The 72,089-nt window shown below is 38.8% G+C and overlaps 3 protein-coding genes and 1 non-coding gene across 4 annotated transcripts; 2 read left to right on the top strand and 2 right to left on the bottom strand.

Moving 5' to 3' along the window:
• Positions 1-14,355: 14,355 nt before the first annotated feature.
• On the bottom strand, positions 14,356-14,474 carry LOC130466348 (5S ribosomal RNA). The gene has a single exon (XR_008926585.1). It is a non-coding gene; the product is annotated as a 5S ribosomal RNA (ribosomal RNA).
• Positions 14,475-28,253: 13,779 nt separating this feature from the next.
• On the top strand, positions 28,254-40,985 carry LOC130465459 (uncharacterized). Its single transcript, XM_056834224.1, has 3 exons — positions 28,254-29,376; positions 40,259-40,673; positions 40,760-40,985. Exons 1-3 carry the CDS (start codon positions 28,254-28,256, stop codon positions 40,983-40,985), a joined length of 1,764 nt encoding a protein of 587 aa, XP_056690202.1.
• Positions 40,986-41,345: 360 nt separating this feature from the next.
• Positions 41,346-44,454, bottom strand: LOC130465460 (protein MAIN-LIKE 2-like). The gene is made up of 4 exons (XM_056834225.1): positions 44,392-44,454; positions 42,077-43,567; positions 41,549-41,983; positions 41,346-41,471 (listed from the first exon to the last, which is right to left on the bottom strand). Exons 1-4 carry the CDS (start codon positions 44,452-44,454, stop codon positions 41,346-41,348), a joined length of 2,115 nt encoding a protein of 704 aa, XP_056690203.1.
• A 540-nt stretch (positions 44,455-44,994) lies between these two features.
• Positions 44,995-52,912, top strand: LOC110801713 (superoxide dismutase [Mn], mitochondrial). The gene is made up of 6 exons (XM_022007118.2): positions 44,995-45,380; positions 47,265-47,311; positions 47,395-47,520; positions 47,603-47,659; positions 48,446-48,523; positions 52,604-52,912. Exons 1-6 carry the CDS (start codon positions 45,086-45,088, stop codon positions 52,700-52,702), a joined length of 702 nt encoding a protein of 233 aa, XP_021862810.1. The 5' UTR covers positions 44,995-45,085; the 3' UTR covers positions 52,703-52,912.
• Positions 52,913-72,089: the final 19,177 nt, after the last annotated feature.

Raw genomic sequence — 72,089 nt, forward strand, 5'->3', positions numbered from 1 at the left:
TCTACGCACCTTTAGATCATTCCAATGACAAAGTGAGGAAGTTTCTATACTATCAGTTGACAAATCCCAATGACACGTGAGGGATATGTCGACACTTCAAGTGATGACCCTTAAGTCAAATGTTATCACTCGGGGGCTCGTGAGACCCTCGCAAAATAGGTCACATACACCATGGCTTGTGTGGCGCACTCCGTCCAGTACTTTGACCATCGTCTCATCCCGAGACTCAGTCAAAGTGGGGGCTAACTGTAGACACCTACTTTTGTCCCCATTCCCGAAAGGGAAGGTTCGATGATGAGAACGTAAATCTCCACTTGACAACGCATCTCCTATAAAATAACGAATCACAAATTCCCCTTTTCATTAGACCCGAAACCTGCTATTTATAGAAACCTGCTATTTATGGAAACCTGCTAAAAATAGTAACTGCCGTAATCGGTAGTTGTTAAAAGTGGCAAGTCATAAGAGATAGAAACCTGTCAGAATTAGGTGTTGCACTCCAACATAAATCCTAAATGAGATAGATATTATGAGAGAATCCTATTCCTAATATGATTCGAAAATAAGAGTCACGTATTAATTAAAATCCTAGCGAGCCTAGAGTTCGTAACGGGCCCAGACGCATTCCGTCACAAGGTTAATACGCACTAAAAGACTCGATTAAGTCTCAAACACTCCGGATTCTAGGAATCCGAATCTGACTGAGAAAACAGCCCAGATCCTATTTTCAACGCCTGGCTCTGGGCGCCGAAATCTTCGGCGCCCAGGCCTGGGCGCTGAAATTACCTGGGACGTATTCTTTCCTAATTCCTCGTGGATTAGGGCTCTACAATTCTATCTTTCCACGGACTCTTTTCTATAAATAGGGCCCTAAGTTCGACGTGAAAAAGACAACAACACACAATTATTATTCTGAGTATTGACTCCAACCCCTAAGCCTAAGCCTCACGCTGCAAAACTGATCACGCGTTCTGTCGCAATCGATCCATAAATCGAACAGAACGTATCTTGTCCCATAACTTGAGATTCGTTAAATAAAAGGAGAAATAGCAAAGTCAAAGTGGTTAGTTTTCTGAGAACCGTGACGTACCTCTCAAGGGTGCGTCGTAATGTGTCCCTTTTCTATGATTTAATTGCTTTCCTCGCCCTTTTATGAACTGTTAAACTAATTACATCTGATTGTTTTATCACGCCTAATAAAGATTATGTTTTTGGGAAATTGGATTATCATGCTAGGTCCCTTAATACAATCTAAATCAGATAATCGCGCTCGATCTAGTATTACCTGTTGCATATTGTTAAAATCGACTCAGATTAGTTTAATAATTAACGCATGTCCCTTCAATTATTTATGCTGAGCTAGTAAGGATATCCTGCCTCTAGAGTTATCGAAGAGCGAGTACTCCTCTCGGTAGTTAAAGTCCCCCGAACCCTCAATCTCTACCCTGCAGGTGTACGTTGAGCGATCCCCACCACCAGGGATCACAAGGGAACCTACGGCCGTCGTGGTCAAACATAATTGCACTCCCTTTATGTCACGATAACCGGGTTTTGTCAGTTTTTCTCATTGTCGTTAAAAACTGAATGGCGACTCCTATATTACTAGTCAATTGGGTGTAAACTCACAGGAAATCCAATTACACTTGATTTGACAAAAAGAAGCGTCACACCCACGAGGGACGAGGTCAGGCATTAGCCTCGTGCTTTTTCGACCCCCTCATATGTACCATTAATTTGAATGTAATTGGTCTAAAGTACCAAAATTGTTTTTCAATTCAAATATGGTCTGCGTACCATCAAATAGTTGTTATTAGTTTAATTATAGCTTATCCTATTTGAAGAAAATGGCGCCTCCCAAGGAGATTTTCAAGACGGACTTTGAAGTTGAAGCTTCAAGATGAAGTCGGGCCATACTAGATCAAATTTATCTTATGCATGCTTTAAGTTATTTATTGCTTTAAATATGTCTTAAATATGCATGAGATCAAAGCTTGATTATGTTGCATGATTAAGGATTTTAGTTCACTTAAAATCTAACCAACATAGTAAGAGCCTTAAGTTCCAAACTTAAAAATTGAGTTAAAAGGTGCCATGCCAAAATAACACTTACTTGGATATCCTTTACATCGATCTTAGTAATAGTTTTCCGCCATAGCGAGGTGTTACTTGTCGATACTAAAGGGGTAAGGTACACAAATAATTGTGAGTACATGTTAGTTTTGGTGAAACTCAACGATATAAGTAAGGAGTCCTTTTATGTCGTGGCAAAATCGATAGGTTTACCTAATAAGTTCTTAGACGTACCTATCAACCAAGAATAGTTTCTAGACTATTAGCAAAAGGTTTTTGCTTACCTAAAATGTTTTAGGATTGAGTCGACAAACTGTGCTTAATTCTTCAATGGTTTTAGGATCTTGGAATCATTTTATTCACACCTGCCGGAACACATAATTTGAATAAAATGCTTAATGAACATTGAATTATGCATGTATGCTAGAATTTAAGTTTATTAAGAGAAACTGTGAATGGTTATTTATTTGTTTATTCTTTTCAATTGTAGTTTTAATTATGGCAAACAACAATTCATTCAACATTCGATCAATTCTCGAAAAGGAGAAGTTGAGCGGGAAAAACTTCCTTGACTGGCAAAGGAACTTGCAAATAGTTCTTATGCAGGAAGAAAAGGAGTATGTCCTGGAAGAGGCGATGCTCGAAGCCGCAGGCGATGCCCGAAGCCGCAGGCGAAGGGGTCACTCAGGCAGCCCTCAATCGTTGGATTGATGCCAACAAGGATGTGAAATGTCTAATGCTCGCCACCATGAGTGCAGATCTGCAGAAAACGTTCATCAACTCAGATGCTTTCACAATCATCAGTGAGTTGAAGAATATGTTCCAAGATCTGGCTCAAGTCGAAAGATTCGAGACTCATAGGCAAATTCTTGAGACCAAGCTTAAGAAAGGCGAGCCCGTAAGTCCACATGTTCTTAAAATGATTGGACTCGTTGAGAATATGAGTCGGCTGGATCAGCAATTCTCTCAGGAAATGGCTATAGACACCATCCTCCATTCTCTTCATAACGGGTATGATCAGTTCAAACTGAACTACAGTATGAATAGTCTAGACAAAACGCTCACTGAGCTTCACGGTATGCTGAAGACCGCTGAAAAGACGCTCAAAAGTGATAAGCAAGATGTGCTTATGGTGCGTGGGGGCAAGTTCAAGAAATCTGGAAAGAAGAGGAATGCTAAGAAAGGTGGCAACAAGGCCAGCCCAACTAAGCAAACTGGCGCCAAGTCTGAAAAGAGGAAGGTCAGTCAACCCACTTCTGAATCCGAATGCTTCTACTGCAAGAAGAAGGGGCATTGGAAGAGAGATTGCTTGAAGCTAAAGGAAGATCAGAAGAACGGAACAGTCGTTCCATCTTCAGGTATTTTCGTTATAGACTGTATACTTGCTAATTCAACTTCTTGGGTATTAGATACAGGTTGTGGCTTACACTTATGTTCCAATTGACAGGGACTAAGAAGAAGTAGAAAGTTAAGCAAGGGTGAAGTCGACCTACGAGTGGGAAATGGAGCACGGATTGCTGCATTAGCTGTAGGAACTTATTATTTGTCGTTTCCCTCTGGGCTAGTTTTGGAACTGGAAGAGTGTTTCCATGTTCCAAGCCTTACTAAAAACATCATTTCAGTTTCTTGCTTAGATGCTAAGGGATTTTCCTTTTTAATAAAAGACAATAGTTGTTCGTTTTATTTTAAAGAGAAGTTTTATGGATCTGCTAGATTAGTCAATGGACTTTATTTATTAGATCACGACAAACAAGTTTATAACATAAATACCAAAAAGGCCAAAAAGGATGATTCAGATCTCACTTATCTGTGGTCTTGTCGATTAGGCCATATTAACTTGAAACGCATGGAAAGACTACAAAAGGAAGGAATTCTAGAACCATTTGACTTAGAGGATTATGGTAAGTGCGAATCATGTTTACTTGGCAAAATGACAAAGCAACCTTTCTCTAAAGTTGGAGAAAGAGCAACTAAACTATTGAGTTTAATCCATACAAATGTATGTGGACCAATGAGTACAAATGCTAGGGGTGGTTTCAGCTACTTTATCACTTTCACTGATGACTTCATTAGATATGGTTATGTCTACCTAATGAAGCATAAGTCTGAATCCTTTGACAAATTCAAGGAATTTCAGAGTGAAGTAGAGAATCAATTAGGCAAGAAGATTAAGGCACTGCGGTCTGATAGAGGCGGTGAATATCTGAGCTATGAATTTGATGACCATCTGAAAGAATGTGGAATTCTATCAGAATTGACTCCTCCTGGAACACCACAATGGAACGGTGTGTCGGAACGGAGGAACAGAACCTTGCTAGACATGGTTAGGTCAATGATGGGTCAGGCCGAACTTCCATTAGAATTTTGGGGACATGCACTAAATACAGCCGCACTCACTATAAATAGAGCTCCGTCTAAAGCTGTCGAAAAGACTCCATATGAGTTATGGTTTGGAAAGCCTCCAAAAGTGTCTTTTCTTAAGATTTGGGGATGTGAAGTATACATCAAACGATTAATTTCAGACAAACTTCATCCGAAATCTGACAAATGTATCCTTGTGGGCTACCCAAAGGAAACAAAGGGGTATTACTTCTACAATACATCTGAGAACAAGGTGTTTGTTGCTCGAGATGGTGTCTTTTTGGAGAAGAATCACATTTCCAAAATGACAAGTGGGAGAAAAGTAGACCTCGAATAAATTCGAGTCGAACAACAAACTCTAGAGAATGCTCAAGATGACATTCAGGATGAAACTCAGAGATCTTTAGAAGAATCTGGTGAGAATCATGGTCAACCAAGAGATGTAACCCCGCGTAGATCGCAGAGATATAGATCTCAACCGGAAAGGTACTTATGTATTTTGACGAACGAGAGCTATGACGTTCTATTACTTGAAAGTGATGAACCTGCGACTTACAAACAAGCTATGACGAGCCCTAGCTCCAAGCAATGGCAAGAAGCCATGCAATCTGAATTAGACTCCATGTTAGAAAACCAAGTATGGGATTTGGTCGATTTGCCAGATGGCTACCAAGCCATTGGAAGCAAATGGGTTTTCAAACTGAAAAAGGACAAGGATGGGAAACTTGAAGTTTTCAAAGCTAGATTGGTTGCAAAAGGTTACAGGCAAGTCCATGGTGTGGATTACGATGAAACCTTTTCACCAGTTGCAATGCTAAAGTCTATTCGGATAATGTTAGCAATCGCTGCATATTACGATTACGAAATATAGCAGATGGATGTCAAAACCGCTTTCTTAAACGGCGTTTATGACACAGCCTGAAGGTTTTGAGGATCCAAAGAATGCTAAAAAGGTATGCAAGCTAAAGAAATCAATCTACGGATTGAAGCAGGCATCCAGGAGCTGGAATATACGTTTTGATGAAGCAGTCAGTGACTTTAGTTTCATCAAGAACGCAGACAAATCTTGTGTATACAAGAAGGTCAGTGGGATAAAAATTGCTTTCCTAGTATTATATGTCGACAACATATTACTTATCGGAAATGACATTCCTATGTTGAACTCTGTCAAGATTTGGCTTGGGAAATGTTTTTCGATGAAGGATCTAGGAGAAGCACAGTACATATTGGGCATCAAGATTTACAGAGATAGATCTAAAAAGATGATTGGACTTAGTCAAAGCACTTATATCAATAAGGTGCTTGATAGGTTCAAGATGGCAGACTCCAAGCGAGGCTACCTACCCATGTGTCATGGAATAACTCTAAGCAAGACTCAGTGCCCAAAAACACTTGATGAGCGTAGACGAATGAATGGGATTCCATATGCGTCATTGATTGGTTCAATAATGTATGCTATGATATGTACACGCCCGGATGTTGCGTACGCACTCAGTGCTACGAGCAGATACCAGTCAGACCTAGGAGAGGCACATTGGACTGCTTCCAAGAATATTCTGAAGTACCTGAAAAGGCACAAAGATGACTTCCTGGTCTATGGTGGAGATGAAGAATTAATTGTTAAAGGCTATACGGACGCAAGTTTCCAAACCGACAAAGATGATTTCAGATCACAGTCTGGGTTTGTCTTCTGCCTCAATGGAGGTGCAGTAAGCTGGAAAAGTGCTAAGCAAAGCACCATTACGGATTCTACAACTGAAGCGGAGTACATTGTTGCACATGAAGCAGCAAAGGAAGCTATATGGCTAAGGAAGTTCATAGGCGAACTTGGTGTAGTCCCCTCCATTAAAGGACCAATAGCCCTGTATTGTGATAATAACGGAGCTATTGCACAGGCAAAGGAGCCTAGACACCACCAAAGAGTCAAGCATGTACTTCGTAGATTTCACCTTCTACGAGAGTTCGTTGAAAGAAAAGAAGTCGAGATAAGCAAGATTGGAACTGATGACAACATATCAGATCCATTGACTAAACCTCGGCCGCAGGCGAAGCACAACTCGCACACTGCAGCTATGGGAATCAAGCATATTGGAGAATGGCTTTGATGTCCTTATTTAATGTTTTAAATGTTTTAGAGTTTAATTCTTTGTAAAACATTATTGGTTAATCATTCACAATAAATGAATAGAATTCATTTTTCCATTTAATTTGTGGTTTATTAAATGATGAGTCCCTTCAATTTGACGATGTATTCAAGATAGACTGTCAGGACCAGTCCTGTGACTAAGAAATGTCTATCAAGTGAACTTGAACGTCAAAGGTTGAGAATGGTCCCTGGTCGGAGTTTTCTATAAAATTGGACGCATAGAAAACGTTAGACGACTAGAATGCAAGATGACTAGTAGTTCTGTTTCTTGAACTATGTGGACATGGCAATGTCATAATCATTTGCATAGATACTTACTTTGAGAAGACTAGTATCGGACAGACCTATGAAACTTTACTGTAAGAGATGAAAATCTGTCATAAGTAAATTTCATTAAAATTATTAGACACTAAATCCTCAATACCTGAGTGATTTGAGATTACTTGTTTGAGAACTGGTTACTTTGACGTTGACCAACCGTCGCACCGTAAAAGAAGGCTATAAAGGCAACGCTCAGGTAATCACCTATCAAACGAAGTCTAATCTCAAGATCGCAAGATTGGGATTGTCCTCCCATAAATCGGGATGAGATGCTTAAAAGTTGTACAAGGCCACTCGGAGAGCTAGAAATTGTGAAATGCATGGCCGTGCTCGGATGAATCATAGGCTATGATTATCTGTTTATTTGATCAGTTGAACTCTGAAACCGAGAAACACCTCTGGACATAATAAGGATGACAACTCTTACCTTACATTCAAGAGCAAGCATCGAGCGACAAAGGAATTAGGAAATGCACACTTGTCCCTAAGGACAAGTGGGAGACTGAAGGAAATAATGCCCTTGGTCCAAGTATGCATTCAATGATAAGTCTAATAAATGCGGTTCAGTATTAATTAACAAGTTAATAATTCAGTGAGATCAAGTGAGCTGAATGCCTAGCTAGAGGCCGCTTCAGTTCAAGTGGAATTAATGATATTAATCCACAGCTTACTCTTGACTGAACCCGTAAGGTCACACAAATAGTACGTAAACGGATCAAGTATTTAATGGCATTAAATACTCTATCTATGGATATTCGGAATCGACGGATCTTGGTTTCAGTGGGAGCTGAGATCGTCACAAGCAAGTGAATACTCCGAAAACAATGATATTGCCGGAAACGGAAATATGGATCGTATCGGAAATATAAATATTATCCAAGTCGTAGATGTTGCCGGAAACGGAAACATGGTACGTATCGGAAAATATTATTGGAAATGGAAATATTGCCGGAATCGGAAATATTGCCGGAAACGGAAATATTGTCAGAATCGGAAATATTATCGGAATCGGAAAATAGTTCCGGAAACGGAAATATTAAATATTTGTTCGAAACGGAAATTAATTCCGGAATCGGAAATATTAAATATTGTTCGTATCGGAAATGAATTCCGGAACCGGAATTTAATCGGAAGCGTATCGTACGAATGAGCATCGGACGAGGCCTGCCGGACGAAGGCCCAGCACGAAGCCAGGCCATCGCCCAGCAAGCAAGACGTGTGCCAAGGCCCAGCCCAAGGCAGCGCCAGGCCCACCGCAAGGCAGGCCCAGCGCGCCAAGGTGAGGCTGCGTAGCGTGGGCTGCGTGGGCCGAGCGCACGCGTGCAGGCGCCCTCGTGGCTCCGTGCGTGTGTGTGCTTGTGTCCATGCACAATTCCTAAGTCTATTAGGATTTGGTGTATGATTAAATTCCTATTCCTAAAAGGATTATTTAATTAATTAGAGTCCTTGTAGGATTCTAAGTTTAATTAAATCGTATCCTACTAGGATTCCAATTCCCTTTCCAAACCTCTATAAATAAGGGCCTAGGGTCATAATTTATGAACATGGAATTGAAGTATTCAAAGGGTAAGTTTTTGAAAGAAAAATAAGCCAAACACTTGCAAACACTTAACCGAATTTCCTAGTAACCTTAAGGGAGATTCTAGTTGGTCTAACTTGAGGCGGATCCGGACGTACTGTGGACTATCTACGGAGAGACGACATTTGGAGTCCTAAAGGCTTGTTCTTGTTCGGTTCGGGCGCAGCTAGGGAGGGCACGCTACAAAGTGTATGCTCCTAAATTATGCTAAATGATTATGTGTAAATAATATGTTTCCTGGCATTAAGGTTTTTCCGCATGATTTATGTTTTGTCATATGTATCATAACCTATCAGAGGCCGCTTCAGTTCAAGTGGAATTAACAATATTAATCCACAACTTACTCTTGACTGAACCCATAGGGTCAAACAAATAGCACGCGAATGAAACAAGTATTTAAGTGAATATATTATTCATTAAGTTCTCTATTTATGATCATTCGGAAATGACTGATCTCGGTTCCAGTGGGAGCTGAAATCGTCAAAAGGCAAAGTAAAGAATATTACGGAAATGAAGATATTGCCGGAAACGAAAATATGGTTCATGACGGAAATATAAATATTATCCAAGTCGTAGATGTTGCCGGAAATGGAAACATGGATCGTATCGGAAAATATTATCGGAAATGGAATATTACCGAATTAGAAATATTGCCGGAAACGAAAATATTACCGGGATCGGAAATATTGTCGGATTAGGTTTCCGGAATCGGAAATATTGACGGAAACGTAAATATTTGTTCGAAACGGGATAGATTCCGGAATCAGAAAACGAATCAGAAGCTCGACGAGCGACAAGCCGGCAAGCGAGCCGGCCCATCGCTCGACAAGCAAAAGGCCGAGCGCACATCACTAGGCGTGAAGCCCAGCACCGGCGCCCAGCCGTGTGCAATGGGCCTTGAGAAGCGTGGGCCGCAACGAGCCAAGGCAAGCAGCAACAAGCCAAGGCAAGCAGCAGCGCATGGTCGAGGCAAAGCAGCAGCACGCGCGGGGCCTTAGGCCAGCAGCGACTGCATTTGGGGCTATCCAGGCACGCGCGGCAGCGTGGCCCTTGTGGTTGCGTTGGTTGCTTCTTCTTGAGCTTCAAGAAATATCCGATTACTTAGTCGCCAAGTAACTTTGGCTTTGAGTATTAGTTTTCCTAGTCCTACTAGAATTCGATTAATTAAGTGTTTAATTATTGCTGCAAATTCTAATTGGTTAAGAATTTCAATCCTAATGGGATTGGTAATTTCTTTCTTAATCAGACTCAATTCCTTATTTTCTACTCTATAAATATGAGGCTAGCCCTCATAATTTACATACATCAAAGACATATTCTTTACATATATTGTGTTCAAGGGAGAACATGTTTTATAGCCTAACCCGAGTACATAAAACCTTAGTAATATCCTAGTTGGTTGAACCTAAGGCGGATCTGAACGTATTGTGGACTTTCTACGGAGGGGCGACACTTGGAGCTCTAAAGACTTGTTCTTGTTCGGTTCGGGAGCAGCTAGGGAAGGCACGCATCACATTGTATGTAACCTAAATTATCCTAATTGACTATGTGGCAATTAATTTGGATTCCTGGTTTTATGGTTTTTCCTCATGAATTATATTGTTTGTATTATTCATAACCCTACAAAGAGAACTCACAAAAATGTCGAACAAAACTGCAACACAAATGACGAATATTTTCGTCAAAACTCGGTTTTAAAGAAGCAGAACGCAAGAAAATTCTTGCGCCCGCCATGTCAGTTCAAGAATGTTCTTGCGCAACACTGTTAAGCATTGAGAAAATAGCGCTGCAACACTCGCTGATAAAAAAAATCGGGCCACTTAGCCTTCGCCTAACTGTAAATTCACCGTTATACTTTACGATTTCCTTCCCGCGGAAAAAGTAACGGTGTTTTTTTCAAAATTATTATTTTTATTCAAAAATGATAATAAGTATCGTTGGTCCACCAACAGGCCACAACCTCTCGGGATATAATCTTGATCCACTAACCGGTCACGACCCTTTATTTTCATCGGAATTTCTTATTTCTAAACAATAAAAATTCCCAAGTTATTTTCGAAAATTAAATTTTCCGTTTTCTAAAAAACGAGAGTTAAGTTTAAGAATTTTCGTTTTCTAAAAAACGGGAGTTAGATTTGAAAATTTCCGTTTCTAAAAAAACGAAAGTCAAGCCAAGTTTTCCGCTTCTAAAAAGCGAGAGTCAAGTTTTCGTTTCTAAAAATTGAGAGTTAAGCCAAGTTTTCCGCTTCTAAAAGGCGAGAGCTAAGTTTCCGTTTCTAAATACGAGAGTTAAGCCAAGTTTTCCACTTCTAAAAAGCGAGAATTAAGTTGAGTTTATTCCATTTTCTCTAAAAAATAAGGTAGTAGTTTGCCGCTTTTTTCAAAAATTAGGACAGCCGAGTAATGTTTTTCGCTTTCTTTCAAAAAGCAGGGTCCTTAAGTTTCTTCGTCTAAGTCTAAACATGTTTTAAACTTCCGTTTTTGAAAATTTCCGTCTATCTAAACACCTTCAATGACATTGTGAAAAGGTATAAGTTCAGTCGGCGGATCTCCAATGACTCACAAGGAGAGATGTTGACATTCCAAGTGATGATCCTTAAATCAAATGTTATCACTCTGGGGCTCGTGAGACCCTCGCACCCGAATAAGTTTCCAAAATTAGATTCGTTAGACGCACTTCGTCCATAATACTTTGATCATCGTCTTAATCAAACTTAATCAAAGTGGGGCTAACTGTAGTTGGTTGAACCTAAGGCGGATCTGAACGTGTTGTGGACTTTCTACGGAGGGGCAACACTTGGAGATCTAAAGACTTGTTCTTGTTCGGTTCGGGAGAAGTTAGGGAAGGCACGCATCACATTGTATGTAACCTAAATTATGCTAATTGACTATGTGACAATTAATTTGGATTCCTGGATTTATGGGTTTTCCGCATGAATTATATTGTTTTCATAACTCTATAGCGGTATCACGAGAGGCGACGCGGCTAGTCGTGCGGTGTGTGCTGTGAATGTTGAATTTCACGAAACTAGAGAATGGAAAGAATATGTTGAATTTCACAAAACTAGAGAAGGGGAAAGGACCCAAAGAACCAGATAAGGGAAGGATGAGAAGCGGGAAAAGCAAAGAACCAGAGAAGGGGGAAGGACCCAGAGAACCAGATAAGGGAAGGATGAGAAGCGGGAAAAGCAGAGAACCAGAGAAGGGGAAGGAGGAGAAGCGGGAATGTAATTTTTTTGGGAAATCTTTTGGACGACTCGTTTGTGAATTGAGCCCGCACTTGAGTTTAAAGCTCACACTTGAATTTAAGTGCTTCCAATTTTTTCATATGAGCCTGAACTTGTGAAAATGTATCTTTTTCTTTTTGTTTTTGTGCTCTCAAATGCTGCCAATTTACTAAATCAGCCGCACTTGAAGGGAAGCACATGACGATTTTTCTATTAGTAATTTTACCCTGGCCAAAAGCGGTAATTTCAGTGATGAAACAAACATCCACTTGTCAATGCATTCCTAATCAAACAATGAACGTTCTAAGACTAACTGGCTCATTCCCCAAATCCACATTTCCATTTATAGTAACTTCTATTTGTAGTAACTTCTATTTATAGTAACTGAACTCCACCTAAATCTCTAAAGAGATTGAAAAGCGTAAAAAGAGTTTTAATCCTGAATAAACGTGTGGATAAGATCACAAGCGCAAGACATTTCTTGCGCACAGGGCCCAGTGCAAATAAACTTTCACGCATGTATCCATGCGCAAACATTATTCTCACGCCCTTATTTCAATCCAATACAACCACAAACTCTGAATCTCATCTAACACCAAAATTGAGTAATATGGCGCTTGAGTTTCAGCGCAAGAAAATAATTGCGATGAGGTGTTGGGCGCAAGAAAATTCTTGCGCACAGGTGAGTTTCAGCAGTTTCATAACTGCTAAACGTCTATCTTTACGACAATCTTCACTATAAATAAGGCCTTAAACCACCGGATTAAAGACACCACATCTAATCTCTACACTATACCCAAGTTATAATCTAAGCCTAAGCCCTCAACACGCCTTCGCAATCGTCCTATACTCGTAATAGTTCTTCCGTATTAACTCTTGTTAAGCAAAACTTTGTCCGTATAAGCATTCAAAACACCCCAATTACCGCCGAAGGTATAGCCCATTCGCAAGCCTAAAGGAAGTTATGGTTCTTACCCAAGAGTCAAGTCAAGTCGATGAAAGCACGCTGCGGAAAAGGAAAACGAGCAAAGACAGGTGGTAAGTTTCTGAGAACCGCAATATAGCCTAAACTATATTGTAACGTGCCATATTATGTTTATTGCTTTAATCACCTTTATAAAATGTTAACATAATTAAATTGGTTATTCGATCACGCCTAATAAGATATTCTTTGGACAATCCGGATTATTGCTAGGTTCCTTAAATTAATCTAAATCATCCTATCGATGCTTGTTAGTTAATACGTGTGCATTAAAATAAGTTCAGATTAGTAATGTAGTCTAACAAATGTCCCGTCATCGTTACATTAAGCTAGTAAGGACCGCCGCATGGGTTAATGCTGGGCACTTCCCGTATTAGTAAATGTCCCCCAAACCCTCAATCCCTACTATGCGGATGTACATTGAGCAATCTCCACTCCAGGGATCACAAGGGAACCTAAGACCGTTGTGGTCAAATACGTGAGCATGAGTTTCGGATGTTACTCTCGTATCACAATAACTGGGTTTTGTCAGTTTTCCTCATTGTCGTCGAAAACTGACGACTCCATGGTCTAGTAAACAGGAGGCTACGACCACCCAGTTAGTCCCCGTTTACTTAATATTGATTGCCACATCCCCCAGGGAAGGATAAAGATATTCTAAAAACGTATTTTTGTCCCCCCTCACACTTGGAGAAATCAATTATGTTGGGCCTATTGCTCCAAACAAATATTCAAATCCTATCCATCTTGCATTTTTCAATTCATTGTCCCCTCCCTTCTTGGGTGTTGATAATGTATGGGTCAACAACGTCAGCTTTGATACCATGATAAACTTAATGGGTCATACACAAACTCGTACATGAGAAGAGATTGATCGCATATACTTCTAGCGGAATTTCATCCTAAAACCAATTAGTGATACGTGGAGTAACCCACAAATCTTATATGTTAGTTAATCTCCCTCTATTTCTCCCATGTGAGACAATCAGGCCCAAATCACATGTGGGTTAGTTTTCTCTAACAATCCGCCTCACATGTAAGTCCATCTTATTTCTTACAATTTGGACTAGGTCATTACTTTCTCATTGGGCCTTCTTTGGTCTTCCAACTTGAGGTGGAATGACCCCCTAGTTTGGTCAATCAATTATGTTAGGCTTTCTGCTCCAAACAAATGTTCAAGTCCTCTCCACCTTGCATTTTTTAATGCATTGAGCCCTTCCTTCTTGGATGTTGATAATGGGCCAGAAACGCCAGCTCTTATACCATGACAAACTCATTGGTCATACACAAGCACATACAAACTAGATAAGAAATTGACTACATATAAGTCTAACGGTTCCATCCTAAAACCAATTGGTGATAGGTGGAGTAGCTTAACAATCTTTTATGTCAGTTAATCTCTCTTTATTTCTTACATGTGAGACAATTAGCCCCAACTCACATGTAGGTTAATTTTCTCAACTACTACCGATTCAACGACTAAGGCAATACTAGCCCAAGAGGTCAACGGCTCGAAGGAAAAAAAAAGGCTCTCTCTGCTAAAAAAAATTAACAGAAGGTCTTGCGCACACAAGGTGTACGATAAATTTATTATATACCAATATGTTTTTTACCCCATTTTTTTTAACTTTCATCTAGCTTTTTTTTTTTTTTTGAGGGATTTTTTAAAGGGGTGCAACACGAGGACTTCCCAGGAGGTCACCCATCCTAGTACTACTCTCGCCTAAGCACGCTTAACTGCGGAGTTCTGATGGGATCCGGTGCATTAGTGCTGGTATGATCGCACCCTAACTTTCATCTAGCTTTTTTAAACTTGTATGTTATATAAAACAAAAAGTTGATAGATAAACATTTTAAAGGGTTAAATGATTAATTTTATACACTATTAGTGATTTTGAAAAAAGTATTTATGGAAATTCCCATTTGTACACTTGTACGTACTATTGGCTTCTACCAATGATACACTTAATTTTAATTATATTGCCAATGGTACACTTAAGATATTGACTTTTTTATTACCATGAATTATTCCATTAAATATTTAATCGTGGTTAACTATTATTTTATTTTAAAAAAAAAAACTTCACAGAGTTTACTCCGTATTTTCTCTGCTCCTATTCTTCTTTGCAAAATGGGGTTCACCATCACCATCACAAAGCACTTAGTACAAAAGATCAAAACTTGGGAGTCACTTAAGACTTGTCACTCTGAAAATCATGTAAAAATAAATTCCATATGATTTCTCCAAACCCAATTAAAAACAGAAGAACATTTGTGTTCACTTTCATTCCAATGCACTGCTCGTTGTAAGAAGAGTGTCAAAACATTTCAGTCTTCTTCCTCAAAGAAACTCAAAAAATGGCATTTTATTTCAGCCAAAGCATTAAAAATACTACAAGGATCACCCGTGAAATAATTAGTAACATATACATTTGTAAGCACACACTTCCAAGACTCAAGTCGTTCTTCAGAAAATGGTCAATCACAACCAAACTGTTACTTTCAGTGTTACGTTTTTTCTTTATTTGTTTTTTTTAAGGTAAAAATTAGTTCATTCATAAAATAGTCATACGGCATCTACAATAGAAATCAAAACTAACAAATACAAAACAATTGGGCTCAAGCAAAATACTAATCCGGCAAAACCACGATCGTTGTAGATGAGATTTGACAATGATGAATACCCTCTTTCACATCGTTGTTTGATACAGCCTTCAACGAGGGGTCTTTCGATCTGTTGTAGCTTTGGTATTGAATTAAATCTGATTCAATTGATTGTAGACGTAAGAATGACATCCGTTGTAACCCCGCACAAATCTTCATTAATAAATCAACTTTTCTGCGAAATTAAAAACATGGCCCCAAACTCTCACAAGTAGAGAGATAAAATCCATTAAATGGGTACAGATAACCCAATAAATGGGTAAAAAAGCTCTCCAATAGGGAGAGAATGGAGTTTTTATTCCGAACATGAAATCAAAAGCTATGAAAAACAAGAAAAAGGGGGCTTACCATCAACCTAATGGTTAGTGGTAACCCCTATAAAATTAGGGTTTTGAAAGAGGAAGAGAGAAAAGGTTCTTTATTTGTTTTTCTTATTATTTTTAAACAATGGTTAACTGTAGTTAAACTATCTAATGGTAAAGTCTATCATAATAACATTATAAGTGTACTATTTGCAAGTCAATTTATATTGAGTGTATCGTTGGCAAAAGTCAATAGTACAAGTGTACTAGTGGGAATTTCTCAAATATCTATCTATACTAATATATTAAAAGGCGTTGAGAAAAATGTATTTGTGCCACGTAGTACTCTTCCTTTGCTCCACATCATTCACTCACCAAATGAATGGCATATCATAAACAACCAAAATCAACACGTGCAATGAGGTTCGAACTCCATACCTCAAGTGTGGATGACAACTCTCATTACCATCTTTACCAACAACTAATTGTGGTTTATCTCTTCACATTAATTTATAAATGAATGTTAACATGAAGTCTAAAACAACTAAATTTTTTATGTGACTTTTTATTTTCTATTGACTATTTTGAAAAAAACAATACGAAGTATTAAAGAATTAGGACAACCATGAATAAACATGATGTCACAAGTCTCATAAGCATCAACTACAGAAATGCCTTGCAGGCTGTATATATCTAATTTGGTGTTTATTAATTTGAATCACTTAGTTCCACTAGAAAACAAATTATATAAATTGTAAGATGATGTAATTTAAAAATTATTGTATTTTATCAAATATCGAGCTTGAGAAAATTCTACAATTTTAACTATTCAATGTAGCAATCGGGGCATCGCCCGGACCACACACTAGTTTATTACTAAAAATAGTACATATATAGGATAACTTTTAATCATTTATTGTAAACCATGGAGTAAGAATTTGTGGGAAAAATAAAGTGTATCATTATTCGACGTCCTAATCCGTTAAAAACGCCTGCGTATTTGACTTGAAAGGACAATTGTGCCCTTATAAAAACTACCCCACAAATTCACAATTTACCCCCACAATTTCACCCTCTCTCTTTCTCCGGTATCGGAAATTAAATTCCGGCAGCCACCACCTCCCATCCCCACCACCCTCCCCTTCTTCCATCACCACCACCCTCTCCTTCACCACACCCCTCCACCACGCAGCCTTCACTCCCCTTCCCGACACCACCAACATCCTCTTCCCCACCTTTGCACCACCATCATCTTCCTTGCGCACCTCCTCTTCCCGACACCACCAACATCCTCTTCCCCACCCGGCACCACCATCATCAATGTAGCTTAATTACCTCATCTTCGCGCACCCCCCTAAGCGACACCACCACAAGCAGCACAAGTCCCTTTCCCCAAGGTCGAAGACGCTCCTCCAACGTCGTCGTCGGCGGCCATGTGGACACCATCGTCGCCGGAGGTTCGATTTTTTTTTTTTAATGTATGTTCAAGTGCCGCTCGGAAATGGTAGGTAGCGACCACGGTGGCTCGCCCAGAAATGGCGAAACCCACCATGGCTCAGCCGCAGATCTGGGGTGGGTGAGCCATGGTGGGTGCCGCTTGTTTTGGGCGAGCCACCATGGCTGCTGCCTACCATTTCTTGGCGGCACTTCACTTAATTTTTTTTTAAAAAATTTTTATTTATTATTTCCGGAAATAGCAGTTAAACAAAAAAAAATCTTTAAAATTTAAATTTCTTTATTGTTAAATTTTATAAATTCTGAAAAATATTTTGAAAATTAAATAAATTTGTTAAATATTTTTTTGTAAAAATCTGAAAGAGAGAGGGTGAAAAAAAATTAATTTATAAAATTATTTGTTAATAATAAAAAAAATTCTTTATAAAAATCTGAAAATTAAAAAAATTAATATGTGTTAAAATCCATCTCGATGCTCGAGGATCACCAAGTCCTACATCCTTTGGGATCGAGCGAGGTCGGAAACAAGGAAAATGCTCATATATCCAAGCCTGAAGAAGCGTCAGACATCCTCCGATACCTCGTGACTCTGACCGTGAAGCAACACCCAGCTGGAGATAAAGATAAGCTAAGCAAGCAGATCCCCAAGAATATTCACGCACATCGTCCAGTGTATCGAGATCAAGCAAGACCTTTGCAGATAGCCGACTCTTACTCTTATCAGTAAACAAACAACACCCAGTAGTAGACATCAACCACCCAGTCACTTGGCACGTTGCATCCCTATTCGGTGCTGAACACAAGTCAATAATAGACGTAGTCTTCAAACCACCTTTATTCCAATGGACCGGTTTCAGCATATCCTCTCTCATCTAAAGCAACTCACAAACCCGAGTAATCAAGGACCTACCCTGGTCGGTAGGGCGGCTACTCAATGCACGCCCCTTAATAGGGATCCCCAGTATCGCCACGACGTCGTGCAACATGATCGTCATCTCTCCAAATAGAAGGTGAAAAGTGTTTGTATCTGGTTGCCACCTCTCCACGAAAGCAGATATCAAAGGAGCATCGATGTGGGGAGCCATGATCATAGGCAAATGACTCAATGGAGTATCCAGAACTTTCTCTTTGGCTTCGTGGTTCATGCGACGATACCAACTCGTAATCTTCTTACTAACAAAAAATCAGCACTGGCAATGTAGCTTACCTCGATCTAAAGTGCCATCTCATAGGCACGCAACAACGTGAGTCGGGTAGCTAGGAATAAGGCTAACAACTCTAGGACCTCCCCTCATCGGGCCCGTACATATCCAATCGTCTCTATCCCTGGACCTGCGATCTCTACCACTACGCCCGGTGGTCGCCGTACTGCCCTCAGAGCTACGAATAAATAGACCATCACGTCTCTGAATGGTAACAGGAGCGTGGCGGGGGGGGGGACTACAGAAGTGTCCCTCTCCTCGACGCGTGTATGCCTCTCCTCGACGCTGGTGTGCCTCTCCTGGACGTGCATATCCCTCTCCTCGCGCGCATCCCTCTCCTCGCCCTCATCATCCAGATCACGCTCCTCATACCCATAGCCCTCATCCTCATCCTCCTCCTCGTACTCACCCTCATCCTCGTACCCATTCTCCTCATGGCACGTGCGGTCATCCATCGACTGACGTGACGAACAACCCATCGGACGAGCTGGCGAGTAACCCAACGAACGATGTGGAGAGTAAAGCATCTGCGTCGGTGGCGAAGTGCCTCCTAAAGCCGTATCCACAGCTGTAGTCATGTTCTCCTCCTCCTCGTCCAATCCAAAGCCACCTCTCTCCCTTCTAATTGAAGCATTTATACAACGACTTCGGGTATGCCTAGCTCCAGAACCGTCAACGACATTATCAACATCATAGCTAAGTGAACTCTGAACAATTTTCTATTATTAATCAAACGTGAAACGTATTAGCTAGTTTCTCATTTCTGGGCGGCATAAGGGATTAATTAAAAAAAATTCATACACTAACCTCTTGCATGAGCGAAGCAGGCGGAGGCTGGGACGGCGGGCCCATTGGAGCGCCCTTCCCAATTCTCTATTATTTAACATGCGTGAAATGTGTTAGCTAGTTTCGCATTTAAATTTTAATCTCATTTCAATAATATAATATTAACATAATTGATTTACATTTTTTTTAAAATTTTGGTGACCAGGTTAATTAAATTATGTCCTTAATTAAATCATGTCGTTAATTATATCATTAAATATTTCGTTAAATATGTCATTAAATATGTCGTTAAATATGTCGTTAAATTATTACGTTACATATATTATGCCACAAATCTTGTTTATTAAGTCGTTCAATAAATTATGTCGTTAGTTATCTCGTTCATTCCGATTAAATTATGTCGTTAGTACACAATAAAAAAAATACAACTCCATAGTTATAATAATATTAAACTAATGTCAAGAATGACAATAATAATAATTAAAAATATATTGTTGGCTTTCTTCTCCCCCAAGCTGAGAGGGTGTACGTTAAGGGTGTTTACTAACGTGCGCCACCTTCACCAATGGCGAAGAAGAAGAAGGCTAGCTTGATTGTAACTTCACCAATGGCTTCGGAGGATGTTTCCGCTCAGTCTAACCCTAGAAATGAGTCTCTTTTGGTTCCAGAAGGGGGCCAAAAATCGAACCCAGCTGCTGCAAATAGCGCGACGAACTCTGAGAATGAAGAACTTGTTTACTCCAATCTAGTGCACTCCTCGGCTGGTATGATTCCTAAAGCTCTTCATGACACCATTATTGCTTTGAATCAATCGTTGGGGCTCACTGGGGAGGGGAATTTGATTCCTCAGTGTAGTACGGACTCTGTTTTTCGAAACTCTGGTCATGTGGGTGTTATTGGTCAACCATTGAAGCATCAAGCTTCTCCTAGTGGTTCGACACAGGTTCCTAAGGAGGGGGGAACTGTTAAGGAACCATGGGTGAATCTATTTGCTGGGGCTAAGCTTGCTTCCAAAGGAGCTCCCCTGGAATTTGTGACACCTTTGGTTAAAGATGGGAAAAAAGTAGCACAACTGCAGCAATCTGAGCTTGCCACTATGGCTGATAAATGGCAAGCCTCTTTAGTTATGTATGTTGTAGGAGAATCACCAACTTTGGCCTCTGTAAGGAGATTTATGGCTGCTGTGTGGAGTGAAGTTTCTACTCCTCAGGTGTTTTTTCATGATGAAGGGTACTTTATCATTAGATTTGAGTGCATTGAGGATAAGAATCGCATTGTTGCAGGGGGTCCTTACACCTTTTATGGTAAGCCAGTGATCATTAAGCCATGGGCAGCAGATTTCAACTTCTATGAGGAGGTTCTCAAAGTGATTCCCTTGTGGGTTAAATTTCCTAATTTGCCTTTGCATTGCTGGGGGAGTGATTCTCTCAGTAGGATCAGTAGTTTGTTGGGGGTTCCCTTGTGTGCTGATGAGTGTACAACAAAGCAGGAGAGAGTTTCATTTGCCAGGGTTTTGATTGAGATGGATATTACTACTGTGTTACCAGACCATGTTTGGATTGAAGATGCTAGGGGAGTTGTGTTCAAACAGGCTGTAGTGTATGATTGGAAACCCCTCTATTGTAAAAAGTGCAATACAGCAGGCCATGATTGTACCAAGCCCTCTAATGTAGCTCCTAAACCAGCTGTAAAGAAGATTTGGGTGGCTAAGCCAACTCAGCAGCATGTTTCAGCCCCACAGCAACAGACAGGGGGGATCCTTACTCCCCATCATGATCCACCTGTAGTTCAAACTAGTGGTCAAGATTGGAACATTGTAACAAGGAGAACTAGGGGACCTAGCAGGATGAGGAATTTGAGCCCTAGTAATCCTTTCACTGTGCTTTCTGGTGATTTGGGATTCAAGGAGATATCTGGAGAAATGGATAGTGATGGTGTGATTGTGCAGAATACCTCACATGAACCTCATGAAGAAGGTTAACTTATGTACTTGGAATGTGAGAGGCTTTAATGATCCTGTTAAAGCTTCTGAGGTAAAGCATCTGTTGCAAGTTAACAATGTTAATATCATTGCTTTATTAGAAACTAGAGTAAAAATAGCTAAATTTCCTAGGTTGTCTTCTAAACTTGGTAGACACTGGAGTTGGGAGAACAATTATAGCTTGAATCCTAGAGGCAGGATCTGGTTGGGTTGGCAACAATCAGAAGTTGATCTGTCAATTCTGCATACTCATGAGCAGTTTTTGCACTGTGTGATTAGGGATAGAACTGGTGATATTTCTTTCTTCTTTACAGCAGTCTATGGTTTGCATACCATTGAAACTAGGAAGGATCTTTGGCACTCCCTTGTGCTTATTCTCCCTAGTGTTGGTTCTCACCCTTGGCTCTTATCTGGTGACTTTAATTCCCTCTTGTCTGACACTGATAGGATTAATGGCTCTCAGGTTTCTATTGCTGAAACCAAAGATTTTAATGAGTTCATTTTGACTGCTGGTCTTTGTCCCCTACAAAGTGTGGGTCACTATTTCTCATGGCATAAAGGTTCTGGTGATGGGAAAACAGCTAGTAGAATTGATTGGGGGCTTGGTAATGCTGGTTGGATCCATAAGTTTAGTGGTGTTCCTGTTCAATATCTCAACTCTTCCATTTCTGACCACTCTCCACTCTTGGTGAACTGTTTACCTGATAAAATGGAGGGAGGCAAACCTTTTAGATTCCTGAATTACCTTGCAGATCATAGTAAGTTTGCTTCTCTGATAGAGAATAGTTGGGGTACCAGAGGGAAAACAGGTTCTGCTATGTTTAGTTTGTGGTCTAATTTGAACCTTGTGAAGCACAAGTTGAAAGCTCTGCATTCTGAAGAGTTTGCTGGCATCAAAGAGAGAATTGAAATGGCTAGATCTCAGCTAGAGATAGTTCAAACCTCTCTTCAAACTACTCCTTCTCCTGAGTTGTTTGAACAAGAGAGAACTTTCACTGATAATTTGAGGAAATGGCTTAGGGTGGATGAAATTGCTTTGAGGCAAAAATCAAGAATTCAATGGCTCCAAGTGGGGGACTCTAATCACCATTTCTTCTTCTCTTCTATCAAGGAAAGGAATAGGCAAAACAGGATTACAGTTCTGTTTGATGATTGTGGAAACAAATTGGTTGAAGCTGATGCTATTCAGGGTGAAATTGTTGGTTTTTATAAAAAATTGCTTGGGTCAGCTGCTCAGTCCTTGCCTGCAGTTCACATTCCTACTTTGAGAAGGGGTAGTACTCTCAGTATTCCTGCTAAACAATGGCTATCCAGAGAGGTAACCACTTTAGAAATTGACCAAGCTCTTAAAGGGATTGGTGATGACAAAGCCCCTGGCCTTGATGGGTTCAATGCTGTTTTCTTTAAAAGAACTTGGCATGTTATTAAGGCTGATGTGTATAAAGCTGTACTTGAAGTTTTCAGAACTAACACTATGCTGCCTCAATTCAACTGTACTTCCATTACTCTTGTCCCTAAGGTTCCTAACCCTTCTAAGGTTAAGGATTTTAGGCCTATAGCTTGCTGTACTGTTATCTATAAGCTAGTGGCAAAGATTCTCACAACCAGGATGCAGAGTGTTATTGGTGATGTTGTGAATGAAGCTCAATCTGGCTTTATTCCTGGTAGGCAAATCTCTGATAATATTCTCCTAGCAACTGAGCTGATCAAAGGTTATACCAGAACTCACATCTCTCCAAGGTGTCTCATAAAGGTGGATTTGAAGAAAGCTTATGATTCCATTGAGTGGTCTTATCTGAAAAGTGTTATGGTGGAACTTGGGTTTCCTGTGTGCTTTGTGAGGTGGGTTTTCACCTGTATCTCTACTGTTTCTTATAGCATTTTGATCAATGGGAAGCCATCACAACCCTTCAGAGCAAAGAAGGGTTTGAGACAGGGTGATCCAATGTCTCCATTTCTCTTTGCTATTGGTATGGAATATCTTACAAGACACTTACAACAGCTGCAGAATTTGCCAGATTTCAATTTCCACCCTAAGTGTGAGAAGTTGGCCCTCACACACTTGATGTTTGCTGATGATCTTCTTATGTTCTCAAGAGCTGATACTCTGTCAGTTGAGATGCTTTTTGCTGCTTTCAATAATTTTTCAAGAGCTTCAGGTCTTGAAGCTAATTTGGACAAGAGTAACATTTACATTGGTGGGGTTTCTGCTGCTACCAAAGCTGCTATTCTTGATGCAGTTCATATTCCAGAGGGGCAATTTCCCTTTAGGTATCTTGGTGTTCCACTCTCTACTAAAAAACTGGTTTATAACCAATGCAGAACTTTGATTGACAAGGTGGTGGCTAGAGCTAAGTCTTGGACAGCTAGGCATCTCTCTTATGCTGGTAGACTTCAGTTGGTTCAAGCAATCTTGCTTAGTTTGCAAGCTTTCTGGTGTCAAATCTTTATTTTACCTAAGAAAGTGTTAAAGGAAATCCAGAACTTCTGTAGGATTTTCCTTTGGACTGGTCTTACTGATCCTTCCAAAAGATCCATGGTGGCATGGCACTCTCTTTGTCTTCCTAGAAGTGCTGGTGGGTGGAACCTTAAGGAAATGGGGTTATGGAATAAAGCTGCTGTGTCTAAGCTGCTTTGGGCTCTAACTCACAAAAAAGACAGATTGTGGAGCAGATGGGTTCACACCTATTACATTAAAAACAGGCCTCTTTCCACTCAATGGCCAGCTACAATCTCTTGGTCACTGAGGAAGATTCTGGATTCTCACACTCTGATTGATGATGTTGGTGGATGGGATGCTGTTGTGCAGAAAGGGAAATTCTCCATTAAATTGATGTATAAACATCTCCTTGGTGTTCATGACAAAGTTCCCTGGAAAAGAGTGGTCTGTAATAATAAAGCTTCCCCTAAGAGTGTGTTTATCACTTGGCTTGCACTGTGGAACAGACTTCCCACCAGAGATAGGCTGCTAGCTTGGAAGATTGTCACTGCTAACAGTTGTCCACTTTGCTCAACCATGCCTGAATCTACTGGTCACCTATTTTTTGAGTGCTCATATTCTGCTGCTGTGTGGGGAAAGATCCTTCAACAGTTGCAGTTTCACAGAAATCCTGCTCCATTTGATCATGAACTTGCTTGGATATTGAAAGCTACTAAAAGAACTGGTGATAGATATAAATTGCTGCTGATGTTCTTCTCTGAAAGTGTTTATGGCATTTGGCTTCAGAGAAATGAGATGGTGTTTAACCAACAATGCAGAAGCCCTGCTGATTTAGTGCATGATATCCAGTTTAGGGTGGCTTGTAGGGCCACTGACAGTCAGAAGCTGCTATGCTGAGTTTGTGTTAGAGGTGTCCTTTTTTGCTAGTGTTTAGCTTTGTGCTTGGTGTTTTTGGTGTTCTGGTGGCTTGTGCCTAACACTGTGCTAGTTCTTTTACTAGCCCTCTCCTTTTGGTAATAAAATAACTTTATTTGCCAAAAAAAAAAAAAAAAAATTAAAAATATTTGTAAGTTTACTATTTTTTATCCTAATTTTTAAAAATAATAATAATAATAATAATAATAATAATAATGTATTTACGAATACACCTATAAACCTATTTATAATAAATATAAATATATTCATAATCAGTTAATTAAATTATGACGTTAATTAAAGCATACTGTTAATTAAAGCGTAAGATAAGTCGTTAATTATATTATGTCGTGAATTAAAATATGCCGTTAATTATGCCACATATTTTGTTAATTAAGTCGTTAATTATCTCATTCATTCAAATTAAAATTCATAGTTCTAATATTATTAATTTAACGTAAATATCATCAATAATAATAATTGTTCTTATAATATCTTCTATTAACAATAACAAATTAAATAATAATAACAATAATAATAATAATAGCAATCACAATAACAAGCCCAACAAAAAAATTACATAACATTATGAAACTAATTCTAACATGTTCTAATAGGGGATTTTTAAACTAATTACTAAAATTTGTAATTACATTTTTAAACTAATTCTAACATAACATTATTACGAATTATAATTATAAAATTCAAAAAAAACAAAAATTTCAAAAACAAGAAATGCGGCCCAGAAATGGTGAGAGAAACCAAGGCACTGCCGCCCTTGAAAAGTGGTGGTTGCCATGGTTCTTCCGCCATAGATCTGCGGCAGAACCATGGTCGCAACCACTTTTCAATGGAGGTTGTACCATGGTTCCAATCGCCATTACTGGGCGGCATCTCACTAAAATTTAAAAAAAAAAGTTCGATTCATACCAAATGCAACCGTGTAGGAGGCGGAGCTTTGGCCAGCAACCCCCTTTCCGACCTCTTGGGCGGCATCTCCGGCGTATTCTACAACCAATTCGCGTCGAAATCGTGTCCAAGCTTTACAAATCCGTCACCTGCTACCCCTGTTTTCGGGCATTTAATGGTTGGAGGTGGGAAAGGGAAGCACCGGAGTGGGTCGTCGGAGCAGGGGATGGCTCGAGTTTGGTGGTTTGGTCGATCTGGAGCAGCGGCGGCTCTCGGTCGTCAGAGCAGGGTATGGTTCTTTTTTGGAGCAGGGGTCGTGGGCGGCTCTGGAGGGCTGGGCGGCGAGGTATGGTCCGTTTTTTTGAACAGGGGTCGTGGGCGGCTCTGGAATGTCGGAGCAGGGGCTGGGCGGCGAGGTGTGAGTTGTGTGCAGGAGGTGTGAGGTGTGTGCAGGGAGCATGGGCAGGGGCTCTACGTTGGTGGTTGAGGGTTGTGGGGTGTGTGCAGTGGCGGTGGAAGGAGTGAAACGTTGGTCGTTGAGGATTGTGAGGTGTGTGCAGTGGCGGTGGAAGAAGTGAAGGGGTGGTTCACAGTGGAAGGAGTGAAGGAGTGGAAGGTTGAGGTGAGATGGGGAGTGAAGGGAGGGTCGCAATTTTTATAAGGATATATAGTTTTGTACTTTTAACATTAAAACGAGGGCGTTTTTAGCAGATTAGGACGTCGTTTAAAAACCCCAAAAATAAATAAATTACTCCGTACTCCTTAGCAACATCTGATTATTACTCCGTATGAACATAACGAGTAGACGAATACGTATTCCCCTAAAAAAAATAGTGTATCTCTATTCGACGCCCGCCCACGCTAAAAACGCCCTACTATTCATAGTGAAAGTACAGAAATACCCTTATAAAAACTTACCCCTCCCTTTCATTTTTTTTACCCTTCTCACCTCACCTTTCCCTCACCTCTCTCTCAACCCCCCTTCCCCACCAACTGGCTGCCGGAATGACGCCGGAAAAATGAAATTCCGGCGAGTACTTTTTTACCCCTTTTATAGTCGCCGGAAAACTGAAATTCATACATGCTTCTTCATTATTCGCCGGAAAACTGAAACTCCGGAAAACGTTTGTTTCTTCATAATTCATGTGGGAGTTGCGGCGGTGTATATAGTCGTGGAATTTGTCTCGGAAAATCGACTCCCGGAAAGCTCGTAAGCTTCAATGGAGGAGGTAAAAATGGTGTTTTTTTTTGTTTTTTTTATTAAATTCTGGCGCACACCATTTGCATTGGTTCCATGAACCTGGCGCACGGAATTTGCACCAGTTTCATGGCGCACAGAATTTGCGCCAGGTTCATGGAACTGGTGCAAATTCCGTGCGCCAGGTTCATGGAACCAATGCAATGTTTGTGCGCCAGTTACATGTCCTTCATGCAATGTTTGTGCGCCAAAACTAAATCTGAAATTCAAATTTGTTTAAATAAAATTTTATTTTTTAATGTAAAGTTATTCGAATTAGTATTATAATTAGTTAATTTAATAATTATTTATTTAAGAAAATTATGTTAGTGATTTTAGAAATTTGTAGAAATTGAAATTATATAGTTATTTTAAAATTTATTTATTTTAGAATTTATGTTAGTTATTATGCGCAAAATTAATATTATAATTTATTAATTTAATTTTTATTTAGTTTAGAAAATTATGTTAGTTATTTTAGAATTTATTTATTTTAGAATTTATATATTTTAGAAATTATGTTAGTTATTATGCGCAAAGTTAGAATATAATATGATAATTAAATTTTTATTTAATTTAGAAAATTATGTTAGTGATTTTAGAAAGTATGTTAGTTATTACGCGCAAAGTAACATTATTTTAAAAATTATATGTTAATTTAATTGTTATTTAATTTAGAATTACATGTTCATTTAGGAAAATTTAGAAATTACATGTGTCATTTTAATTGTTATTTTATTTGGAAATTATATTTTAATTTAATTTTTATGAATTTTAGAAATTATGTTAGTGATTTTAATTATTAAATTATGTTTTATTATAGGCCCCACTTCCGGATTATGGTGGCGACGGTGTTGATTATAGTTATCTATTTGCAACAAATGAAATATTCGATGGATTTGAAAACGCAGCGAATTGGGCAAAGCAAGTGGCTATCGGATCGGAGTTCATATTGATAAGTAGCTCGTACAAAACGACGCAAAAAGATGGTCGTAAGTACCGCTACTTGAAATGCGATCGGGGAAGGAGGGAAAACAATTGTAGGGATCCAGAGACCGCAAAACGACCAAACACAAAGAGTAAGGCATGTGGTTGTCGGTTTATGATTAAGTGTGAACAACAACGAGTAGAAGAAAATAATTGGGTTATTGAGTTGCTTCATGATCGTGGCACACATAATCACACATTGATTGTATATCCCGAGGGTCACCGTGGTGTTAGTGGTCTTAGTCAGGGTGCAAAGGAAGTTGTTCGCGAGATGAACGATGCACAAGCTAAGCCAAAAAATATTATGGTGGCCATTAAAAACAAGTTTTCAGATGAACATCCCAACATGAGGCACATTTACAACTTCAAAAGGAAAGATGAGACGAGAAGGTTCAGAAGGAAGAAACGTTGCTGAGCAGATGTTGCATCTAGCCAGAGAGCACGACTACATAAATTGGGTCTCTTGCAGTGACCGTACGAGTAAAGTCATAAACCGCGCATTCTTAGCTCACCCTGCAATGGTGGAGGTGTTACGCACATATCCACTGGTTATTGGTTTGGATTCGACGTACAAGACTAACAGATATGGATTTCCTTTCTTGGAGATTGTTGGTGTGACACCGACAAATCAGAATTTCCTAATCGCCTATGCATTTATGAAAGACGAGACTGCAGCGAGCTACCGTTGAATGTTACAGAAGTTGAAGCTGCTCCTCGGGGAGGGTGTCATTCCCTCGGCAATATTGACGGACAAAGAGGGTGGTCTAATGAGACCTGTTGCCGAGGTTTTTCCAAATTCCAGACATTTGCTATGTACTTGGCATATCAACAACGACATGGAGGCCCGCGTATCATTTTTGTGCAACAAGAACAAGGACGTTGGTCGAGCGTTCAAGAACGGAGTTTGGAAAAGAATCATGGAGGCGTCGACTGTGGAAGAATATGATCGTGCAGTTGCAAGCATGGAAGATCGCTATGTAAGATGGCAGAGCGTTATCGATTATGTGCACAACACATGGCTTACTGATCATAGGCAGAAGTTTGTTCTAGCTTGGACGAATGAGGTCCTTCACTTTGGCAACATAACGACTTGTAGGGTCGAGAGTCAACACTCTGTCGTAAAGAGTTGGCTTGGAAGTTCGCAAGGGTCATTGGACACTGTTTTTAGAAAAGTGCATGCTTCTATCATTAACCAAGTTACAGAGATTAAAAATGGATTAGAGAGTTCAAGGCGGCGACATGGTGCGTTATTCAAGAGTTATCTATACCAACACCTTGTTGGTCGTGTGTCCCATCATTCTTTGGAGCTTATTTTGGAAGAACATACGAGGATGCGACAGTTAAGTACCGAAGTTTTTGAGAGGTGTGGTTGTGCTAAATTGTCCACTCATGGACTCCCATGTGCTTGCAACATATATATGGCGGTCCAAGGTGGAGTTGGTTTGTATCTTGACCTTGTCCATCGATTTTGGAGGACCTTGGAGATCGGAGATGGGGCGGACATTCCTGAGTTTGTGGAGGAGTCCGCACAAGTCGTTGAGCTATTCCGATCCCTTGTCGATGACGTGTTAGCTCGAGATATTGCAGTTGTCCGAGATATTTCGAGAATCGTTCACGATGAGTTGCATCCCGAGAATGCGGGTTTTGAGGAACCGGGACCCAACTTAACTAGGAGAGGTAGACCAAGGAAACAAAGAAACTCCACTACAAGGAATCTCAGTTTTGTCGAACATGTGCGTAATATGGGTCCTCGTCGGAGTTGTGATCAAGGGTCGTCGTCAATGAGCACCCAACAAACGAGGTCTTCATTAGGTAATTATCAAATTATATATATATATATATATATATATATATATATATATATATATATATATATATATATATATATATATATATATATATATATATATATATATATATATATATATATATATATATATATATATATATATATATATATATATATATATATATATATATATATATATATATATATATATATATATATATATATATATATATATATATATATATATATATATATATATATATATTGTTAGGTTATGATACATATGACATTTACATAGATCATGCAGAAACAACCATTAACCCAGGAAACATATTATTTACACATCATATAGCATAATTAGATGCATACTCTTTGTTGCGTGCCTTCCCTAGCTGCGCCCGAACCGAACAAGAACAAGTCTTTTAGGACTCCAAGTGTCGTCCCTCCGTAGATAGTCCACAGCACGTCCGGATCCGCCTTAAGATTGACCAACTAGAATCGCCCTTAAGGTACTAGAAAATTCGGCACTTTTATGAGCAAGATGTGTTTTAATTTTCTCTCAAAAAACTCACTTTTGAATACTTTGAAACTTTTTTTATAAATTATGACCCCTAGGCCTTTATTTATAGAGTTATGGAAAAGGAATCGTAATCCTAGTAGGATGCGAATTAATTGGAATTAGAATCCTACATGAATTCTATTTAATTAATTTATCCAATTAGGAATAGAAATTTAATCATACACTGACTCTTGTAGATTCAGGAATCACGCATGAGCACAAACTCACACACACACGGCAGCCACAAGGGCTGCCCATGCGCGTGCGAGCAGCAGCCCGCGCAGCACGGCCCACGCAGCCGTGGCCCTTGGCGCGCGCTGGGCCTGCCTTGCGGTAGGCCTGGCCGCTGCCTTGGCTGGGCTTGTGGCGCGCATGCTTGCTGGGCGATGGCCCCGGCTTCGTGCTGGGCCTTCGTCCGGCAAGCCTCGTCCGATGCTTATTCGTACGATACGCTTCCGATTAAATTTCCATTTCCGGAATCTATTTCCGATACGAACAATATTTAACATTTCCGATTCCGGAATTAATTTCCGTTTCGAACAAATATTTAATCTTTCCGTTTCCGGAATTATTTTCCGATTCCGGCAATATTTCCGATTCTGACAATATTTCCGTTTCCGGTAATATTTCCGATTCTGGTAATATTTCCATTTCCAATAATATTTTCCGATACGTACCATGTTTCCGTTTCCGGCAACATCTACGACTTGGATAATATTCATATTTCCGATACGATCCATATTTCCATTTCTGGCAATATCATCGTTTCCGGAGTATTCATTTCTTGCCTGTGACGATCTTAGCTCCCACTGAAACCAAGATCCGTCGGTTCCGAATATTCATAGATGGAGTATTTAATGCCATTAAATACTTGATCCGTTTACGTACTATTTGTGTGACCCTACGGGTTCAGTCAAGAGTAAGCTGTGGATTAATATCATTAATTCCACTTGAACTGAAGCGGCCTCTAGCTAGGCATTCAGCTCACTTGATCTCACTGAATTATTAACTTGTTAATTAATACTGAACCGCATTTATTAGACTTAACATAGAATGCATACTTGGACCAAGGGCATTATTTCCTTCAGTCTCCCACTTGTCCTTAGGGACAAGTGTGCATTTCCTAATTCCTTTGTCGCTCGATGCTTGCTCTTGAACATAAGGTAAGAGTTGTCATCCTTATTATGTCCAGAGGTGTTCCTCGGTTTCAGAGTTCAACTGATCAAATAAACAGATAATCATAGCCTATGATTCATCCGAGCACGGCCATGCATTTCACAGTTTCTAGCTCTCCGAGTGGCCTTGTACAACTTTTAAGCATCTCATCCCTATTTATGGGAGGACAATCCCAATCTTGCGATCTTGAGATTAGACTTCGTTTGATAGGTGATTACCTGAGCGTTGCCTTTATAGCCTCCTTTTACGGTGCGACGGTTGGTCAACGTCAAAGCAACCAGTTCTCAAACAAGTAATCTCAAATCACTCAGGTATTGAGGATTTAGTGTCTAATAATTTAATGAAATTTACTCATGACAGATTTTCATCTCTTACAGTAAAGTTTCATAGGTCTTGTCCGATACTAGTCTTCCCAAAGTAAGTATCTATGCAAATGATTATGACATTGCCATGTCCACATAGTTCAAGAAACAGAACTACTAGTCATCTTGCATTCTAATCGTCTAACGTTTTCTATGCGTCCAATTTTATAGAAAACTTCGATTAGGGACCATTTTCAACCTTTGACATTCAAGTTCACTTGATAGACATTTCTTAGTCACAGGACTGGTCCTAACAGTCTATCTTGAATATATTGTCAAGTTGAAGGGACTCATCATTTAATAAACCACAAATTAAATGGAAAAATGAACTTCTTTCATTTATTGTGAATGATTAACCAATAATGTTTTACAAAGATTTAAACTCTAAAGCTTTAAAACATTAAACAGAGACATCAAAGCCATTCTCCAATATGCTTGATTCCCATAGCTGCAGTGTGCGAGTTGTGCTTCGCTTGCGGCAGAGGTTTAGTTAATGGATCTGATATGTTGTCATCAGTTCCAATTTTGCTTATCTCGACTTCTTTTCTTTCAACGAACTCTCGTAGAAGGTGAAATCTACGAAGTACATGCTTGACTCTCTGGTGGTGTCTAGGCTCTTTTGCCTGTGCAATAGCTCCGTTATTATCACAATACAGGGCTATTGGTCCTTTAATGGAGGGGACTACACCAAGTTCACCTATGAACTTCCTTAGCCATATAGCTTCCTTTGCTGCTTCATGTGCAGCAATGTACTCCGCTTCAGTTGTAGAATCCGCAATGGTGCTTTGCTTAGCACTTTTCCAGCTTACTGCTCCTCCGTTGAGGCAGAAGACAAACCCAGACTGTGACCTGAAATCATCTTTGTCGGTTTGGAAACTTGCGTCCGTATAGCCTTTAACAATTAATTCATCATCTCCACCATAGACCAGGAAGTCATCTTTGTGCCTTTTCAGGTACTTCAGAATGTTCTTGGCAGCAGTCCAATGCGCCTCTCCTGGGTCTGACTGGTATCTGCTCGTAGCACTGAGTGCGTACGCAACATCCGGGCGTGTACATATCATAGCATACATTATTGAACCAATCAATGATGCATATGGAATCCCATTCATTCGTCTACGCTCATCAAGTGTTTTTGGGCACTGAGTCTTGCTTAGAGTCATTCCATGAGACATGGGTAGGTAGCCTCGCTTGGAGTCCGCCATCTTGAACCTATCAAGCACCTTATTGATATAAGTGCTTTGACTAAGTCCAATCATCTTTTTAGATCTATCCCTGTAAATCTTGATGCCCAATATGTACTGTGCTTCTCCTAGATCCTTCATCGAAAAACATTTCCCAAGCCAAATCTTGACAGAGTTCAACATAGGAATGTCATTTCCGATAAGCAATATGTCGTCGACATATAATACTAGGAAAGCAATTTTGCTCCCACTGACCTTCTTGTATACACAAGATTCGTCCGCGTTCTTGATGAAACCAAAGTCACTGACTGCTTCATCAAAACGTATATTCCAGCTCCTGGATGCCTGCTTCAATCCGTAGATTGACTTCTTTAGCTTGCATACCTTTTTAGCATTCTTTGGATCCTCAAAACCTTCAGGCTGTGTCATAAACACAGTTTCTGTTAAAACGCCGTTTAAGAAAGCAGTTTTGACATCCATCTGCCATATTTCGTAATCGTAATATGCAGCGATTGCTAACATTATTCGACTAGACTTTAGCATTGCAACTGGTGAAAAGGTTTCATCGTAATCCACACCGTGGACTTGCCTGTAACCTTTTGCAACCAATCTAGCTTTGAAAACTTCAAGTTTCCCATCCTTGTCCTTTTTCAGTTTGAAAACCCATTTGCTTCCAATGGCTTGGTAGCCATCTGGCAAATCGACCAAATCCCATACTTGGTTTTCAGACATGGAGTCTAATTCAGATTGCATGGCTTCTTGCCATTGCTTGGAGCTAGGGCTCGTCATAGCTTGCTTGTAAGTCGCAGGTTCATCACTTTCAAGTAATAGAACGTCATAGCTCTCGTTCGTCAAAATACCTAAGTACCTTTCCGGTTGAGATCTATATCTTTGCGATCTACGCGGGGTAACATTTCTAGATTGACCATGATTCTCACCAGATTCTTCTAAAGATCTCTGAGTTTCATCCTGAATGTCATCTTGAGCATTCTCTAGAGTTTGTTGTTCGACTCGAATTTCTTCGAGGTCTACTTTTCTCCCACTTGTCATTTTGGAAATGTGATCCTTCTCCAAAAAGACACCATCTCGAGCAACAAACACTTTGTTCTCAGATGTATTGTAGAAGTAATACCCCTTTGTTTCCTTTGGATAGCCCACAAGGATACATTTGTCAGATTTTGGATGAAGTTTGTCTGAAATTAATCGTTTGACGTAAACTTCACATCCCCAAATCTTAAGAAAAGACACATTTGGAGGCTTTCCAAACCATAATTCGTATGGAGTCTTTTCGACAGCTTTAGACGGAGCTCTATTTATAGTGAGTGCAGCTGTATTTAGTGCATGTCCCCAAAATTCTAATGGAAGTTCGGCCTGACCCATCATTGACCTGACCATGTCTAGCAAGGTTCTGTTCCTCCGTTCTGACACACCGTTCCATTGTGGTGTTCCAGGAGGAGTCAATTCTGATAGAATTCCACATTCTTTCAGATGGTCATCAAATTCATAGCTCAGATATTCACCGCCTCTATCAGACCGCAGTGCCTTAATCTTCTTGCCTAATTGATTCTCTACTTCACTCTGAAATTCCTTGAATTTGTCAAAGGATTCAGACTTATGCTTCATTAGGTAGACATAACCATATCTACTGAAGTCATCAGTGAAAGTGATAAAGTAGCTGAAACCACCTCTAGCATTTGTACTCATTGGTCCACATACATCTGTATGGATTAAACCCAATAGTTCATTTGCTCTTTCTCCGACTTAAGAGAAAGGTTGCTTTGTCATTTTGCCAAGTAAACATGATTCGCATTTACCATAATCCTCTAAGTCAAATGGTTCTAGAATTCCTTCTCTTTGAAGTCTTTCTAAGCGTTTCAAGTTTATATGGCCTAATCGACAATGCCACAGATAGGTGAGATCTGAATCATCCTTTTTGGCCTTTTTTGGTATTTATGTTATATACTTGTTTGTCGTGATCTAATAAATAAAGTCCATTGACTAATCTAGCAGATCCATAAAACATCTCTTTAAAATAAAACGAACAACTATTGTCTTTTATTATAAAGGAAAATCCCTTAGCATCTAAGCAAGAAACTGAAATGATGTTTTTAGTAAGACTTGGAACATGGAAACATTCTTCCAGTTCCAAAACTAGCCCGGAGGGCAACGACAAATAGTAAGTTCCTACGGCTAATGCAGCAATCCGTGCTCCATTTCCCACTCGTAGGTCGACTTCACCCTTGCTTAACTTTCTACTTCTTCTTAGTCCCTGTGGATTGGAACATAAGTGTGAGCCACAACCTGTATCTAATACCCAAGAAGTTGAATTAGCAAGTATACAGTCTATAACGAAAATACCTGAAGATGGAACGACTGTTCCGTTCTTCTGATCTTCCTTTAGCTTTGGACATTCTCTTTTGTAATGGCCTATTCCATCACAATAAAGACAGCTTGATGTGGACTTGTCCTGCTTTGATTTAGCATTGCCCTTGGACTTTCCACCTTTCTTGAATGGTCTCTTTCTAGCCTTGAGTAAATCTTTGGCTTCACAGTCCAGTACTATTTCAGCCTTTCTGACAAGGTGAATAAATTCTGCAACTGTTTCTTCTCTTGGTTCACTTAGGTATTGTTGCTTGAAGCGACCAAACCCATTGTGTAGTGAATTGAGCAAGACAGAGACTGCCATCCTTTCGCTTATTGGTGTTCCTAGTAGACTTAGGCGATCAAAATATGAACACATAAGATCCACATGGAACCTCAGTGGGACGCCTACCCTCTGTTTAGTGCGAAGGAGCTGAACATGTGTTTCTTGGACCTCCATCCTATAACACCTGTTGGGAGAACTAACCTTTAGCCCAGACATTGATTCAATCAACTCATGGACGTTCAGGTCTCTGTCCTCCGTACTTCCACGACAGATATCCCTCAGATTCTTGATGAGCGTAAAAGGTTCATAAGCTACAAACCTTCTAGCCCAATCATCAGGGATATTGTTCAGCATGAGACTCATAACCTTTTTGAGATCCGCATCCCAGGCGTAAAATCTCTCAGGGGTCATGTCTCTGGCATAGTAGCTTGGCATGGGATGTGATAGTACATACTCAAGTCCATTGAGTTTGACTATTTCAACTAGCTTAGCTTCCCATTCAAGAAAATTTGTCAGGTTCAGCTTGACCATAAGCTCAGAACCCATGATGATGTTTTGATTGTTGTTTGCCATATTAAAACTACAATTGAAAAGAATAAACAAATAAATAACCATTCACAGTTTCTCTTAATAAACTTAAATTCTAGCATACATGCATAATTCAATGTTCATTAAGCATTTTATTCAAGTTATGTGTTCCGGCAGGTGTGAATAAAATGATTCCAAGATCCTAAAATCATTGAAGAACTAAGCACAGTTTGTCGACTTAATCCTAGAACATCTTAGGTAAGCAAAAGCCTTTTGCTAATAGTCTAGAAACTATTCTTGGTTGATAGGTACGTCTAAGAACTTATTAGGTAAACCTATCGAATTTGCCACGACATAAAAGGACTCCTTACTTATATCGTTGAGTTTCACCAAAACTAACATGTACTCACAATTATTTGTGTACCTTGCCCCTTTAGGACCAATAAGTAACACCTCGCTGAGCGAAAAACTATTACTAGATTGATGTAAAGGATATCCAAGCAAGTGTATATTTTGGCATGGCACCTTTTAACTCAATTTTTAAGTTTGGAACTTAAGGCTCTTACTATGTTGGTTAGATTTTAAGTGAACTAAAATCCTTAATCATGCAACATAATCAAGCTTTTGATCTCATGCATTTTAAGACATATTTAAAGCAATAAATAACTTAAAGCATGCATAAGATATTTGTGATCTAGTATGGCCCGACTTCATCTTGAAGCTTTGACTTCAAAGTCCGTCTTGAAAATCTCCGTGGGAGGCACCATTTTCTTCAAATAGGATAAGCTATAACTAATTACAACTATTTGATGGTTCGCAGACCATATTTGAATTGAAAAATAACTTTGGTACTTTAGACCAATTACATTCAAATTAATGGTACGCATACCATATTTTCTATCCTATTTGGGCCATACTAGTCACTTCATAACCTGCAAAACAGTACATATACAATATATACCATTCACCCATTCATTATCATGAATGGCCCACATAGCTGGTTAGTAAAACACATTATGCATCACGTAAATATTTGCAGCAATTAATCAAGGGCACCAATAATCTACCAATTATTCAGTCCTTATTAATTCTAATCAAGTTGTTTTAACCTTAAGGATTTGTAGACCTAATCAAGAGTTTATGACTAAAAAGCGCTCCCACTCAAACCAATAAATTCATATGCTTTACTAATTTTAAACATAAAATTGTATTTCTAGTCTAACCGGAAACATACAAATTTAATTAAAATTTAAAGCTCATATAAATTTATAATTGAATCCAAAAATTTAATTTAATTTCAGTCGCATTTAAATTAATTCATGATTTTAATTTTAGTAAAATAATTAGAATAAATTCCATTTATTATAATTATAATATTCAAAATTAAAATCCAAGAAATTAATTCAAATTATTAATTTTAAAATTAATTAAAATTACGTGAACTGAAATTTTCAAATTAAACATTCAAAACGATCTAATCGTAACGCAAACACCCTACGCGTTGCACGCCCATGGGCCGTACGCACACAGCCATTGCTGGCCATGTGCGCGCAGCCCATGCGCTCGTCGCATAGCTGCTGATGTCCTATCGCAAGCCTCCGCACAGCGCCCCATCGCACGCGAGCTATCGCTCGCAGTGCGCGCGCGCGAGATCGCTCGCTGGGCGCGCTGGCTCGCTCGCTGTGCGCGCGAGCCATCGCTCGCTGGGGCGCGACTTCGCTCGCTGGGCGAGCGACATCGCGCGCTGCGCGCGCGAGCCATCGCTCGCTGGGGCGCGACATCGCTCGCTGGGCGAGCGACATCGCGCGCTGCGCGCGCGAGCAGTGCTGGGCGCAGCGCTCGTGGCACGCGAGCTTGCGCTCGCTGCGCGCGAGGCTGCGCGCACTTGTGCGAGGCAGCGCGCGTTGTGGCGCAGCTCGCTTGCTGCCCACACGCGACTGCCTTGGCTCGCCCTTCGCCCATGCCCATTCGTTCATTGCTCGTGGCACACGACACAAGGCAGGGCTGCTGCCTTGTGCTCGTGCACTACGCCCTTGCTCATTGCATTCGTGCCGCACGGGCGACGAGCTCCCTTGCTCGTCGTCGCATGCCCGCATTATACAACACCCCTTAAGGGTAACACGAAGCGTCCATTGCTTCGTGCGTGCAAGTTATTTGAACGAATCGCATAAAAATTTAAAATTTATATTTAAAATTAATGACAAATTAATAAATATTATTAATTTCATAATTTTAGGGCGAAAAATCGAAAATTTATTGTCCAATTGATTTCCGATTGTTATGGATTCAAGTCTAGGTCATAAAAATTTAAAATTTATCGTAAATTTACAATTTTATGGTGGTTTTTAATCATAGGTTTCTAATTAAATTACAATTAATTATGAAAATCAAATTAATTCTAAATTATTCTAATTTTCAACAAATTAATCATAATTACAAATTAGATTGCATAATTAACAAGACTAGGCATTCAAACTTGTTAAACATATGCAGTAGGTCAATCAAAAATTCAAGATTTATCAACAAGAATCGCAAATATTTAATTTAACATCTTAAATTTACGAAATTTTGCATTCGAAAAACTAAAACCTTCGAAAAGTCATAGTTAGGCTTCGAATTTGAGAATTCTGGGTTCGGCAGAAAAAAACTATTTTTGTCAAAATTTTAGAATGCCTTTTACATGCGGAATTGACACAAAAATCACTCAATTCGGATGAGTAATGAAGAAACTGCCGAAAAACTGCGTACATATAATTAAATAAACGCAATTTGCAATTAATTAACAATTACGAAAATTAATCACCCCTTTTAATTCTTGCAAATTTGTAATATTTAACCATGTTCATGCAATTTAGATTATGAAAATAATAAGGGGCTCGTGATACCACTGTTAGGTTATGATACATATAACATTTACATAGATCATGCGGAAACAACCATTAACCCAGGAAACATATTATTTACACATAATCATATAGCATAATTAGATGCATACTCTTTGTTGCGTGCCTTCCCTAGCTGCGCCCGAACCGAACAAGAACAAGTCTTTTAGGACTCCAAGTGTCGTCCCTCCGTAGATAGTCCACAGCACGTCCGGATCCGCCTTAAGATTGACCAACTAGAATCGCCCTTAAGGTACTAGAAAATTCGGCACTTTTATGAGCAAGATGTGTTTTAATTTTCTCTCAAAAAACTCACTTTTGAATACTTTGAAACTTTTTTTATAAATTATGACCCCTAGGCCTTTATTTATAGAGTTATGGAAAAGGAATCGTAATCCTAGTAGGATGCGAATTAATTGGAATTAGAATCCTACATGAATTCTATTTAATTAATTTATCCAATTAGGAATAGAAATTTAATCATACACTGACTCTTGTAGATTCAGGAATCACGCATGAGCACAAACTCACACACACACGGCAGCCACAAGGGCTGCCCATGCGCGTGCGAGCAGCAGCCCGCGCAGCACGGCCCACGCAGCCGTGGCCCTTGGCGCGCGCTGGGCCTGCCTTGCGGTAGGCCTGGCCGCTGCCTTGGCTGGGCTTGTGGCGCGCATGCTTGCTGGGCGATGGCCCCGGCTTCGTGCTGGGCCTTCGTCCGGCAAGCCTCGTCCGATGCTTATTCGTACGATACGCTTCCGATTAAATTTCCATTTCCGGAATCTATTTCCGATACGAACAATATTTAACATTTCCGATTCCGGAATTAATTTCCGTTTCGAACAAATATTTAATATTTCCGTTTCCGGAATTATTTTCCGATTCCGGCAATATTTCCGATTCTGACAATATTTCCGTTTCCGGTAATATTTCCGATTCTGGTAATATTTCCATTTCCAATAATATTTTCCGATACGTACCATGTTTCCGTTTCCGGCAACATCTACGACTTGGATAATATTCATATTTCCGATACGATCCATATTTCCATTTCTGGCAATATCATCGTTTCCGGAGTATTCATTTCTTGCCTGTGACGATCTTAGCTCCCACTGAAACCAAGATCCGTCGGTTCCGAATATTCATAGATGGAGTATTTAATGCCATTAAATACTTGATCCGTTTACGTACTATTTGTGTGACCCTACGGGTTCAGTCAAGAGTAAGCTGTGGATTAATATCATTAATTCCACTTGAACTGAAGCGGCCTCTAGCTAGGCATTCAGCTCACTTGATCTCACTGAATTATTAACTTGTTAATTAATACTGAACCGCATTTATTAGACTTAACATAGAATGCATACTTGGACCAAGGGCATTATTTCCTTCATATATATATATATATATATATATATATATATATATATATATATATATATATATATATATATATATATATATATATATATATATATATATATATATATATATATATATATATATATATATATATGTTAGAGTTTGTTTTATATTAAATCGTTAATGTGGGTTATATTTTATTTTTCATTAGGAAGCTATATGAGCATTGATCTAATCCCGCCTGGTTTCAAAGAGTGGTTACCTCAATTCATGTTGCAGTATATTAGAGGATACTGTGATGTAATCCCTGACGGGAACTGCGGATTCCGATGTGCCGCAGAGTTTTTCTTGGGTGATCAAGAACGATATGGTGAGATTCGATCAACGCTTGTTGGAGAGATCGGAAAGCTTGAACAATACCGCCATGTATACCGTCCTGATTCTATTGCTAATGTCTCGTGGCGTATAAATTGGAGAGGTGGACAGTGTGGAGAGGAACATTGGATGATTACCGATTGTGACTTGTGGCCTCTTGCCACACACTTCAATGCAGTCGTTGTCATCTTGAGTATCGGCAATCGTGGTGGTTTATTTCCTAACTTCACTATTCTTCCATTGGAAAACAGGTACGAATCTAATTAATTATACATACATTATTATGCATATATATATGTTTAATCAATCTTCCATGCTTGATTGAAATTCAAAACAGGTATGAATCCACGAGGCCAACCAAAGAGATCGTGTTGGCATTTGTAAATACCAATCACTATATTCTTCTGGATTTGACTCCTGATTTTCCGTTACAACCCATACCACCGCGTTGGAGAGAATTGGCAGATTACAGCGTTCTTGAATGGGAATCAAGATATCAGACTAGGAGACAAGCTTGGGATCAATATTCAGATGAGTTTAATTTTAGGAGGGGTAGATCATAGTGTAATTTAAATATTTATGTTGTAATAAACTAACTGAATTATGTTGTGCTTCATTTTAGTTTGTATTAATTAAAAGACTTTGACGTAGTTACTTTGATTTAGTTATTTGGAAATGCGATGTTAACGAAATTACTTATAAAAGTCAAATATAAACTAAACAAACAAAATCATCCCAAATTAAATTACAAAGTCCATTCTAAACGTCCAAACAAACACGAATTAGAAAGTCCAAATAAACACAAATTACAAAGTCCAAATAAACACGAATTACAAAGTCCAAATAAACACGAATTACAAAGTCCAAATAAAAATTGAAATACAAAGTCCAATGCAACTGAAGTTCATGAAAAGCTATTACAGTCACTGGGAATGCAAAATAAAGTTCCAATCATCCAATAACTTCTGGGCGGCTATCACCATCGGGTGATGAGGATCATTATGAGCTTCAATAAGTCCATGAACGACTTGGTTATATCGCCCAATCCACTGCAATATGAATTTAGGAAAATGTTAACTACAACCAAATGTTTAAAAAATACAATTATAAAAGTAAATAGACTTACGTATTCAGTGTGAGAGCGGTCAGGTACAACTACAGTCGGTGGAAATGCAGCAAAAGCAGGACAAATGTATGGATGAGAGTGACCCATAAACCATGTATCATAATCATCTTCACACAAGTAAGGCACACCATCTGGAACAGGAGTCAGAGACGCGAGAATCAAACTGGCAGCATAACCATCGGCTGCGAAACGTTTCCACAACTTGTCTATATGTGTCAAGTCATGAAACTCCACCTCATACTTCCTCGAGTTAGGTGGCCGATACGCTTTACCAAAGAAAATGACTTCCTGCGGAACACGCTGCACATAACCCAATTGTCGAGTAACCTGATCAGGGTTGTACATTTCGCCAATGTCACGATAACATATGGGCCCAATATAAGTAGTCCTCGGACAAGGTGCGGCGGGGTTGGCGCCAAATGGCGTCCACAAAACCTACGAATAATGACAACATCAACAAAATATTATAACTAATACAAAACATAAGCAATATGCACTTAAAACAATTAATTATGTTTGTTATATTACCTGCTCTGGTGTGAGCTTGTCTAATCGAGCACGAAACGATGCCAACCTAGTCTGATCCTTACTCTCTGGAGCATAAACCCATCTCAATGCACGAGGATCACTATGTCCTATATCCTTCCTGACCGATCGTGGTCGGAAGCATGGAAAATGCTCGTATATCCACGCCTGAAGAAGCGTGAGACAACCTCCAATACCTCGTGACTCTGATCGTGTAGCCATACCCAGCTGGCGATAAAGAAAGGCTAAGCAAGCTGAGCCCCAAGAGTAGCTCGGTACACGATCCAAATGATCTAGATTACGTGAGATCTGCGAGCGAACCCGACTTCTACTCTTATCAGTAAACAAACAACATCCAATAGCAGTCAATAGCCAACCAGTCATCTCACACTCTGGGTCCCTAGCCAATCCCTCCAAATTGCCAATAATAGTAGAAGTCTTCACACAACCGCGCTGCCATATAGGCGCTTTCCCTACTTTAAGGGTCGCCTCATCGCTCACCTGAAGCAAATCAAGAATAAGGCTCATAAGAGATCTGCTCGTGTCGTCGTAGGTACAACTCACTACACTCCCCTCAACAGGAATCCCAAGTATCGCCTGAACGTCATGCAACATGATCGTCATCTCTCCAAATGGCAAGTGAAAAGTGTTCGTATCCGGTTGCCACCTCTCCACGAAAGCTGAAATCAAAGGAGCGTCAATGTGGGATGCCATCATAAATGGCAAATGACTCAACGAACTTTCACCTAGCTTATCTCGCAGATCTTCTTTCATTCCACGATACCACTTCATTAGCCGCTTACATACCACTACTTTACTCTGGCAATGCAATTTACCTCGATCGAACGTGGCTTCCCATAAGGACCTCGCAACGTGAGCCGGGTAGCTAGGAATAACGCTACCGTCTAAAGGACCTCCGCCCATCGGGCTTGTAACTAACCATGTGTCTCTAGTCCCCTTATCTCTACGACAACGTCCGGTGGTACTCATACTCCCCTCAGGGTTACGAATAAACTTTCCTTTACGTCGATGAATAGTAATAGGAGCATTAGAGTCGCGCACCACGACGCGAGGTGGAATGACTGGCTCCTCATCGCCCTTAGAACCCTCATCCTCATTGCCCCCAGAACCCTCATCCTCATTGCCCTCAGAACCCTCATTCTCATCGCCCTCAGAACCCTCATCCTCATCGCCCTTAGAATCCACGTCATAGTCATGGCAAACCTTCGACCCATGAGAAGACTGAGGTGGCGAGCTATTCAACTGCGCCTGGGGTGAGGTGGATTGCAAGGCGTTATCCAAAGCAGTTGTGAAGTCCTCCAAGTCCTCCTCAATATACTCCTCACCCAATGGTAAACCATCTCTCTCTCTCTCTCTCCTAACCGAAGCATTTACACACCGACTTCTCGTATGCCTCACTCCAGAACCAACAACGACATCATTCACATCATCCACGTTATCCTCATCAAATTCGACGTTGGTCTTCGTAAGTCTCTATTATTCATCAAACGTGACATATATTAGGTTGATTTTCATTAAAAATTAATTCCTCCATTAATATTCAATTATATTTTCAAATCGATTCAAAATTACGTTACTCATTTATAAAGTGCTAAATATTGCTAATAAAATATTCAAATTTACGTTACTCATTTCTAGTGTTACTAAATACTCTAACATGACATATGCTTGTTAACAACTATTCTTAATATCAACGTGACCTGGATTACATTTTTAAATTTTTATTAGCGTGACACATACTTGTTACCAAACTAACATTTATATATCGTTTAAACGCTAATAATTTTATAATACATTTTCATATTATAAACTATATTTTTATTTATATAAACTATGATGTATATAATAATTTAATAATATTTACTAACATTTATCAATTAATTATATTCCCTAACATCAATTAATAATATTCCCTAACATTAATAATTAATTCCGTTAACATAATAAATTTTAATCAACTAAAATATTATAATCTAAATTAAAACAGATAATTAAATAATAAAAAAAATCTAAAATTATAAAAATTAAATTAAAATTCAGTAATAGTACAACAATAATAAATAAATAAATAATTAAAATTAAAATTTCAAACCCAGAATCCCCGCCCACGCACACAAATTGCGTCGACCTCCATGTCAACCGCGCACAGCCTGTGCGCCGGTGACATGGAGGTGGTGCACCAGATCTGCACGAACCCCATGTCACCGGCGCACAGGCTGTGCGCGGTTGACATGGAGGTCGACGCAATTTGTGTGCGCCACCCAACCCCTTTCAATTAAAAAAACAATTTCAATTACCTTTAACGCCGGCGGTTGTGGAGGAGACAAAGGCGTCGATGTCGGTCTCCTCTTTGAAGCCATTGACGTTGACAATATCACCGGCGAAAACCAGCGTCGTGGGCGGCGAAACAGGAGTCGTGGCCGGCGAAACAGGGGTTGGAATAACAGGGGATGGGCGTCCGGCGAGAGACGATTGAATTAAAGAGGGGGGTTTTTGGACGCCGGCGGCTATGGTGCGTGCAAGAGGGGGCTATGGGTTTGCTCCGGCGGCTATGGTGAGGGGGGTTTTTTAACGCATTTCCGGTCGGGTTTGCTCGACAATTAGAACAGAGAAGGAGACAAGCGTTGGCCGGCGAAAATATGGGTTTGCTCACCCGACCGGAGTTGACGGCGGCGGCGCAATTTTAAGGCTGCCGGCAGGAGGAGGAGAGGGAGGAAGGGAAAGAGCAGAAGGAGAAGGGTGATGAGGGAGGGGGTGATTTTGATTTTAAAGGGCAAAATCGTACTTTCACGTTAAAAATTAGGGCGTTATTAACGGAACAGGGCGTCGAATAACAATCCCAAAAAAATACGAGTAGTATTGAAATGACGTGGACGCAACGTGAGGGTGCCATCTAAACCCTCACCCAACCAAAACCAGCAACTTTGTCCTCTCTCCTTCCCATTTCAAACCGAAGCCCCTCGAAAATTCAGAAGATCAATCTTCTCAGAAATGGCGTTTCGAACACTGTTGACCCGAAAAGCCCTAACTTCTGCATTTTCAAAGCAAGGTACTCTTCTCCAATGTCGATCGTTGCAGACTTTCTCTCTCCCTGATCTTCCGTACGACTATGGCGCTCTTGAGCCCGCCATTAGCGGCGAAATCATGCAGATCCATCATCAGAAGCATCATCAGACTTACATCACTAACTACAACAAAGCTCTTGAGCAGCTCGATGATGCTATGGCTAAAGGCGATGCATCTACTGTTGTCAAGCTTCAGAACGCCATTAAATTCAATGGCGGAGGTTCGACTCTCTTTCTTTCTCTCTCCGCTTCGAAATTATTATGTTTTCATTTTAGTTTTTCGACTTTTCGGGAATTTATCACCAGTAAATTGTCATTGGTTTGACTCAGTTGGTAATGTCGATGACGAAATGTTCATGATATTATTATTCTTTTGGCGAATTTCTGTGTTTTCGTCATTTGTTTTTCCGCATTTTCTTGATACAGATACAGATTACTTATTGTACCAGAAACTGGATGTCTCAAAAAAATCACGACTGTTAGGTTTAAACAAAAAGTAACAGTAATGTTTGTTTATTCTGTGCTGTCAAAAAATAAAAAATAAACAATCATGTTTGAAATACCTGCATATGCTAATTGATGTAAATACATCATTTTGTGGTTAACATTGTAGTTCGATTGAGTATCTTCAATGTTTATGAATGTTCGCAGCAATGTGTAAGTTGGAAGACTTCAGTGTATTTTAGTTGTCCGTGATCACATCTCTTATGATATTACTTTCTTCGTCTGATTGTAAATTGGAGTTATAGGTGATGCTTAATGAGGAAGCAATTTGGATTTCAACGTCCTCAGTTGTAATTAGTGTATCAAAAGCATTATTTGTTTCGAGCTGGGGAACATGGCAAGTTTAGAAGAAAAACTCAGTGGTGAGATATTGGTAGCCTGGTATTTGTGAAATGGCCTTCTTTAGGTTGCAAAAAGGAGGGCTGGGAAAAAGGGGGAGTGGTGTAGATATTTGGTAGATATTAGAGGTTCTCAGTGTTGTTGTGTGGGTGCTCTGTGAGAATCTGGTGAATTAGGTTCGCTGCCAATGTGACTGTGTGTTAGACGTGCTAGAAAGGATCGGAGAGGATTACCCCTACGAAGTGTGAGCTAACAAAGTTGATATGTTGCTACTAGCTTTGTCTAATTCTTTCTGAAGCTGTCTGGTTGCCAATATACTTGCAGAATGTAGTTTTCCGAGACTCCTAATTGTTATGTATTATGCTTCCTGTTAGAATTTGATTGATTTTAAGTGTTGTCTCATTGTCCCTAAGAAATCATGCTTTGGCATTATATATGTGCAGTTTATAAGTTTGTCAAAAAAAAGATCTTTTATAAGGTCGAGTTTGTGAGAAAGGACCTTATATAAGCAAAGTGGAAAAATGGTACCTTAGTGAACTTTATTTTTGTTGACTGGGACCTTAGGTTAGAAGATGAGCATTGACCACAATTTTTTGGCGTTGAAACCCTACGTGCCGGTCACATGACTTATACAAACAGTTTTATTTTATTTTATTTTGCCCCTTTTCATTCCAATTCCACCCCCAAGTTATTTAAAAGAAACACCCGAATATATTAAAAACCCACAATCACTGATGTTCACCTTTCGTTGAGAGAAAGACCATACTTTAAACACAATATATTAGAAAACGAAATTAAATTAGGGTGAAAATACACAAATGAACCATAATTTTCATGTTCATCTAAATTAGAACAATCGGTGAAGAATGCAGAAATATTAAAAATCAAAGGAGAGATGTGACTTGGGGAAATAAAAAGGGGATGGAATTGGTGGGTAAAGGGGGGGGGGGGGGAATAAAAAATCTGTTTCTATAAGTCACGTGACCGGCTCGTGGGGGGTCAACGCCGGAAAATTGTCGTCAATGCTCATTTTCCGGCCTAAGGTCCCAATCAACAAAAATAAAGTTCAACAAGGTTCCATTTCCACTTTACTTATATAAGGTCCTTTCTCACAAACTCGTCCTTATAAAAGGTATTTTCTAACAAATTTGCCTAAAAATAATTAATCCATAATTAAAATGTCCTTGTTTCCTACCTCTTTTTTAGTGCTTTATCTCATTTCTTTGCATCAATTTTTCTGATATGAACAAATTTGATGGCAGGTCATGTAAATCACTCAATTTTCTGGAAGAACCTTGCTCCAATTAATGTACGTGTCGATACTGAGATAGTCTTATCTGTTGTGCATTTGTGTGATTGAGTTTGATAGAGGATATTATTATTATTATGTAGGAAGGAGGTGGTGAGCCTCCAAAATCTTCATTGGGTTGGGCGATTGATTCAAATTTCGGTTCTCTAGAAGCTCTTATCCAGAAAATGAATGCTGAAGGAGCTGCCTTACAAGGTTCTGGGTGGGTGGTAAGTTTTACAGTCTCAGGCCATTGACCTTTCTACTTTTACACATTTTCTCTTGTGTGATGATCTGCATTCTTTGGAGCAGTGGCTTGGACTAGATACACAGTCGAAGAAGCTTCTTGTTGAAACCACTCCAAATCAGGTGAATGCACTTATAGTTTTTGTTAATTTGTAGGAGCAAAGATTGGTTTTCTTGTGTTACTAACATGATGTTTCTGAAGAAGATAATTCCCCTTTCCCTGGAGTGATGGAGTAATAGACTGAGAATACCCTTGGTTTTAGAAAGCGCACCTAGGCACCGTGGAAAAAGCGCATCACCTTATGCGCCTAATGGTATAAGGCTCTTATTGCTTACAAGTAATGATGTTTTTTTTTAAAAAAAAGGCCAAAACAGCGTGACCTAATGACTCCCTAATATTTAGAATTTAATATATTGAAAAAGGAGAGAGAAAACCCCAAATTTCTCCATTTTATCTTCTCTCTTTCAGCGACAGGTCATGTAAACTCCTCCTTTTCTATTTTAGAGTAATTGTTTTATGTAAGGTGTGGCACACTTCTTTTGAGAATAAAAATAAAGAGTCAATGATTAAAAGTGACCAAAAAGTTACTTGAATCTTCCTTGCTCTTTTTATTTTTATTTCCCACAAAAAAGCTTTTCATTTTACTATACTTACTATTTTATCCCTTTGTGACAACAAGTAGTACTATTTTGATTTTTCTTATAGAAATAAATACCACAAAAATTTGAAAAAACTGTGCCCTTTATGATAGGCGTGCGGCTTCTCCTTGCGCCTAGGCTCCAGGGATTTTTGTGCCTTGGTGCGCCAACTAAGATAGTACCCTCTTCCCTTTTCCTTATGCACATCGGTTGTTGGATTTTCCTAGTAGTGTAGTTATGTTGTTTTATGACTCTGATGTTTTGTTCCAGGACCCACTGGTAACTAAAGGACCCAGCTTGATTCCTATACTCGGTATTGATGTGTGGGAGCATGCATACTACCTGCAGGTAATTCTTGTACTTTTTGTAGAGAAATGTTGAGCATTTTTGTCCGCACTGTTGTACTCTAGCTTTTATGTCGTCTAACTTCATTATTTAGCTTATCTAGAAACCTGTACATATTGTCCTTCCTCTGTTCTTCTTGGTTTACTTTAGTAACTGTTAGGGCAAACAGAAACCTGTAGTTCATTCACATCAAACTGTTATTTTTAACCAGATTGCACCTTTTCTTTTCTTGGTGGTAGTAAAAGAGAAGACAAAAATTGATGTTGGGTCATGACTGGTCTTACTGGGCAGTCGATCTCTTTTTCATCCTGGCCAACTTCACTATGCCTTCATTTGCTGCATTATGGTATCCAGTTGTTTTTAATTTGGATTTCAAAGCTTGCGGACATTGGAACCTTCATACTGTACTAAACAACTCAATCCAGCAATAACAACATACTTGTTCTCTCCTTTCTTGAGGTTCTTGTCACCTTACTTGTTAGTGGCTCTTCTGTTTGTGATCATGAACCACTTGTTTTTCTTGGAAATTATAAGGTCTGGGTCTCTGATCGGGGGTGAACTGGGAGAAATAGTTATATCTTCTAAAGCTGGTTTTGTTTCTAATGATGCTTGGCGGATGTTGATACTGAAATTTTTAGGAATCCTGGAACCTTATATTCTTGGATTGGGGGTGGACTGGGTATGTGCAGCTTCATATTTTATAGCTAGGATGTCAAGGTACATATGTAAAGGAAATCTTACCTACATAATTGCTCATTGAGTGGATTGATCATTGATGTCTATGAATTAGGCATAACTGTAGAAATCTCAGCATCGTCTTTAAAAACTTCCTTTTGGATCATCATTTTGATGAAATATAATCTAAAGGCAACTGGTTAATGGGGACTGAGAGACATCCTTTCTATTTGTCCTTAAATAGGGGTGAGATTGCGTACGTTTAAACCTCTTTAAACCCTACTTCAGAGGGATAACTACTGGACGCTGTTGAAGAGCTTGCCTCTCAAACGACTCTTTGAAAGGTTATGACATGGACATGTATTGTGTTTTGATATATGAAGCTGAGAGCAAGTGAAGGTGGTGTAAGCCCTTGTTTTTTCTTTTTTAAATTCAATTATTCGAGGCTGTAGGAAGTACTGAATTTCTGCAAGGGAGATATAAGTTAGACTAAGGGCACGCTTGGATTGGGTGTAATGGATTATGGGGTAATAAAAGTCAAACCACCATAATAAAAGGACAATGAAGGAGAATTGTGGTGGTTGCATGGAGGGTGGTGTGGTGGTATTGTGATGAGAAGTTGTGGTAGTGGTGGTGTTGTGAGGAGAAGGGAAGAAGGGGGGAAGTAATTACCCCCCAAATGAGGGTAATAATCACCCTAGTGGGATGGTGGGTAACTATTCCCCCCATGATGAGGGTATTTGTTCCACCTTTCCTTTTATTTTCTTCTTGCCAACACTAGCTTGTTCCCTTTGCCACCACTTCATCCCCTCATCATCACCTTCAATTACCTTAGTTTGACTTTTATTACCCCTTTAATACATTACCCTCAATCCAAGCATGCCCTAAGGGAGTGTTTAGTTTGGTGTAAAACGTGTTCATGAGAAAACGATTTTCCCCTTTTCAATAATTTTACCTTCAAACTTGTGCCGAAAATCACATAGGTTCAAGAATTGAGGAGAGAAACTGGAACGAGATAGGAAAGGGACTGGAAAGTTTTTTTTTCTTCTCATTCTTGGTTGAATCATGTAAATTATGTTCATTTTACTAAGGCCTTATTCTTTTGAACTTACCAGTCCTTAATTTTAGGAAAATTGAGTTTAGGAGCATTCAATTTAGTTTGAGCGCATTCAAATCACATTGAAAACTGTCATAAAAGACAGAAGGAAAATATTTGATAAACATTCTTATTAATACCGGGAAAATGATAATGTAAACCCGTAGGGCATAAGAATCTAAAAATGTAAACATTAAGTACTACTAAATAAACATTCATATCAATGATCAAAGTGTGATTTTTTCATGAATGACGAACTAAGATATCTTAGAAAATGTCATTGATTTTTTATACTTCACCCTTAGGGCGACTTATAGAAAAACCTTTAAAAGATGAGAGTTCTGCTACTTCAACAATTGTAAGTTTCTAGAATATTAGTTCAATTACTACCATTATTTGTGCCCATAAGATATTACAAAAACCAACCATTGATCGTATTTGATATGCCGTGGATTTGGTCAAAAGATCGGAATCCACAATCTAAGGGCAATTAAAGATTGAAGCTAGCTACTAGTGTGATTAATTCTTGTTGGGAATTATAATTGTGATTAATTAACAATAACGAAGAATGATTAAGCAAGCAAACCAAGTATTACTTCTGTCCCTTTTTATTTTTTACGTTTGGTATCATGCACATGAATTTTAAGCATAATAAAAAAGAGCTTCAATTCATTTATTTTTTCAATTAAATAATAAAATTTCCTCATTAATTAAGTGACGTGAGTGGAGTGAAGGAATGAGGAATGAGGTATGGTGAGGTGAATTTAATGTTTTGATTTTTTTGTTCAATTTGGACACATTTTTTTGGGAAATAGTATTGAAAAAAATATTCAAACGTAAGGGATAAAATGGGACGCCCAAAACGGAATACGTAAAGAACAAAAAGGGACGGAGGGCTATGTTACTCAGACACGGGTGTCGGGGTGTCGGACACTTCGATCCAAATATTTGTAGACACTCCGACACGGTCAAAGGAGTGTCTTGACTTTTTTTTAGACCCTTCTCCCATACAAAGTGTCGGATAAAAAAAAGGGACACTTTTTATAAAATACATAAACAGTATAAATAAAAATATATATATATATAAATTTTACTCAAAATATCCAAATGCAAAAATTTAACCACTTAAACATAAAAATATAAAACAATTTTAAAATACAAAACTTAAAAGTTAGGTAATTAATTAAAAGAAAAAAAAATAATGAGAACTTTGAAAAGGCAGCTTACTTTTAAATAGTCTCCCTCTCAAAAAAAAATAAAAAATTAAAAAAATCAATAGAGTGAATAATTGATTAATGACTAATGAGACTTTTTGAATACTGGGAAAGATAGTCACGTGGGATTGTCCCACTTCCCAAACCTAATTAATTAAAGAAAAAATGTTTTTTTAAAAAAAAATGAAAGAAAAAGGGTAAAGTTTTAAAGCCCACCAGCAGTCAGGCACCAATCCACCAACTTAATAAGGCACCGACAACACAAAGAGAACAAATGACGGAAGCAAAGAACGCCGGAAACAATGGCTATGGCTGATTCTCAAGATTTAATTTCAACAAAAACCAGAATTAAAGAGTGCATTCAACTCGGATTTTCTACCACAACAAAAGCCCTAACAATATTTTTGCTTTTTCGCTTCCCCCACCTTCAATTGCTAGAGTTAGGGTTTCGAATTCTTCAAGATCTAATGCTTTTGGTTTCGGGTAAGACGAGTTAGGGTCACCTACGAGGTATATTTTGCAAATTTTGAATTTTTTTCTATTTTTTTCCTCCTCCCGACTCCGACACGTTATTCCGGACACTTTTCCGACATCGGAGTCGACACCTCTCCGGACACGTGTCGAGCGTCGTGTCGCGGATCGGGTCGTGTCGACACCCACACCAGCCGTCCGGGGGAGTGTCGGAGTAACATAGACGGAGGGAGTATGAAGAAGAAGAAGAAGAAGAAGAAGAAGAAGAAGAAGAAGATAACGGTTGGAACCCTGGGAGAAAACCGACCTATCACATTCTGAAGAACCATGAATATGATGATGAATTACAAAGATTGCAAGCTTTCAAACAAAAACAAATATTTTTCCAATAGGACTAATGTTGAATACTTCCATAATCTTGCTGTTTCTTGATTGATGATGATGCTTCTGATCTCTAAGTTAATTTGCAAATAATTCTCTTCTTATCGGCTTCGGATGTCCTCTGTGTGCTCTATGCATATCCTTTTACCCGTTCATGAGTTAGATGCACACTTTTTGTGTATCTCATTTATAGTCTATTTCTTGGTTCCGACTTTTGTTGATATTTAGGCTGTTTCTCTTGTGCAGTACAAGAATGTGAGACCTGATTATCTGAAGAACATCTGGAAGGTTATGAACTGGAAATATGCAAGCGAGGTGTATGAGAAAGAGTGCCCCAGCCACTAAGTTGTAACATATCATCTTTTGCAGAGAATAAACGTTGTGCTTTAGAAAGAGAAAATAGCCATGCTGTGCACGCCTGCTTTGATGTATCTCATTCTCACTTTTGTATTTGCTTTGAAGAATACAAACAGGCTGATCATAAATCCCGTCTCAAACATTCTGTTTTTTCAACAGATTGCTAAACTGTCTTGAATGTCATGAACATTTTGTGCAGATCTTCTGTTCATATTTATGTTAATTTTCTTAGGCCCTGTTTGGTTTATTTATTAGTAAAGGTAAAGAGGAGAAAAGAAAGGAAAACAAGGGAAAGAAAATATATATGACAGCTTTTAATTTTCTCTTTCTTTTCAAATTCCGCAAATAGGATTATACACCCGGGTGCACAGTGAGCACTGTGCACCTTGTACAAAACGATGTAGTTTTAAACATTATTTACATTTTAAGTAATAAAAAAAAAATCAGATTTATAGATATCCTTTTTTTTGCAGGGAAGTTGAATATAATCTTTTTAAAATATTTTAGTTCAGCAGTTAAAAAATAAAAGGTAGATATTGTTATACTTTGTATAAAATTATCTATTCTAAATTAGAGGATTTTGTTTTTCTATACATTTGAACGTCTTATTGTTCCAAATTTGTTGTTGAAAGAAACGTAATTCTTATATTTTTCATGTGTTTTTGGTATTTATTTTTTCTTGATTTTTTTCATGTGTTTTGGTATTTACTTTTCTAATTTTTATTTTTATTTTGTATGAGATTGAGGATGTAATCCCCTGTAAATTTATATATTTTATTAATATATTTTAACATATAATTATTTATATTTAAATAGAATTTACGAATTTTAGTAATAAATATATAATTAACGTATATTTATTTTATTTAATTACATTCTAAATATTTTAATGATTTATGCAATCAAACATAATTTTTAGAATCATACTTTGAAAAGAATTTGATATACGAAAACACGTTGAATTTGGAAATACTTCTAATCGGTTTTGGATTCAAACACTGAAAGAAATTCTAATCCTAGCCCAATTAGTAAAGCCCATTAGTAAAGCCCACAATAAAGAAACCCCAAAATTTACTCACAATCATTCACTCTCCTCTCAACCCTCAAACCCATAACTCACGTACTCCCTCTTCCTCTTGTAAAACTCTCACGCTCAAAAACTCAAAACCTCTCATTGCTTTCTTGTTGCACCGCCACCGTCGGTGTTCCTGCTCTCCTCCGTCGTCCGGTTCTCCTCCTTAAGCCTTGTGTTCTCCTCTCTTCCTTCTCTCCCCTTTTGTTTCTTTCGTTTTTTCGCTCCTCCTTAAGCCTTGTGTTCTGTTTACTCGAACCAGCACCTCCACCCAGACGTCGACCAACCACCCTCACTGCGTCCCCGCCGCTGAAAACACCAACCGACGCCGACAACACCAGCCGAGACCCTCCTTCTTATTCTCCCTCTCGCTCGCGGAGCCCTCCTCTTCGTTCTTCCTATTCTGCAAGCACAAGTACGTCAGTCGCAGCCACCAGCAACCACCGCTGCGCCACCAGCCAGCCGTGCCCCGTCCGCCGCCGACTGTGCCCTGCTGCCGCCGTCCCTGACCGCCGGCCAGCCATCCTTCTCTCTCTTTTTGGTTAATTCTTAAACCCTTAAACTAATTTATGTTTTAATTATGTTTTATTAATTTAATTTATGTTTTCTTGAATTAAATTTAAATTTATAATTTTTATGATTTAATTATGAATTTCAGATTATATGTTTTGCATAATTAAATTATTATTTTTTAGATTATATAATTCGATTGAAATAAGGATTTTAATTATTTAAAGCATGGATTTTAAGGTTTTAATGGTTTTAAATCATGGTAGGATGATTATGAATTATTAAAATTATTTTTTCGCTGTTCTAAGCATGTTAATGGTGTTTTTGTAGAGTTTTGTAATGAATTTCAATCATTAATTCAATAGTTATTATGCTAGGATATTAAATATCCAAGTTTTGATATTGGGGAAGGTTTTAAATAGGTTTAGGATGTATTTAGAATACTTTATTATTGCTGTGAATTATTGGAAGTTGATTGTGAATCTTTATTGGTTGTTTTAGGCGGAGAATTCTCTGTAGGCGACTTTTGAAATCGTTAAAGTGACCTATCAATTTGTTTACACAAGGTACGTACATACCTGTGTGTTTGGGGATGTGTACTATGATTGAAACCATGTTGATATATTATTGAACTTGTTTATGTTGAAATTTCATGTTCAATGTCGTTGGATGAATGCGTTGAGCATAGAGTTTTATTATGAGAATTATAACATGTTAGCATGGATGATTAGTGCAAGCATGTCAGTTGGGAACTTTATATTATTTTATATATCGGTTTAGATCGATTGATCGTTGTTCCCTTTTAGCATTTCACTACTTTATGAGGGACGGGGACTTTTTTTAGTAAGTTGATACTTTACACCTATATAAAGGTGGTTAACCATTGTTAAAGAAAATATTGAATTAATTGGAATGAGTTCTTGATTGATAACTTTGTGATCACTTATTTAATTAATTCCAAGATAAAAACAGCTGTGAATACTTGTTGATTATATTATTTATGTGATTGACGAGTCATAACAAAGTATTAATTGGTAAATCATGTAAAGTAAACTGAATAGCAATAGCTTTAGCCTGTGCATGTCTGAAGTGACGGACAATCGGAAGTTGGGGTTCATGGTGGTAGCCCATGGATTTTTATGCGACCGGATTGATCACCGCGTTCTATTTTATTTAAAAGGTTCCTCGATATCGCAGGTCATTGGGGTTACAGAATCGCGCCCATACCTCGTCTTCCTTAGTGAAGGCTTCTAGTTAGACAACTCGGGGTCCATTGACTATTCCAATTAAAATCATATTAATGCTATAAAAGTCTAGTCTAGTCAAATGTGGTCATCAAGTTAATATGTTTTGGTTGTCCTTACTTATGTTTTATTAGTATCATGTTAGGATTGTTCGTTTAATAGAATCATGTTAGGATTATTATTGAATTAGTATGTAGTACTCAGCTTTGCTGATTACGTGCTTTGTTTGTGTGTTGATCATGGCTATGGCTTATTGATCCTGTGATGACCCATTTTGGTGAGCAGTCTCTAATGATCAATAAGCATTGTCCATCTGGAGGTTTGAAGATGATGCATCATTGGGTTCAGGATTGTAGAGCTTGTAATTTAGTTTTAATATTCTAAGTTAAGTTGGGTTTGTTTAAGTGAACTTTGAACTCGTTGAATTAGTTATGTTGACTTTGTTTTCATTGGTTGATTTTGGAGTTAATTCTGTAGTTGACTATCCACAAACTTAAAGTTAGTTATTATGTTTTCCGCTGCAAAATTATGAATAAGCTGTTAGGTTTTCACGCGGGCGATAATATTTTGATAATTTTCTATAGTTATATTTATTAAAAAGGTTATTCTAAAAAAGGAAAAATTGTCGGGGTGTTACAGAGGATGACGTTCATTAGATTATAATGCAGGTAATTTTGTTAGTATGTGTTATTTAAGTTTGAGTTATAAGTTCTTTGGGATTGAATTATATGTTCTTTGGGTTTGAACTACATGTTCTATGGGTGTATATGTTCTATCGGCGTATATGTTCTATGAGTTTGAATTATAAGTTCTTTCTACTTTAGTCTGGAATGGTCTTTCGCTTGTTTACGAATTCTTTGTTTTTATTCATGAAGTGGATGATAAGTTTGAAGATTAGTTGATGATTTTTTTTCAAAAAATATGCTAAATTTATGGGATAAATTGTTACATTTTATCAATGTTCTTTGTATTTTGACTTTATGTTCTTTGTAATTATTCTTTATGTTCTTTCATTTAAAAACAGGGTGCACGGTGAGCACTGTGCACCCGGGTGCATAAACCAAATATTGCTCAAATTCCTTCAATCTTGGGAGGAAAGAAAACTGAAACTTTTACAAAGGATCTTTCCTCTCATTTCCTTTCATTTCTCATCAAATCCTATGTAATTTATCTAACCAAACATGGGAACATAATAAAACCATATCCTTTCTTTTCTTTTCCTCCCAAATCCCCTCAACCAAACAAAGGCTTAGGAAAACTCATCAGAAACTAACTTATGAAATCTTTTTTGTTTTTTTTATCGAAAAACTACCTTATTTAGAAAAAACGGTTTTTTCATGACTTATTGCACAATATACACCTGTTTTTATATTTTTTTGCACCAAATAACCAAACTGCTTTTAAACTACAGAATTTGAATCCAGCGGCTAGTTTTGTTAAACCTAGGGATAAAAATAGAGTCATTATGTTCTTGTTGCTTATAAATAGTACTAGTGTTCACTTCACTTTCATATTTACCCCACTATTTAGCCATGAGCTCTCATTCAAAAACTGAATCCTCTTCCATCCCAAATTTATCATACATAAGAATTCCAAATACAAATTGCGTTTGCGAAAGAAGATTTTCTATTAGGAGCTCGGAAACGACAAAAATCCGCAAAAGCTTTACTACAAGTGTGATCCTTGTGACAATTTCAAGTGGTGCAAAGGTTTTGCTGAACAGACACATGAAGAAGCTCAGAGCAAGGGAAACAGAGATGATGAAAACAGGGGAATGCAAGAGGAAAGTATGGGAATGCATGAAGAGTTGAAGCTACTGAAGAAGAAGATGAAACAACAAAAACAACAAATTAATTTGGCAATCGGTGTACTAATGTTTGCATTTCTGATTTGGATAACAATGAAGTATATTTGTCACAAATTTCAAGCAATAAAGAGATACTTTGTTCCATAACAACTTGTTCAAGCATATTAGCTTTACAAAAAAGTGAACAAATGCCACTGAAACTGCACAAAAACATACTGTCTAAGCAATGCCTTGCTTCCAAAAACTGAATCTGACTAACTGTTAACTTAATTGACTAAGTTAGTTTAACTTTGTGCACCTATAATTCACAAAAAATGATCTCAGCATGGTCAAGCAGTTGTCTTTGACCTCTTCCTGGTCTTTGGAGGCCCTTGTGATGTGCTTGTTCCCGCTGCTGCCCTCTTTGAAGTGTTTGGTCTAGTGGAATTTGGTCCTCCACTCTTACATGCCCTTGAGTTGTGACAAAACTCTCTTCACTTTCCACATTTGACATGGTTGTTCCTCTTCCCCTTCTTTGCTCCTCTATTTCTCTTTTTAGCAGGTCTGCCAGCTGGTCTTTTGATGTATGGAGGTTGAATGATTGGAAGAGCAAAGTCAGGCCACTGAGTTGGATCTGACATGGGGTGAATGTGGTCTGCATAAGTAATGTTGTATGCAGCACACTTGAAGAATGTGGAGATATCATTGGGGTTCAGCCTCTGGTTGTATATCACCCTTAGTCCATGCTTGCAGGGGATTCTAGAAATCTGCCACTTCCCACACCCACAACTTCTAGTTGCTAACCTAATTGGGAAGTTTACATGCCCATCCCTTACCTCAAATTCCCCCCTCCAGATCTAGACTTTGTTGTTCTTTCTTCCAACTCTTTTTTTGCATACTCAGTCAGCTGACCATCCTCCATATCCACTACCTTGTCAAATTTAGCCCCTATCCTCTGCATACACCAACTTCTGATTTCTGTACAACAACATATAGAACATAAAAAACAGAACAACACAAACAACATTAAACATAAGAATGAGAAGACAGCACTATACCTTCCAATAATGAGAACACGGGCTTATCTCTGTATGGTTTTGTGCATGCATTGAATGACTCCACAAATTTTGTTGTGTTGTGATCACAACAAACAGCAGGGTCAAACTTATGCCTGAGTCACTGCTCAAGGCATGTGTCCAAGTATGCAGCAGCATTTGGATTATGCTCAGTGATCTTCTCAATTGCTTTACCATACACATACTCATTGTATGCATCGTCAACTATCCAAAATAGTTTGTGGAATGCAGATCCACTGAAACCATTGTTCTTACAATTCATATACAAGTGTTGGCAGCAAAATCTCCTAGCTTCTCTAGGAAAAGTTTCTTTTACTGCCAATTCAACTCCCTACACAAGTCACAAATAGGTACATTAATCGGGTACGTGTTCAAGTGTCTGACTCAGGAATATTTAAACATTCAAATAAAAAAGGAGTAAAGATGAATACACACTAGTAGAAAAATCGTCATGTGCTTCCCTTCAAGTGGGGCTCATTTTGTAAATTAGCAGCACTTGAGAGCACAAAAAAAAGAAAATAAATACTTTTTCACAAATGCGGGCTCGTTTTAGAAAATTGGCAGCACTTGACTTCAAGTGCTGGCTCATTTTACAAAATATTTCTAAAACTAATTCACAAAAAAGTTTCATTTCCCGCTTTCTCCTCTCCTTCCTCTTCTCTTGTTTCCCAAAAAAATATTTTCATTTCCCCCTCTCTGGTTTCTATGCTCTTCCCTCTAAGGTTCTCTGGGCGCGAAATCAACACCCACAGAGCACACACCGCACTCCCCCAACGTCGCATCGCCGCTACTTCTCCCCCATCGCTGCGTCGGCGCTGCTTATCCCCCACCTCCACATCGCCGCTGCTCATCCTCCCTCGCCGCGACGCCGCTGCTGATCCTCCACCGCCGCGTCGCCGCTGCGTTGCCGCCGCTGCTCCCCCACCGCCGCGAATTTTGGAAAGGAAGTTCAATTTGTGTTCTCTAAACCCTAGAAAATGTCGGGTGGCTTTTTCCGGGTAATAAAAAATCTCTCTCATGTTCCTTGAATATGTTAGTTTATAACTGCGTAGTAATGATTATTGATGTTTTGATTATGAATGGATCCTGTTTTAGATTGGATTTAATTGTATTATGCACTTGTGTTAGAATGTTGGAATTCTTTGACTTCGTGAACATTCAATTCCTTAGAGATATTAAGGCTGAACAAAGAAGCTTGGGGTCATTCTTTCTTGCTCCTGCTTCTGTTTACTGTAAATACGTTTAGATTTAGATTTAGTAATGTTATTTACGTATATGATTCTGAATTTTGTCTCACTTTTTTGGCACTACGGGGATTATTCTAAAACTTATGCTCGATCGAAGTACTTTGATGAAGAAAAACCTTGGATTGAGAGGTGGGATGTTGCATTTCCTTGTGCTACACAAACAAAATAGATCAATCTGATGCCATTAGTTTGGTCAATTCTGGTTGTCGTCTACTAGTTGAAGGTATGTCTTATATTTGTGTCAAATCTCTAACGTAATCTATATTAAGGTGTTGTTATTGATTTATGTGATCATACATCTGGTTCGATCATGCCTTGTACCCCTGAAGCTGTTGATGTCCTAAGGAAAGCCAGTGTTGTAGTTGCACCAGCCATGGCTGCTAGTGCTGGGGGTAAGATTGCTTTTATTTGTTTACTTGCTTCGATGTTGGTCGTTATAATAGACTGAGTATTTTGTGTTAAATAGGACTCAATATTGTAGTTTGATGAAGATATTGATGAATTTGTACTTCTTATAACTGTCATATCTTGTCCTCTCCTTTTATTAGAGATTTTACTCAAGGGTGTAAATAAAGATAAAACAAGAGAATTATCATTATTTTTCAGATGTCTCCCTGATACTTGTGATTCTTGTTTGCTAAAGTACAGTAATTGTTAGGTTATGATACATATGATAATACATAAATCATGCGGAAAAACCATAAAGCCAGGAAAGCATATTATTTACACATAATCATTTAGCATAGTATAGATGCATACACTTTGTAGCGTGCCTTCCCTAGCTGCGCCCGAACCGAACAAGAACAAGTCTTTAGGACTCCAAGTGTCGTCCCTCCGTAGATAGTCCACAGTATGTCCGGATCCGCCTCAAGATTGACCAACTAGAATCGCCCTTAAGGTGCTTAGGAATTTTCGGCTATTAGTGCAAGAGAGTGGCTGAATTTTCTTTCAAAAACTTACCCTTTGAATACTTCAATCGTGCTTATAAATTATGACCCTAGGCCCTTATTTATAGAGGTTTGGAAAGGGAATTGGAATCCTAGTAGGATACGATTTAATTAAACTTAGAATCCTACAAGGACTCTAATTAAATAATCCTAATAGGAATAGGAATTTAATAACACACCAAATCCTAATAGATTTAAGATTTGTGCATGGACACAAGCACACACACGCACGGATCCACGAGGGCGCCCGCACGCGTGCGCTCGGCCCACGCAGCCCACGCTGGGCAGTTTTGCCTTGGCGCGCTGGGCCTGCCTTGCGGTGGGCCTGGCGCTGCCTTGGGCTGGGCGTGCGCGCGTCCTTGCTTGTTGGGCGATGGCCTGGCTTCGTGCTGGGCCTTCGTCCGGCAGGCCTCGTCCGATGCTTATTCGTACGATACGCTTCCGATTAAATTCCCGGTTCCGGAATTCATTTCCGATATGAACAATATTTAATATTTCCGATTCCGGAATTAATTTCCGTTTCGAACAAATATTTAATATTTCCGTTTCCGGAATTATTTTCCGATTCCGATAATATTTCCGATTCTGACAATATTTCCGTTTCCGGCAATATTTCCATTTCCGATAATATTTTCCGATACGTACCATGTTTCCGTTTCCGTCAACATCTACGACTTGGATAATATTTATATTTCCGATACGATCCATATTTCCGTTTCCGGCAATATCATCGTTTCCGGAGTATTCATTTCTTGCTTGTGACGATCTCAGCTCCCACTGAAACCAAGATCCGTCGATTCCGAATATCCATAGATAGAGTATGTAATGCCATTAAATACTTGATCCGTTTACGTACTATTTGTGTGACCCTACGGGTTCAGTCAAGAGTAAGCTGTGGATTAATATCATTAATTCCACTTGAACTGAAGCGGCCTCTAGCTAGGCATTCAGCTCACTTGATCTCACTGAATTATTAACTTGTTAATTAATACTGAACCGCATTTATTAGACTTAACATTGAATGCATACTTGGACCAAGGGCATTATTTCCTCCAGTCTCCCACTTGTCCTTAGGGACAAGTGTGCATTTCCTAATTCCTTTGTCGCTCGATGCTTGCTCTTGAACATAAGGTAAGAGCTGTCATCCTTATTATGTCCAGAGGTGTTTCTCGGTTTCAGAGTTCAACTGATCAAATAAGCAGATAATCATAGCCTATGATTCATCTGAGCACGGCCATGCATTTCACAGTTTCTAGCTCTCCGAGTGGCCTTGTACAACTTTTAAGCATCTCATCCCGATTTATGGGAGGACAATCCCGTTTCTGACAATATTTCCGATTCTGACAATATTTCCGTTTCCGGCAATATTTCCGATTCCGGCAATATTTCCATTTCCGATAATATTTTCCGATACGTACCATGTTTCCGTTTCCGGCAACATCTACGACTTGGATAATATTTATATTTCCGATACGATCCATATTTCCGTTTCCGGCAATATCATCGTTTCCGGAGTATTCATTTCTTGCCTGTGACGATCTCAGCTCCCACTGAAACCAAGATCCGTCGATTCCGTATATCCATAGATGGAGTATTTAATGCCATTAAATACTTGATCCGTTTACGTACTATTTGTGTGACCCTACGGGTTCAGTCAAGAGTAAGCTGTGGATTAATATCATTAATTCCACTTGAACTGAAGCGGCCTCTAGCTAGGCATTCAGCTCACTTGATCTCACTGAATTATTAACTTGTTAATTAATACTGAACCGCATTTATTAGACTTAACATTGAATGCATACTTGGACCAAGGGCATTATTTCCTTCAGTCTCCCACTTGTCCTTAGGGACAAGTGTGCATTTCCTAATTCCTTTGTCGCTCGATGCTTGCTCTTGAACATAAGGTAAGAGTTGTCATCCTTATTATGTCCAGAGGTGTTCCTCGGTTTCAGAGTTCAACTGATCAAATAGACAGATAATCATAGCCTATGATTCATCCGAGCACGGCCATGCATTTCACAGTTTCTAGCTCTCCGAGTGGCCTTGTACAACTTTTAAGCATCTCATCCCGATTTATGGGAGGACAATCCCAATCTTGCGATCTTGAGATTAGACTTCGCTTGATAGGTGATTACCTGAGCGTTGCCTTTATAGCCTCCTTTTACGGTGCGACGGTTGGTCAACGTCAAAGCAACCAGTTCTCAAACAAGTAATCTCAAATCACTCAGGTATTGAGGATTTAGTGTCTAATAATTTTATTGAAATTTACTTATGACATATTTTCATCTCTTACAGTAAAGTTTCATAGTTCTGTCCGATACTAGTCTTCCCAAAGTAAGTATCTACGCAAATGATTATGACATTGCCATGTCCACATAGTTCAAGAAACAGAACTACTAGTCATCTTGCATTCTAGTCGTCTAACGTTTTCTATGCGTCCAATTTTATAGATAACTCCGACTAGGGACCATTTTCAACTTTTGACATTCAAGTTCACTTGATAGACATTTCTTAGTCACAGGACTGGTCCTGACAGTCTATCTTGAATATATCGTCAAATTGAAGGGACTCATCATTTAATAAACCACAAATTAAATGAAAAAATGAATTCTATTCATTTATTGTGAATGATTAACCAATAATGTTTTACAAAGATTTAAACTCTAAAACTTTAAAACATTAAATAAGGACATCAAAGCCATTCTCCAATATGCTTGATTCCCATAGCTGTAGTGTGCGAGTTGTGCTTCGCCTGCGGCAGAGGTTTAGTCAATGGATCTGATATGTTGTCATTAGTCCCAATCTTGCTTATCTCAACTTCTTTTCTTTCAACGAACTCTCGTAGAAGGTGAAATCTACGAAGTCATGCTTGACTCTTTGGTGGTGTCTAGGCTCCTTTGCCTGTGCAATAGCTCCGTTGTTATCACAATACAGGGCTATTGGTCCTTTAATGGAGGGGACTACACCTAGTTCACCTATGAACTTCCTTAGCCATATAGCTTCCTTTGCTGCTTCATGTGCAGCAATGTACTCCGCTTCAGTTGTAGAATCCGCAATGGTGCTTTGCTTAGCACTTTTCCAGCTTACTGCACCTCCGTTGAGGCAGAAGACAAACCCAGACTGTGATCTGAAATCATCTTTGTCGGTTTGGAAACTTGCGTCCGTATAGCCTTTAACAATTAATTCATCATCTCCACCATAGACCAGGAAGTCATCTTTGTGCCTTTTCAGGTACTTCAGAATATTCTTGGCAGCAGTCCAATGTGCCTCTCCTGGGTCTGACTGGTATCTACTCGTAGCACTGAGTGCGTACGCAACATCCGGGCGTGTACATATCATAGCATACATTATTGAACCAATCAATGATGCATATGGAATCCCATTCATTCTTCTACGTTCATCAAGTGTTTTTGGGCACTGAGTCTTGCTTAGAGTTATTCCATGAGACATGGGTAGGTAGCCTCGCTTGGAGTCTGCCATCTTGAACCTATCAAGCACCTTATTGATATAAGTGCTTTGACTAAGTCCAATCATCTTTTTAGATCTATCTCTGTAAATCTTGATGCCCAATATGTACTGTGCTTCTCCTAGATCCTTCATCGAAAAACATTTCCCAAGCCAAATCTTGACAGAGTTTAACATAGGAATGTCATTTCCGATAAGTAATATGTCGTCGACATATAATACTAGGAAAGCAATTTTGCTCCCACTGACCTTCTTGTATACACAAGATTCGTCTGCGTTCTTGATGAAACCAAAGTCACTGACTGCTTCATCAAAACGTATATTCCAGCTCCTTGATGTCTGCTTCAATCCGTAGATTGATTTCTTTAGCTTGCATACCTTTTTAGTATTCTTTGGATCCTCAAAACCTTCAGGCTGTGTCATAAACACAGTTTCTGTTAAAACGCCGTTTAAGAAAGCGGTTTTGACATCCATCTGCCATATTTCGTAATCGTAATATGCAGCGATTGCTAACATTATCCGAATAGACTTTAGCATTGCAACTGGTGAAAAGGTTTCATCGTAATCCACACCGTGGACCTGCCTGTAACCTTTTGCAACCAATCTAGCTTTGAAAACTTCAAGTTTCCCATCCTTGTCCTTTTTCAGTTTGAAAACCCATTTGCTTCCAATGGCTTGGTAGCCATCTGGCAAATCGACCAAATCCCATACTTGGTTTTCTGACATGGAGTCTAATTCAGATTGCATGGCTTCTTTCCATTGCTTGGAGCTAGGGCTCGTCATAGCTTGTTTGTAAGTCGCAGGTTCATCACTTTCAAGTAATAGAACGTCATAGCTCTCGTTCGTTAAAATACCTAAGTACCTTTCCGGTTGAGATCTATATCTTTGCGATCTACGCGGGGTAACATTTCTAGATTGACCATGATTCTCACCAGATTCTTCTAAAGATCTCTGAGTTTCATCCTGAATGTCATCTTGAGCATTCTCTAGAGTTTGTTGTTCGACTCGAATTTCTTCGAGGTCTACTTTTCTCCCACTTGTCATTTTGGAAATGTGATCTTTCTCCAAAAAGACACCATCTCGAGCAACAAACACCTTGTTCTCAGATGTATTGTAGAAGTAATACCCTTTGTTTCCTTTGGATAGCCCACAAGGATACATTTGTCAGATTTCGAATGAAGTTTGTCTGAAATTAATCCTTTGACGTATACTTCACATCCCCAAATCTTAAGAAAAGACACATTTGGAGGCTTTCCAAACCATAACTCATATGGAGTCTTTTCGACAGTTTTAGACGGAGCTCTATTTATAGTGAGTGCAGCTGTATTTAGTGCATGTCCCCAAAATTCTATTGGAAGTTTGGCCTGACCCATCATTGACCTGACCATGTCTAGCAAGGTTCTGTTCCTCCGTTCCGACACACCATTCCATTGTGGTGTTCCAGGAGGAGTCAATTCTGACAGAATTCCACATTCTTTCAGATGGTCATCAAATTCATAGCTCAGATATTCACCGCCTCTATCAGACCGTAGTGCCTTAATCTTCTTGCCTAATTGATTCTCTACTTCACTCTGAAATTCCTTGAATTTGTCAAAGGATTCAGACTTATGCTTCATTAGGTAGACATAACCATATCTACTGAAGTCATCAGTGAAAGTGATAAAGTAGCTGAAACCACCTCTAGCATTTGTACTCATTGGTCCACATACATCTGTATGGATTAAACCCAATAGTTCAGTTGCTCTTTCTCCAACTTTAGAGAAAGGTTGCTTTGTCATTTTGCCAAGTAAACATGATTCGCATTTACCATAATCCTCTAAGTCAAATGGTTCTAGAATTCCTTCCTTTTGAAGTGTTTCTAAGCGTTTCAAGTTTATATGGCCTAATCGACAATGCCACAGATAGGTGAGATCTGAATCATCCTTTTTGGCCTTTTTGGTATTTATGTTATAAACTTGTTTGTCGTGATCTAATAAATAAAGTCCATTGACTAATCTAGCAGATCCATAAAACATCTCTTTAAAATAAAACGAACAACTATTGTCTTTTATTAAAAAGGAAAATCCCTTAGCATCTAAGCAAGAAACTGAAATGATGTTTTTAGTAAGACTTGGAACATGGAAACATTCTTCCATTTCCAAAACTAGCCCGGAGGGCAACGACAAATAATAAGTTCCTACAGCTAATGCAGTAATCCGTGCTCCATTTCCCACTCGTAGGTCGACTTCTCCCTTGCTTAACTTTCTACTTCTTCTTAGTCCCTGTGGATTGGAACATAAGTGTGAGCCACAACCTGTATCTAATACCCAAGAAGTTGAATTAGCAAGTATACAATCTATAACGAAAATACCTGAAGATGGAACGACTGTTCCATTCTTCTGATCTTCCTTTAGCTTCAAGCAATCTCTCTTCCAATGCCCCTTCTTCTTGCAGTAGAAGCATTCAGATTCAGAAGTGGGTTGACTGGCCTTCCTCTTTCAAGACTTGGCGCCAGTTTGCTTAGTTGGGTTGGCCTTGTTGCCACCTTTCTTAGCATTCCTCTTCTTTCCAGATTTCTTGAACTTGCCCCCACGCACCATAAGCACATCTTACTTATCACCTTTGAGCGTCTTTTCAGCGGTCTTTAGCATACCGTGAAGCTCAGTGAGCGTTTTGTCCAGACTATTCATACTGTAGTTCAGTTTGAACTAATCATACCCGTTATGAAGAGAATGGAGGATGGTGTCTACAGCCATTTCCTGAGAGAATTGCTGATCCAGCCGACTCATATTCTCAATGAGTCCAATCATTTTGAGAACATGTGGACTTACAGGCTCGCCTTTCTTAAGCTTGGTCTCAAGAATTTGCCTATGAGTCTCGAATATTTCGACTCGGGCCAGATCTTGGAACATGTTCTTTAACTCACTGATGATCGTGAAAGCATCTGAGTTGATGAACGTTTTCTGCAGATCTGCACTCATGGTGGCGAGCATTAGACATTTCACATCCTTGTTGGCATCAATCCAACGATTGAGGGCTGCCTGAGTGACCCCATCGCCTGCGGCTTCGGGCATCGCCTCTTCCAGGACATACTCATTTTCTTCCTGCATAAGAACTATTTGCAAGTTCCTTTGCCAGTCAAGGAAGTTTTTCCCGCTCAACTTCTCCTTTTCGAGAATTGATCGAATATATGTTGAATGAATTGTTGTTTGCCATAATTAAAACTACAATTGAAAAGAATAAACAAATAAATAACCATTCACAGTTTCTCTTAATAAACTTAAATTCTAGCATACATGCATAATTCAATGTTCATTAAGCATTTTATTCAAGTTATGTGTTCCGGCAGGTGTGAATAAAATGATTCCAAGATCCTAAAATCCATTGAAGAATTAAGCACAATTTGTCGACTTAATCCTAAAACATCTTAGGTAAGCAAAAACCTTTTGCTAATAGTCTAGAAACTATTCTTGGTTGATAGGCACGTCTAAGAACTTATTAGGTAAACCTATCGATTTTGCCACGACATAAAAGGACTCCTTACTTATATCGTTGAGTTTCACCAAAACTAACATGTACTCACAATTATTTGTGTACCTTGCCCCTTTAGGACCAATAAGAACACCTCGCTGAGCGAAAACTATTACTAGATTGATGTAAAGGATATCCAAGCAAGTGTATATTTTGGCATGGCACCTTTTAACTCAATTTTTAAGTTTGGAACTTAAGGCTCTTACTATGTTGGTTAGATTTTAAGTGAACTAAAATCCTTAATCATGCAACATAATCAAGCCGCAATCTCATGCATAATTAAGACATATTTAAAGCAATAAATAACTTAAAGCATGCATAAGATAAATGTGATCTAGTATGGCCCGACTTCATCTTGAAGCTTCAACTTCAAAGTCCGTCTCGAAAATCTTCGTGGGAGGCACCATTTTCTTCAAATAGGATAAGCTATAATTAAACTAATTACAACTATTTGATGGTACGCAGACCATATTTGAATTGAAAAACAATTTTGGTACTTTAGACCAATTACATTCAAATTAATGGTACGCAGACCATATTTTCTATCCTATTTGGGCCATACTAGTCACTTCATAACCTGCAAAACAGTACATATACAATATATACCATTCACCCATTCATTATCATGAATGGCCCACATAGCTGGTTAGTAAAACACATTATGCATCACATAAACATTTGCAGCAATTAATCAAGGGCACCAATAATCTACAAATTATTCAGTCCTTATTAATTCTAATCAAGTTATTTTAACCTTAAGGATTTGTAGACCTAATCAAGAGTTTATGACTAAAAGGGCTCCCACTTAAACCAATAAATTCATATGCTTTACTAATTTTAAACATAAAAATGTATTTCTAGTCTAACCGGAAACATACAAATTTAATTAAAATTTAAAGCTCATATAAATTTATAATTGAATCCGCTTATTTAATTTATTTTTCAGTCGTATTAAAATTAATTCATGATTTTAATTTTAGTAAAATATTAAAATAAATGAAATTTATTATAATTATAATATTCAAAATTAAAATCCAAGAAAACAATTTAAATTAATAATTTTAAAATTAATTAAAATTACGTAAACTGAAAATTTCAAATTAAAATTTTAAAACTCGACAATCGTGACATGACGAGCACTTGGGCTTGCGCCCAAGCCCCGTCGAGTGCACGACCCATCGATGTCCATGGCACAACGTCACAGCAGCCACGCGCAAGGCAGCAAGGCAAGCCACGCTTGCGCGCAGCCTGCCTGCCCATAGCATCGCAGCAGCTACGATGCTCCTCGCTCGCTCGCTCGCTCGAGGCCACGCGTTGTGGTGCGCAGAGCAGCGATCGCTGGGCGACCAGCTCTCGCTCACTCGCGCGCCCACAGCGTGCCATGGCTTCGCCCCATCGCCCATTGCGCACAGCGTTCGACACAAGGCAGGGCTGCTGCCTTGTGCTCGCGCGCCATCGCCTTGCTCGTTGTATTCGTACCGCGTGGGCGACAAGCTCCCTTGCTCGTCGTCGCACGCCCTCACTATACAACACCCCTTAAGGGTAACACGTAGGGTCCATTGCTTTGTGCGTGCAAGTTTTATGAGCGATTGCATAAAAATTAAAAAAAAAATTAATTCAAAATTAATGACGAATTAATAAAACATATTAATTTCATAATTTTAGGGCGAAAACTCGAAAATTTATTAATTAATTGATTTCCTATTAAAATGGATTCAAGTCTAGGTCATAAAAATTTAAAATTTAACACAAATTTACAATTTTTATGGTGGTTTTTAATCATAGGTATCTAATTAAATTATTAACTAAGTATGAAAATCAAATTAATTCTAAATTATTCCAATTTTTAACAAATTAATCATAATTACAAATTAGATTGCATAATTAACCAGGCTAGGCATTCAAACTTGTTAAACATATACAGTAGGTCAATCAAAAATTCAAGATTTATCAACAAGAATCGCAAATATTTAATTTAACATCTTAAATTTACGAAATTTTGCGTTCGAAAAACTAAAACCTCCGAAATGTCATAGTTAGGCTTCGAATTTGAGAATTCTGGGTTTGGCCGAAAAAACTTATTTTTGTCAAAATTTTAGAATGCCTTTTACATGTGGAATTGACACAAAAATCACTCGATTTGGATGAGTAACGAAGAAATTGCCGAAAAACTGCGTACATATAATTAAATAAACGCAATTTGCAATTAATTAACAATTACGAAAATTAATCACCCCTTTTAATTCTTGCAAATTTGTAATATTTAACCATGTTTATGCAATTTAGATTATGAAAATAATAAGAGGCTCGTGATACCACTGTTAGGTTATGATACATATGACAATACATAAATCATGCGGAAAAACCATAAAGCCAGGAAAGCATATTATTTACACATAATCATTTAGCATAGTATAGATGCATACACTTTGTAGCGTGCCTTCCCTAGCTGCGCCCGAACCGAACAAGAACATGTCTTTAGGACTCCAAGTGTCGTCCCTCCGTAGATAGTCCACAGTACGTCCGGATCCGCCTCAAGATTGACCAACTAGAATCGCCCTTAACGTGCTTAGGAATTTTCGGCTATTAGTGCAAGAGAGTGGCTGAATTTTCTTTCAAAAACTTACCCTTTGAATACTTCAATCGTGCTTCTAAATTATGACCCTAGGCCCTTATTTATAGAGGTTTGGAAAGGGAATTGGAATCCTAGTAGGATACGATTTAATTAAACTTAGAATCCTACAAGGACTCTAATTAAATAATCCTAATAGGAATAGAAATTTAATCACACACCAAATCCTAATAGATTTAGGATTTGTGCATGGACACAAGCACACACATGCACGGAGCCACGAGGGCGCCCGCACGCGTGCGCTCGGCCCACGCAGCCCACGCTGGGCAGTCTTGCCTTGGCGCGCTGGGCCTGCCTTGCGGTGGGCCTGGCGCTGCCTTGGGCTGGGCGTGCGCGCGTCCTTGCTTGCTGGGCGATGGCCTAGCTTCGTGCTGGGCCTTCGTCCGGCAGGCCTCGTCCGATGCTAATTCGTACGATACGCTTCCGATTAAATTCCCGGTTCCGGAATTCATTTCCGATACGAACAATATTTAATATTTCTGATTCCGGAATTAATTTCCGTTTCGAACAAATATTTAATATTTCCGTTTCTGGAATTATTCCCCGATTCCGATAATATTTCCGATTCTGACAATATTTCCGTTTCCGGCAATATTTCCGATTCCGGCAATATTTCCATTTCCGATAATATTTTCCGATACGTACCATGTTTCCGTTTCCGGCAACATCTACGACTTGGATAATATTTATATTTCCGATACGATCCATAATTCCGTTTCCGGCAATATCATCGTTTCCGGAGTATTCATTTCTTGCTTGTGACGATCTCAGCTCCCACTGAAACCAAGATCCGTCGATTCCGAATATCCATAGATAGAGTATTTAATGCCATTAAATACTTGATCCGTTTACGTACTATTTGTATGACCCTACGGGTTCAGTCAAGAGTAAGCTGTGGATTAATATCATTAATTCCACTTGAACTGAAGCGGCCTCTAGCTAGGCATTCAGCTCACTTGATCTCACTGAATTATTAACTTGTTAATTAATACTGAACCGCATTTATTAGACTTAACATTGAATGCATACTTGGACCAAGGGCATTATTTCCTTCAATAATGTTGCATACATGTTGTTGGAGAACTTGAACAAAATCATGTGCTTAATCTGATGCAATGGACCCCTGAAGACTTTGAATATAAATTACAGGTCAGCCAATGTACATTATGATATATATACCTCTTGATAAACCTTTATAATATATGTGTAGTCCAAACAGAACTTAGTAGATGGCCTCACTTGATAAAGTTTTACCAATTGTTTGTTGTTCTTTAGCTGGCAAATGGTTAAAGTCTTTCTGTGAGAGACTTGTTTATATATTTTCCTGTCTTTTTTTGTTTATTGTCTTCTATGACTTCCCGATTTCTCTCATTTGGAGTACACCAACAAAGCCTAAATTTGAGCCTACTCGTTAATAAGCCATGAAAAATTTGAAACAAAATCAGGCAGGCCATTTACAAATTCTAGAGAAGTGCATATAAAAGTCGAAAGAAAAACCTTAAGGGCTTCAAATGACTTGTGTGCTTGGTTGTTTAAGAAAAAAATGTCTTAAGATTGTTGAAAGAAAATACCAACATAACTAGATTCCAAACACCACCAAGTATAAAAACTAAGCATGCGATTACTCTAAGCTGAAGATGAGCTGACAATGCACCAAAGTCAATGTTAACTTGTATATTGAATTTTTTAACAACTTCAATAATATCTTTCTTTGCTGCTGTTTTTCCTACAAAAAAACAAATTGCTTCAGCATTCAGAGTCAGAAACAATCGTGTAATATGCAAAAAAAAACACTATGAAGCAATGATATTTTTTGAATTTGTTGAGTACGTGTAGCTAACCCTATCATTTTAGGATTAGGTTATTATATAGTTGTTTTATAGGGA

The sequence above is a fragment of the Spinacia oleracea genome, chromosome 1 (genome assembly GCF_020520425.1).
Source record: "Spinacia oleracea cultivar Varoflay chromosome 1, BTI_SOV_V1, whole genome shotgun sequence".
NCBI classification, from domain to species: Eukaryota; Viridiplantae; Streptophyta; class Magnoliopsida; order Caryophyllales; family Amaranthaceae; genus Spinacia; species Spinacia oleracea.

Excerpts from the sequence above, each read along its gene's own strand:
- LOC110801713 (XM_022007118.2), top strand. The coding sequence starts at position 45,086 with ATGGCGTTTCGAACACTGTTGACCCGAAAAGCCCTAACTTCTGCATTT. Across the intron at positions 45,381-47,264 it reads CATTAAATTCAATGGCGGAG|GTCATGTAAATCACTCAATT; the intron begins GTTCGACTCTCT and ends ATTTGATGGCAG. Across the intron at positions 48,524-52,603 it reads AGCATGCATACTACCTGCAG|TACAAGAATGTGAGACCTGA; the intron begins GTAATTCTTGTA and ends TCTCTTGTGCAG.
- LOC130465459 (XM_056834224.1), top strand. The coding sequence starts at position 28,254 with ATGTTACAGAAGTTGAAGCTGCTCCTCGGGGAGGGTGTCATTCCCTCG. Across the intron at positions 29,377-40,258 it reads ACAAACGAGGTCTTCATTAG|GAAGCTATATGAGCATTGAT; the intron begins GTAATTATCAAA and ends ATTTTTCATTAG. Across the intron at positions 40,674-40,759 it reads ATTCTTCCATTGGAAAACAG|GTATGAATCCACGAGGCCAA; the intron begins GTACGAATCTAA and ends AATTCAAAACAG.
- LOC130465460 (XM_056834225.1), bottom strand. The coding sequence starts at position 44,454 with ATGGCTTCAAAGAGGAGACCGACATCGACGCCTTTGTCTCCTCCACAA. Across the intron at positions 43,568-44,391 it reads CACAACCGCCGGCGTTAAAG|AGACTTACGAAGACCAACGT; the intron begins GTAATTGAAATT and ends GATGAATAATAG. Across the intron at positions 41,472-41,548 it reads ACCGCTCTCACACTGAATAC|TGGATTGGGCGATATAACCA; the intron begins GTAAGTCTATTT and ends TTCATATTGCAG.